Source organism: Crocodylus siamensis, chromosome 1 (genome assembly GCF_052110815.1).
Source record: "Crocodylus siamensis isolate JL-2025a chromosome 1, ASM5211081v1, whole genome shotgun sequence".
NCBI classification, from domain to species: Eukaryota; Metazoa; Chordata; order Crocodylia; family Crocodylidae; genus Crocodylus; species Crocodylus siamensis.
In genome coordinates, this window is record NC_143395.1 from 109,225,037 (window position 1) to 109,296,965 (window position 71,929).

The window sequence follows — 71,929 nt, forward strand, 5'->3', positions numbered from 1 at the left end:
TTCTCCCTGTCTTGGGCTTGAACCCTGGCAGCTGGGTTTTGCCACAGTAGCCTTTGAACTGCCTCGGCCCTAGCTGGTTCCCTTAATTAATCAGGGCATGGTGTCTTTCCTGCCCTGGCTCACCACAGTGTCCTCAGCATCTCCTGGTAAGTTTCTTTCCTTTGTTTTAATCCTCGTGCTACACTTGTCAGGGTGCTTCAGCCACCCTGTCACAGCGAGGGTTCAACTTGTGGCTGGCATAGGCTATGAGCTGCTCCACTCTTGTCTTGGGACAACACAGCTCCCATGGCATGATTAGAGGCATCTGTCTGACAAATGTAAGGCCGTGTGAAATCAGGAGTCTTTAGGACAACATCAAGATACAGTGCTGTTTTCGTTCTCTGAAATGCTTGGAGGCATGATTCATCCCACTTTATAGGGTCTGAGCTTTTTCCCTTCAAAATGTTTGTTAATGGTGTGGTCACCTCCGCAAAATGTGGAATAAAGTGCCAGTAGTAATTGGCTAGCCTGAGAAAAGCTCTCATCTGTTTTCTAGTTTGGGGCAGAGGGTAGGCTCTTATGGCCTCTATCTTATCGGCTAGCCAGTCGGATACATCCCTATCCCACTGAGAACCTGAGAGATTTGGTCTCTGCTTTTCCCAATACGCATTTTCCTGGGTTGGCAGTTAAACCGGCTAACCAGAGTTCCTGGAGGACTACCCAAAGGGCTTTTAGATGTTGCTCCCACTCATTTGAGTAAATGATGATGTCGGCCAGGTAGGCTGCAGCATGTCTTTGATGTGGGGCTAGTGCCCAATCGATTAGTCTTTGAAACATCGCCACTACACCACGTAGACTGAAAGGCAAGCATTTGAACTCATAAAGACCCAATGGAGCACCAAAGGCAGTTTTTGTTTGATCATTCTTTTGTATTTGCACTTGCCAATATCCCTTAGTTAAGTCCAAGGTGGATATAAATTTTGCTTGCCCTACCCTCTCTAGTAATTCTTTAATCTGTGGTATTGGAAAAGCATCAAATCTAGAGATAGTGTTCAATTTTCAAAAGTCTACGCACAGCCTTAGTGATCTGTCTGGTTTTGGCACAGCCACTAAGGGGCTTCGCCAGGGGTTTTGAGCTAGCTAACATTTTATCTATTTCAGCCCTTATTAGGTCATAATGATGATAAGGGATTCTCGCAGAGTACTCAGGTGCCCTGCGCCTAAAAGCAGAAATGGCTCAGGAGAGACCCCTAGTGGTGAGAAGGGGGAGGCTCAACTGCCAGTCACCAGGGCAGCACAGGTGCTGGTTGCTAGGGGAACCAAGAGAATCAGCTGACAGGAAGGGGCAGGGGTTGGCCTCCTCTTAAGCCCAAGCATGAGGCCAGGAGAGCAGTTCCTCTCTGGCGGCCAAGGAGGGGGGAGCTCGGCCAGTGCAGAGAGAATGGAGAAGATAGACTGCATGAGCATCCCCTGGTTGTGGCTATGAGTTGGAGTATTTTCCCGGTAGGGATAGAACGTTGTTTTGACTGGACGGTTTAGTTTTATGTTATAGCCCAGGGGCTTTGTGGGTTTTTTTGTGTTTACTGTTTTAACCGGAGGACCGGGTGAGGCTATTAGGAGTTGGAGGAGGCCTCATAGGAGCTCCATGGTAACGTGGGGCCCTGGTGCCAGAGAGGGTGCAGTGTTTTGGGGGTGCATTGACCCCAGTCCTGGAGTGAGATGGGACGGTGAGAAGCCCCAGAGTGAGAGGGGATGGTGAGGAGCCCCAGAGCAGGAGGGGGCAGTGAGGAGCCCCAGAAGTAAAGGAGAGGGCCAAGGCATAGGGCAAACCATGTCAAATACCATTTGCGAGGCTTGGGCTGCAGTGTAGGGGAGGAAAAGGAGTTGCAGATAGTGCCCCCTGACACCAGGCTTATAAAATGGGCAGCCTCCCGCTAATTACATCACTCAGTCAATTAAGATCAATGCATGGCAGGCGAGTAAGCAGGCAGTTAGCCCAAGACAGGAAGGCAGAGCCACCAACAGAAAGGCTCCAGTGGAGATACCCCTGTCACAGGGATCCTCTGCCATTTCTCCCTTACCACTTTGCCTTTTGGTGTAATAATACTGTGACTTATTCTCTTTGTGCATCCAGGAATTTTGCTAAACACATTGCAAATTTCTTGTACTAGCTGCTTCAACTACATCTTTTGTCCCCCCATGAACTGGGATCCTAAACAGATGTCCTTTGTAAGTCCCCATTCTTCTGTTTTGTTTTGTTTTTTTTCTCCTGTTTTACATCTGATCTCTCTCTTACTGGGGTAGAGAATAGACTTTCTGTTTCTTGCCATAACCTTAGCAAATTAATGTGGTAAATTTATTTCTCTTTCTTGTATCCCCAGGTGGAACACTTCGTAATCTACTAGGCTGATTCATCTCACTATCTCAAAGGGCCCTTGCCAGCATGTCAGGGACTTACTAGTAGCACTGGGAAGGAGCACTAATGCCTTTTGTCCCTCCCTGAGCTTTCTCCTCTGTACACTCTTGTCATAACACTCTTTTTATTTCTACTGCACTTAACTGAGATAGTCTCGAGTGACTTCTCTGGCTCTCTGTAGCCGGTGCCTCAGTTCTTATGTGTATTCAGAGGGTTGTGGACCCGTAAATTCTTCTCTTTCCCAACCCTCCTGTACTATATTTAAGAGTCCTTGAGGTTGATGTGTGTACACAAGCTCAAATGGGGCAAACCACAGGGAAGATTGAGGGGCTTCCCATATGGCAAACAAGAGTTGGAGGCACTAACAGGTTCCACTTATGGGACTCCTCTTGGGCACACTGACACAACATATTTTTAAGAGTACCACTGAACCTCTCCACCAACCCATTTCTCTGGGGATGATACACTGCCATCTGCAGGTGCCGGATTTGAAGCACACTGCAAAGCCTGCAGATGACATGTACCATAAAACTAGTCCCCTGGTCAGTAATTATCTCTTTGGAAATGCCAACCCTCAATATCCACTTCAGTAATTCCTCTGTTGCCTGATGTCCTGTAACTGAGTGAAGTGGGATGGCATCTGGGAACCATGTTGCATAATCAATTAGGACTAGTATAAACTGGTGTTCCACTGAACTCTTCGGTAGTGGCCCAACTATGTCCAAAGCTATCCGTGCAAAAGGGTTTAAATATTAAAAGGACTGAAATGATTTAATAGACATTAGGGGTGAAATGGACCTCAGAAAATCACTGAGTCCAGCCCCCTGCCCCAGGGGCAGAAAGTCAGCTAGGGTCAAAGGATCCCAGCAAGAAAAGTGTCCAAATGTTTCTTAAAAGAATCCAGAGTAGCTGCTTGCACCACCTCTGGAGGGAGTCTATTCCAGGCCTTCGGGGCTTGCACAGTAAAGAAATTTTTCCTTATGTCCAGCCTAAAACCATCTTGGAGGAGTATGTGACCATTGGACCTTGTTATCCTTGAGATTTCATAGATTTCATAGACATCAGGGCTGGAAGGGACCTCGAGAGATCATCGAGTCCAGCCCCCTGCCCAAAGGGCAGGAAGTCAGCTGGGGTCATAGGATCCCAGCAAGATAAGCATCCAATTTACTCTTGAAGGTGTTCAATGTAGGTGCTTGAACCACCTCCGCTGGCAGACTGTTCCAGACCTTGGGGGCTTGGACAGTAAAGAAATTCTTCCTTATGTCCAGCCTGAAACGGTCTTGCAGGAGTTTGTGACCGTTCGACCTCGTCATCCCTTGGGGCGCTCTGGTGAACAGACGTTCCCCCAGATCCTGGTGGTCACCCCTGATAAACTTATAGGTGGCCATCAGATCACCCCTGAGCCTGTGCTTTTCCAGGCTAAAGAGTCCCATGGCTCTCAGCCTGTCGTTGTAAGGTCTGTTTTCCTGACCTCTGATCATGCACGTGACTCTCCTCTGGACTCTCTCAAGCTTCTCCACATCCTTTTTGAATTGTGGAGCCCAAAACTGGACGCAGTACTCCAGCTGCGGCCTCACCAAGGCCGAGTACAAGGGGAGAATGACGTCCCGGGATTTGCTCGAGAAGTATCTATGGATGCAAGCCAGCGTTTTGGTCGCTTTATTAGCCACAGCATCGCATTGCAGGCTCATGTTCATCTTGTGGTCAATGAACAGGTATTCCCCCAGATCCTGATGCACACCCCTTATATACTTATAGACTGCCACCAGGTCACCCTTGAGCCTGCGCTTTTCCAGGCTAAAGAGTCCCATGTTTCTCAGCCTATCATCGTAAGATCTGTTTTCCTGCCCTCTGATCATGTGTGTGGCTCTTCTCTGAACTCTGTCATGCTTCTCCACATCCTTCTTAAATTGTGGAGCCCAAAATTGGATACAGTGTGCCAGCTGCGGCCTCACCAAGGCCGAGTACAGCAGGAGGATGATATCCTGAGATTTCCTTGAGAAGCATCTATGGATGCAAGCCACAGTTTTGTTTACTTTACCAGCTGTGACATCACATTGGTGGCTCATGCTCATCTTGTGGTCAATCATGACCCCCAAGTCCCTTTTGGCTGTGGTGCTAGCAAGTGCAGCAGTGCTGAGCCTATAAGCGTGATGTGAATTTTTTTCCCCCAAGGTGGAATACCTTGCATTTATCTGTATTGAATATCATTTGTTTCTTATCCTCCCACTTTCTAAGCCTAAATCTGACACTACCAGCATAGATTGTAGTGGGGCCTGTTGGGGTTTCCTTAGGCTGACCCTTTGGCAATTTGGACACACTCGGCAGAAGTCTTTGACTTGCTTATACAGGTGTGGCCAAAAACACTATTTGGCCAAATGTGCTTCCGTTTTTGCCCTCCCCATATGTCCTCCCAGAGGATTCGCATGTGGCAGTCTCAGTAGTGGGGCCCAGTAGGGTTGAGGGATCAATAGCTTAGGTATTTCTTGCCCTTCTTGATGACCTTTTAATTCTATAAAGTAGGCCCTTTCTAAGTTCAAACTGGGGTAATGTGCAACACAACTTGGGGCAGATTACTTGTTCATTGTTCATGGCCAGCTCCATCTGGATAATGGCATGGAATGCCCCCTCTCCCACTTGTGCCTCTCAAAAGTGTGTGTTGCTGGACAAACTCTCTAGGTCAGATCCCTCCATGTTCTCTGATTCTTCTCCTGTGCGTCCTAGTCAGTCTTCTCTCTGGGTTCTTGCCACCTACAACACCTGGTAGATCTCTTCCCAGTTATGGCCCAATATTGTTGGGTAAAGTAGATCCTCTGCTAGGCTGTAGCAGGGCACTAAGGTGCCTGCTACTGACAAACAGTAGTATGGGCTCAGCTGCTGGTTGCTAGGGGCAACCAGGAGGAGCTAAGGGCCAACACCTGATAGGTGAGCAGACCGGAAGGGGCAGGGCTGACCACCATAAAACAGAGATAGGAGGCTGTGGGTGCTCCTCTCTCCTTCCCTCTCCTGACTAGCAGCTGGATCAAAGGGGCACGGTTAGGCTGAAGAAAAGAGCTTGACCCTGAAAGGGAAAAAAGGAGAAGGCCTGGGGGTATAAGTCACTAGCTACAGGTGCGATATGGTGTGGATTAGAGAACGCTTGTCAGAGAGAACCTTTTAGCCAGGAGGCTTATGTTTTAGTTACAGCCCATTGGTTATGTTATTATGTTGGTTGTTTGTGTTTACTGGTTACCGGAGGACCGGGTGAGGCTGTAGGGGTTGGAGGAGGCCTCATAGGAGCTCCACAGTAGCATGGGGGTTCCTGGTGCTGGAGAGGGCGCAGAGTCTGGGGGCCAAGCACAGCTATGGCCACCTGAGCCTCGATTGTGAGGAGCCCCAGTGGGGTGCAAGACCCGAGAAGGGGGTCTGAAGGCCAGGCATGGCTATAGCCACCTGAGCCTCGATTGTGGGAAGCCCCAGGGGGGCTCAAGACCCAAGAAGTGCGTCTGGGGGGGCCAGGCACAGCTACGGCCACCTGAGCCTCGATTGTGGGAAGCCCCAGTGGGGGCGGGAAACGCAAGGTGAGGCCCCAGTGCAGGCGGGAATCGCGAGGTGAGGCGAGGCCCCAGTGTGGGCAGGAATTGCGAGGCAAGGCAAGGCCCCAGTGCGGGCAGGCATCGCGAGGCGAGGCCCCAGTGTGGGCGGAAATCATGAGGTGAGGCCCCGGAGGGGGCGTGAGTGCAGAGAAGGGCCCCAGTGTGGGCAGCAACTGTGAGAGAAGCTAGGGAGTGTCCGTGGGGTGTGGGTAACTGCGAGAAGCCCCAGAGGTGAGAGGGGGCAGTGAGAAGCCCCAGAGGCGGGCCAGGGGGGCGCCCGCGAGGGCACCAAGAGAAGAGAATTGACTGGACAACATCCGGTACACCTGCGAGGCTTGGGGCGTGCTATCAGGGGTGGTAGGAGCCACACGTAGCCCTTGAGGCTGGAGTGCACCAGGGCAACTAGCCAGAGCATTGGCCAAGATAAATCAAGGCACCGTGTCGAAGTAGATAGTAAAGGCAGCCTCCCCTAAACACTTAAGACATCAAAGACATGGTGGGCGAGATGGTGAGGGTGCGTTGACACCGACTTGACATGGTAGGGGGCGCTAGGGGAGTTCACAGCACCCCTAGGTCCCATCCTGTCACATAGGCCAACTGGCATCTCTCTGGCTGTATTGAGGATTTCCACCCGGTACCTCTTTCGGGGATACATGGAGGGTTGTCAATGCATGCATATCATCTGGACTGCCGTTGCATCTGGTGCCCAGTCGAGAGAAGCTAGATCTGCCTGAATCAACGTTTGGGCACAACTGGTATCAATGATGGCTTCTATCTTCTTCTCCCCAGCTGTTGCCCAAACCGTAGGTTGCTCTCTGTTCTTTTCCCAGTTGCTGTTTCCTAGGGTACAATTCATCATTTCACCTGGACCACTATCCTTCGGGTCATTCTGGTACTCCTGTGCTTTGAAATACGTGTCTCCTGAATGGGGCCCCTGCCGAGGCATGCTGGTACACTCCCTGGCCATATGTCCCAGCTTACCACACTGAAAAGACCATGATGCATCAATGAGCCAGACGTGCTTCACGTGCCTCTTTGCATTCAGCCCACCTTTCAAAGTCCACTTACAGCTATTTTCTCCTTGGGCACTATCAAAATCCTCTTCCAGGCTCAGAGCTTCCACCAATGATTTTGGACAGTGACATCTCACCCACTTTTGTGTATTCTCATCCAAGTCCAAGAGAAACTGTTCTAACAGGATCTGGTTGCATATATTGACCTTGGACATCTCTTGTGGCCTCAGTCACTTTTCCAGTAGATCTGCCAGGTTCTGAAGCAAGATCCTAGGAGACTTATCCACTTTCTTCTTGTTAGCTTGGAACATCTGGCAGTATCTTTCAGGACTGATGTCCAACCAGTATAGAATCATAGAATCAATGAGTCAGAAGGGAGCTAGACAGATCATCGAGTCCGACACCCTGCCATGGGCAGGAATGAGCACTGGGGGTGGGAGGGGTCATAAGACCCCAGCCAGGTGCCTATGCAGTCTCCTCTTGAAGATTTCCAGGGAAGGTGAGAGAACCACCTCTCTGGGAAGCTTATTCCAGGCTCTGGCCACCCTTACAGTGAAGTAGATCTTCCTAATATCTAACCTAAACCTATCCTCCCTCAGCTTGTGGCCATTGTTCCTGGTGACTCCAAGGGGGGCCCTGGTGAACAGACTTTCCCCGAGTCCCTGCTGGTGGCCCCTGATAAGGTTGTAGGCAGCCGCAAGATCCCCCCTCAGTCTCTTCTTGCGGAGACTGAAGAGGTTCAGGTCCCTCAGCCTCTCCTCGTGGGGCTGGCCACGGAGGCCCCCAACCATACAAGTGGCCCTCGTCTGGACCCTCTCCAGGTTCTCCACGTCCTTCTTGAAGTGCAGTGCCCAGAACTGGACACAGTACTCCAGCTGCAGCCTGACCAGCATTGCATAGAGGGGGAGCAAGGCCTCTCTGGATCTGTTAGTGATGCCCCGTTGATGCACGACAGGGTGTGGTTGGCTCTGCCTATTGCTTCGTCACATTGGCAACTCATATTCATCCTGGAGTCAATCATGACTCCAAGATCCCTCTCTGCCTCTGTGCTGCTGAGAGGGTCAGCCCCTAACCTACAACCATAATGCTGGTTCCCTCTCCCCAGGTGCAGCACTCTGCACTTGTCCTTGTTGAACCGCATCCTGTTCAGGTCTGCCCACTTCTCTAACCGATCCAGGTCTGCCTGGATGCAGTCCCTACCTGCTGGTGTATTCACTTTACCCCACAGCTTGGTGTCATAAGCGAACTTGGACAGGGTGCTCTACACACCCTCGTCCAGGTCGCTAATGAAGATGTTGAACAGCACTGGCCCAAGCACCAAGCCCTGGGGGACTCCGCTGCCTACACCCTCCCAGGTCGACATCGACCCGTCCACCACCACCCTCTGTGCTGCCAAGAGGGTGCGCCCCTGGAGCCAGTTTGCCACTCATGTGACTGTGCATTCGTCAATGCCACAGTCCCTCAGCTTGCCCACCAGAATTGGGTGGGACACTGTGTCGAAGGCCTTCTGGAAGTCCAAGAAGATGACATGAACTTCCTCCTTCCCATCTAAGCTCTTTGTTACCTGGTCATAGAAAGAGACCAGGTTAGTCAGGCAGGATCAGCCTTGCACGAACCTGTGCTGGTTACCCCTCAACATCACTTCCCCTGCAGGGCTCTCACATATGTGGCCCTTAATAATTTTTTCAAAGACCTTTCCCAGCATAGAAGTGAGGCTGACTGGCCTGTAGTTGCCAGGCTCTTCCTTCCTTCCCTTCTTGAAAATAGGGACCACATTGGCCCTTTTCTAGTCCTCAGGGACTTGGCCCAAGCACCAGGAGTCCTTAAACAGCCGTGCCAATGGCTCCGCAATGACATCAGCCAATTCCCTCAGCACCCACCAATGAAGGTCATCCGGGCCCGCCGACTTGGATACATCTAAGCCCTCCAGGTAATCCTTAACTAGGTCTGAACTGAAAGTCGGAGGACTCGCATCCTTCCTGGGCCTCTCTACGCTATCACCCGAGAGCACCTCATTGTCAGCAGACAGGAACACAGAGGCAAAGAACTTGTTAAAGAGTTCTGCCTTCTCTCGCGCATCCGTCACCAACTGCCCTGCCCTGCCCTGCCCTGCCCTGCCCCATAGGGGTCCGGTGTTACCCTGAGACTTCTTCTTGCTACCTATATACTGGAAGAAGGACTTTTTGTTATCCTTAATCCCAGAAGCTAATCTAAGCTCCAGTGCTGCTTTGGCCTCCCTTACCAAATCCCTACAAGCTCGGGTCAGGGAGGTGTACTCCTCCTTTGTCCCTGTCCCCTGCTTTGACCGCCAGTACACTTTTTTCTTTGCCCTCAGGCCAGCCTGGATATCCAGCCATGAAGGTTTCTTGGACCCTTTTCCCGCCTTCCTGCGCAGTGGAATTGTATCCTGCTGCGCCCCAAGGATAGCCTCCTGTAGGAAGGAGCACCTTTCCTGGACCCCCATACTAGCTACCCCCTGGGCTCCGAGTGCCTCCCTGGACTACTGCCCTGAGCACATCAAAGTTGGCTTTCCGAAAGTCAAGCATTTGCGCTGTGCTAGTTACCCTCCCCTCTGAGTAGCAAACTGGATCATTTAGGATTTCCTTCTTTACTTTGTCATAGTCTAAGATTTCTCCCCATGCCCTGGCTTGGTAGGCAGCTTGTACCCACCCTATCAAGACTACACACAACTGCCCAGCCCAGCAGCTCTGATCTAGCTCTGAGGCTAGCACTGCCCACTCAAAGCTCTCCAGAAATGCTTCTGGATTATTCTGGGGCATCATCTTGGAGACTTTCAGCTCTACTTGGTTCCTCTGAGCCCAGGCCTGTTGTTGCTGCTGCTGCTGGAGCTAGCCTACCAAATGTCAAGTTTTGGAGTGGTTCAGGGTTTTCCATCATGCCCCCTGAGAAATCCATGTTGTTGGATCAGTAAGGCTGTCATCAAGTTCCCAGCCAATGCACCAGTTTTTCAGAGCTTGGCCAAGTTAAAGTTACATGTACACGCACCTGGAACCTTCCCGACCCTGATCTTCAGTCACGCGATCATTTCCCTGGTTTTCTGTAGTGGTAGTCTCAACTTTTTCTTGCCACGTCTTTATGTTTTAGGAAGGTAACAATTGGAAGGTGGTAATTCTCACCGCCACTAGACAACAATCGCTCAAAGTAGGTTTCTTCCGGGGCTCTGACCTCTGCTACACCCTGGCATAGCACCACCCAGATAGTACGCCGCCATTTTGTTTTTTGATCTTAACTGGAGTCTCTTCTTTTCTTTCACAGGCTTGTGTGTGTCTAGATAACCGCCTCAACAGCGCACACTGCTGGACTTCTTCAGTCTCGGGTAAGTCCCACGGTTGGTCAGGGAAGGTCCTTTTGAATATTCCCTCTCCCTGATGGTTAAGCCCTCTAATAATAACAACAGAACAAAATAATCTAAGCTAACAAAAAGAACAGAAGCCTGTCTTGGCTGATAACCCAGGTCCAGGGGATATTGATCTATCTGGGGATATTTCCACTTTAAATAGCTCAGGTTGGGGTTCTGCCCACCTAATGCAATACCCTGCCAGCCTGTAGAGACATGGGCACGGCAGGCAACAGCCACAGATAAAAAGGTGAAAGTAAAAAAAAAAAAAGTACGCTAACAATCGGGGCTCAGATGCTTTACTTCCAGCTGGCCCTTTTTGTGCCATCACTCCCTTGTTGCAAACGTTGTTCCACCCTGTGGCTTCTCTCTGACCAGTGTCTTCTGGCCTAATTAAGCTCTCCCGAGCTTAATTACCAGCTGCCTGCTGGCTCATTGCTGCTGGGGACATTCTGCCCTGCTTCTTGGGGCTCAGGATGCTTAACCCTACTCCCTGGCTCACCACACTCCCTGCACGCTCCTCTTCTGGCTTCCTGAGGCTGCTCTAGTCTCATGGAGCAGCTGCTGCAGAACCGTGGCTCTCAGTGCACTCGTCTTTCCTTCACCAGCTCCTTGGTAAGTAGTTGCAGCTGTCAGTAAGTAGTTCTCCTCTTTCCTCTTCTTTACAGTGTATAAACCATGAGCAAAAGTGGTTGGCAATAGTTTATGAACCAGAAAGGACACAGCTTAATTTTCATATCTGAGTTTGCTTTTCTAGCTGCAGCAAGAAAAAATGTCTCTTTTTACTTGTAAGTTGAGTAAATTTGATGTGGAAATTATCAAAATACAATAACATAAAACCCCCTGCTATCACTGCCATTGAATTACTCTTCTAAATGGAAACACTCTAAAAAGCTAGTGTTGCTTAAAATGTTTTAGTATTGAAGCTGACCTGAAAAAAATAGATAATCTTTATTTTTATGTGGTGTTGGGACCCAGAGGCTTCAGGGTTGAGTTTGACTGCTGTGCTCAGCTCAAGATGCATGCTTAGCTTGAATTGTGGTCAAGACCTGTACCCAGTGAAAGGAGCAGATGGAAAACTAGCGTCCCCAACTTAAAACGAATCAGGAAGTTGACTAATTAAATTGAACAAGAGGAACAGTCAGAGCAAAAGAGGAACAAGAGGAACGGTCACAGCAAAACCTACGCCCACCTAAGAATGAAAAGATAATCACAGAATAGAAAATTTTAGTTAAAAGTAACTGTATTTGGCAAACAATAGCAAGATTATTAATATGCAATAGGAGGAAGGCTTAAGTTAATTTTATGTACTAAGAAATGCAAACTATATGGTATATAAACAGAGGTGAGAGAGTGTACCCTTTGGAACACTCCTGAAGAAAGCCTGAAGTGATCCTGTCATTGATCCAAGATCCTGTCCTCAGATGTGGGAGCCAGGAGCCCCAGACAAGACTTCACTGCCTGATCAAGAAGTGAAGTTGCATTTGCAACATTTCGGGGTGGTGAGCATCTGCTTTGACTAGTTACAAACCTAAAATGTTTAAACTACTACTGCTACTTCAATTTTAATTGGAAGTATAAATTTGCCTTTAGTTTAGGACGGGGTGGGCAATTATTTCAGGCAGAGGGCCACTTACTGAGTTTTGGCAAGCCATTGAGGGCAGTGTGACAGGCAGCCAGGGGCAGATAAATATTCATTTTCTAAATTTTTAGGGGTCCCTCAGGCTGGATAGAAAGACCTGGCAGGCTGCATTCGGCCCACAGGCTGCGTTTTGCCCATCCCTGTCTAGTACAACTGTGTCTGAGTCTCCTTGCCTGGTATAAATCTCATTATAGCGTCACAGGGAGGCAACCGTGGGGTATATTTAAATCAATTGTTTTGCCTGATAAAAAAAGTACAGACTTCATGATATAACACCTAATGTTTTAAAGTTTCCTTTGACGCCAGAGAGGACAAACTTCAGCTGCTGAGATTTACATTAACCAAGTAATGCAACTTCTATGAAAAGGGATTCCAACATGAAAAACTAGTCAGAATAAAATTAGCAAATATTAGACCATAGTTTCTAAGTTTCTTATTCATTTGGAGGCCAGACCTTCTTATGAATTAAATTTCCATAACACTGTTTCCAGTTTTTTACTACAGTTGAGGATCCAGTCCATAATATACATTATTCTCCAACTGATGAATTATGATTGATAAATGATCATTTAATGATTAATTATTATGATTATCCAGTTGATTAATAATTATAATTAATTTTGAAACATATTATCTAGTTTTAATTGCCAGAAATCTTCTGAAGAAAACTGACAAGGAATCTGACCAGTAAAAGATAAGGAATAAACCCTGCTACACTATTTTTCTGCAATCTGGCTGTCTGTTAGCCATTCCTGGTAAGTCTCTCATCTATTGTACAGCCCTGCAGACTGTTTTAAGTTTCAGCTAAAAACTGTAACTCAGGTGTGGAAATGACTGAACAACAGTGGAGGCACTGTCAATATGCTCAAAAAGGCTAGATTTTGTTTCATTATTCTGAATAAGAGATGCATGTTTGTTTAACTGTAGTGACTATAAGACTAATGAGACAATATAGTTTAACTACTATTTTTGCCTAATTTTGTGTTTTTTAAAACCCTTATATATAATCTAGCAAGTTTAGTGCACATTCATACAGAATCATAGAGAAGTAGGGCTGGAAGCAACCTCCATAGATCATCTAATCCAAGCCTGGCTTGTCTAATTCCCACTGTTACAATAATTATTTGTTTTGCTTTCATCTTAAACTGAATAATGTAATGCTACCCCCCTAGCATATTGGTAAAGCTTTTAGTTTCTATTTAACTGGAGAAAAATGTGTGTTGTGTTTATATGTGATGTGGCATACCATATGCATTCCCCTTTTCAAAATCCTAGATTCTTCCATGGCTGTACTGCTGCTACAGATGCTTCCTAATCTGGCTTCACGGGGTATGTGGGGCAGTTCCACCTGGTTGCAGCAGAAGCAGCAGAGCCTATACTGTAGTACCCTGAATAGGTCTCACGGCACCCTGGTATCCCCACTGAGAACCATGGTTCTGGATTACCAGTTGTACTGGCTTACAGCTGTGACAAGTGTACTGATATCTGCACATAGCATTTAGAAGTATCCCACACCTCAAAGAATCCAGAACTGACAACAGAGCATCTTTCTTGTTAACCGAGGTGAGTCCTCAAACTGCCAGATTCCAGTTGGCCATGAACTCACCATACACAGGAATACATTAGTCATCGGGGGGGGAGTGCTTTAATTAGAGTGGCTCTGACAGCTGGTGTAATTAAAGCCCTGCAGTGTCTCGTGTATCAGCATTTCTGCACTTCAGAATGGCGGTGGGGGATTGAACTAAAGCTCATTCGATGAACTTTAGATAAAGTGCCCTTGCCACCATTTTGAAGCATGGGGACACTGATACATGAGATGCAGGAGGCTGCTGGATCATGGTAATTACTCGAGTCTGCTCTGACGTGCTGTAATTTCAGCATGTTGGAGCATCCTCCGCACTTAAGTATAGGTACCCATGATGGCCCAAATTGTGCTGGGATGGTTATCCTTATCCTTATCCTTATCCTTATCCTATTGGACATGCTCAGAAGTGATTCGGTACTGCCCCAAAAGTACTTACTTCCATTTATGTTCCACTGCGACTTAACTTTGTCTTGCACGCAAAGAAATGTTTTGGAAGCTTTCAGAACTGCAGATGGTCAAAATCTGACTATACAACTTGACCCTGAACTGAGCTATATGACAAATTTCATGCACCTTTTGCCCAGTAATCAAGACCCAGGATATTGGAAACACAAAGACTGATGTCCACCACCCTCTGAAGGACTTGAATCATGAGCTTTCATATCACAGAAGTGTAATCACTAGACTATAGGCATGTTCCTATTGAAAGCAGGCCATTGGGCAGTCATGAGGGAGGCAGGTTACAGAAAGAAGGAGAACATCCTTACTCTGTGAGGGAGGTGGACGCTGTCATAGCAGGGGTGGAGGTAGTGAGCTTTTGCTTCCAATATTATTTGTGCATTTTGTATTACAAAGTCATAGAAAACACTGCATAAGCCACACTGGGGACAAACCAGACAGCATTGAGCAGAAAGCCATGGCCACTTTCTTTCAAACACACGACCATAGCAGGTGGTGCCCAACTCTTAAGAAATAGTCCTAGCAGACAGAGCCTAAGCTGTGAGAGATGCGATTTTGAGTCCCTTCTCAATCTGGAGGGCTTCAGACATATCTCACAAAAGTGTCTGCACCATCTGACTGGAGCTATTTTTCACTTTTCTTGTTGAAACTGTGCCATTATGTTGACAGGGATGTCAGATTCATTGGGCTGGAAAAAGATCAAGCAAGAGTTAGCATGACTCTAGCACAGCGAGGAGGAAAGTTCCATCGTTCTGGTCCCTGATCCCAACACTTGATAAGGTATTTTATCATATGACTCTAACATGCAATACATAAGCACTCCTGGAGCATGGACCAGAATTTAATGTCTCCATCACTGATCTGAAAAATTATATTTACTCTTGCTTACTCTGTACCTATGGATTTTGGACTGTGACTCCACAGTGATACAGTTTCAAGAGAAGGGACAGAAAGAATTCTTGTCACAGCACTGCCAATAGGCTGATAGTACACTGTCCTGGGAGATGGGAGATGTGGATTTAGACCCTGTCAGGCTAAGAAAAGCCTATAACCCAGGTCTCTTACTTCCTGGATGAATGTTCTAACCACTAAACTATTATATAAAAGGTGAGCCCCCCTACCACTAGCTATGCTTTAAAAGAGAGAGGCAGTCATGTGTTTTTAATAAGAACAGCTTAGGCACCTAGTTTCGTTTAGCCTATGAATTCCAGTCTCTCATGGGCACATAATTTACGGCTCCAGAGAAATACATAAGCCTCAAGAGAGGTGGAATTTCAGACCCACCCTTTGATTCAGCATATCCTATTAGCTGGCTTAGGTGTCCAGCTAATAGGACACCTATTTTACAACAATAGGCTCCCTATTGATACTGTCCCAGGGACAGAAGTAATGGAGGATACTTACTGGCAGCATGAGACGCAGCACAAAAGGGGTGGAATGAAGAGCCCACGCGGCTCGTCAGCTGCCTCTTTATTCAGTTATGGCTGGCTGATGAAGTCAGCTTCAGACGCTGGCCGGCAAAAATAAAAATGGCAGCTGATGCTGCGGAGCAGGCGGGCAGCATGGGAGAGAAGCTGCAGCCACCACAAGGAGCGAAAGGGATCCTTCCCATGGTACCCTTGGAGCCTGGCAAGCAGGGATGGACGGTGGCAGGGCAAGGCAGAGCACCCCGACTGGAGCCCGCAAAGGACGGTGAGGGAGTGACAAGCATGCCAGCCAGAGGCAGAGCTGGAGCTGCACCCAGAGGCAGAGCTGACCCCAGGTGGGAGTGCCAGGACAACAGGGGTGAGGAGGAAGCCACACCAGGGGGAGAAGACCCCAGGAGAGCCCTGAGGGGTTTACAGTTGTGGCGGGTATCGCCACCATTCCCAGCCGGTTGATGGGCACACCGGAGTGAATACTGGAGGCGATGGGTCAGGAGTAAAGCAACCCCCCCGCTAGAGTCTGGGGCAAGATAGTAAGGGGGCAGGGGGCCACCACGTCCGGAAGTGGCTTATTATTTTGTGTTTTGTTACTAGGTTTATTTAGCTACCCTGTAAGAAGGGGCATAGGGGAAGAGTGTGGGTATCCCCGAGGGACGGGGCTGAGAAGAAACCTCGGAAGATTTACCTTTTTTTGTGTTTCCCCGAATGAAGGGGCAGAGGCAAGGAGGGCTGAGGGGTAGGCCCACATGGATGTACGTGGCTATAGGCCATGGGCATCTAGATGCCAAGTTGGGAGGCGTTATCCCAACAGAGGGGACGAGGCCAACAGTTGGACAATGCACCGAAGGAGGCGTGAGGCCGGGGTGTAGGGGTGGTGGAGCCCCGTGAATGACCGCTGGGTGAACCACAGGCCACTGAGTATACTCAACGACCAATCCCGCCTACTGAGAAACAACAAGTCGTGGCAGGTGAGAACAGGGGAGGCGACTCGAGGGGGAGACATTTACTTGGTCTGTGACATGAGTCTGTAAGGCGCTTGACATCTACCACCAGAGCAAAGGCTGCCCAAGAGCGGCTATTCAAGGCCCGGCAGCCACAGATACATATTTAAAACACTTTTTTACGGTAGGATACCTATTTACAACACACACTGTGTGCTGTAGCTCTCACTCTTAGGTGCCTAATTCAGCGTAGGTGTTGAATTGGGTCTTAAGTACTTAAATTGGGATTGTGAATTCCAGTTCCTCAGCTGGACATAGAGAAATTAGGAGTGGTGGTGCTCAGCATTGGCATAGATATCATAGATTTCATAGACATCAGGGCTGGAAGGGACCTCGGGAGATCATCGAGTCCAGCCCCCTGCCCAAAGGGCAGGAAGTCAGCTGGGGTCATAGGATCCCAGCAAGATAAGCATCCAATTTACTCTTGAAGGTGTTCAATGTAGGTGCTTGAACCACCTCTGCTGGCAGACTGTTCCAGACCTTGGGGGCTCAGACAGTAAAGAAATTCTTCCTTTTGTCCAGCCTGAAACAGTCTTGCAGGAGTTTGTGACCGTTCGACCTCGTCATCCCTCGGGGCGCTCTGGTGAACAAATGTTCCCCTAGATCCTGGTGGTCACCCCTGATAAACTTATAGGTGGCCATCAGATCACCCCTGAGCCTATGCTTTTCCAGGCTAAAGAGTCCCATGGCTCTCAGCCTGTCATCGTAAGATCTGTTTTCCTGACCTCTGATCATGCGCGTGGCTCTCCTCTGGACTCTCTCAAGCTTCTCCACATCCTTTTTGAATTGTGGAGCCCAAAACTGGACGCAGTACTCCAGCTGCGGCCTCACCAAGGCCGAGTACAAGGGGAGAATGACGTCCCGGGATTTGCTCGAGAAGCATCTATGGATGCACGCCAGCATTTTGGTCGCTTTACTAGCCGCAGCATCGCATTGCAGGCTCATGTTCATCTTGTGGTCAATGATGACCCCCAAGTCTCTTTCTTCTGTAGTGCTAACCAACGTAGCACTGCCGAGCCTATAAGGGTGCTGCAGGTTTTTCCTCCCAAGGTGGAGAACCTTGCATTTATCGGTGTTAAACACCATGAGGTTCTCGTCTGCCCATTTGCTAAGCTTGTCCAGGTCAGCCTGGATCACCCGCCTATCTTCTGGCGTGGATGCTTTGCCCCAAAGTTTGGTGTCATCGGCGAACTTGGCCAGTCCACTCCTGACTCCAGTGTCCACATCATTAATGAAGATGTTGAACAGTATGGGTCCAAGGACAGAGCCTTGAGGGACCCCGCTGGTCACAGGGCACCACGATGAGTGACTGCCATCAATCACAACCCTCTGGGTCCGACCACAAAGCCAATTTCCCAGTCAGCGGATCGTGGTGGAGCCAAGGCCACAACTGGCCAGTTTGGCCAAGAGGTGATCATGGGATACCAGATCAAAAGCTTTTTTGAAGTCAAGATATATGACATCAATCTCTTCTCCCTTGTCCAGGTGATAGGTCACCTGGTCATAGAAGGAAATGAGATTGGTCAAACAAGACCTACCCGCAACAAACCCGTGCTGGCTGTCCCTTAGAATGTTAGCTTGGGCCAGTCCCCCAAGGATGGCCTCCTTAATAAACTTTTCCAAGATCTTCCCCAGGATAGAAGTCAGGCTAATGGGCCTGTAGTTAGCCGGATCCACTCTCCTCCCTTTCTTGAAGATCGGCACCACATTGGCCTTCTTCCAGTCTTCAGGCACTACACCAGAGCACCAGGAGTTTTCAAAGATCCGTGCCAGGGGCTGGGCTATGACGCTCGCCAGCTCCTTGAGTACCCTGGGGTGCAGATTGTCAGGGCCGGCTGACTTGAAGGTATCCAGCTTCTCAAGGTGTTCCTTCACGAGGTCAGCATTGATGGAGGGTAGGGGATCCCCCTCACCCAGATTTCCCTGTCCCATAGCAGGCATGGGCATCCCGTGTGACTGATGAAAGACTGACGCAAAGTACCTATTTAACAGGTTGGCTTTTTCCTGGGCGTTAGTTGTCAGTTGCCCCATCTGGTTTAGCAGGGGTCCAACATTGCCCTTGCTTTTCCTCCGGCTCCCCACATATCTGAAAAAGGACTTTTTGTTGTCCTTGATGCCTGAAGCTAGTTGGAGTTCAGTTGCAGCCTTGGCTTTCCTGGTTTGGTCCCTGCAGGACCGGACCAGCGTGGAGTAATCCTCTTTGGAGGTGAATCCCGTCCTCCATCCTTTGTAGGCTTTCCTTTTTAGCCACAGTAGGTCCGCTAGGTCTCTGGAGAGCCAGGGGGGCTGCTGTGTCTTCTTGCTGCCTTTCCTCCATGTTGGAATAGATTTAGCTTGTGCATTGAGGATCGCTTCCTTGAGAAGCAACCACTCTTCTTGAACTCCCATCTCCCTGGGGTCATGGTCCCTGAGGGCCTGACCGACTAGCCTCTTGAGCTTATCAAAGTCGGCTTTTCTGAAGTCAAGGACTTCTGTGTTGCTGACTGACTTGCCAGCTTTACGGTGGATGGTGAAGGTGATCAGCTCGTGGTCGCTGTCACCCAACTTCCTATCAATCACTAGGTCGCCGATTAGGTCGTCCCCCGTAGCCAGTACCAGGTCAAGCAGCACTTTGCCTCTCGTTGGCCCACAGACTTCTTGAGTCAGGTAGAGGTCATCCACGCACGAGAGAAAGCTTTGCGCCCGCTCAGATTTAGCTGAGTGATCTTCCCACGAGATGTCCGGGTAATTGAAGTCACCCATGACAACCAAGGTCCTGGAGCAAGCAGCCTCGGTCAGTTACATGTCTAAGCTCATCTGTGAATCTGGGCCTTAGTGTTAATGTGCCTCAGTTTACTATCTTTAAGTAGCAACAATAATACTCCTCTACCCCATAGTCATAATCACAAGGAGTGTCATGGGAATAGAAACTTTAAAGATTGTGAGTTGCTCTGGTATTATAATAAAAAGGATCAAATAGTTCCCTTAGATACAGAGCAGGGGCAGGCAATTATTTTGGGTGGAGGGCCACTTACTGAGTTTTGCTAAGCCATTGGGGGCCACATGACAGATAGCCAGGGGCAGATAAATATTAATTTTCTAAATTTTTTTAGGGGCCCTGCATCTGGCACCCTCTTGGCTCCTGGCTGCAGCATCTAGAAGGAGGCATGGACTGGTGCACAGTGGTCACTGGGCTCCACACAGACCTGGGCACACAGCATCCCCATGGCCAGCATAGCCAGGTGCACGACCCCACTGCCTTTATAATCCACACCCATCCTGCATGGGCAGTGCATGGAAGCATCTGGCTTGACAGTAGCTGGAGCCAGGTAGCCTCTTGCTACTGCTGCTGCAGTTGTCTATTGGCCTGGCCTTGCCAGGGCCACAGTCTCAGGGCAGAGCCTGGAGCCCAAAGCTGCCCCTCCAAATATGGGTCTCTGCTGGCAGCCTGTTGGGCAGGATGGGGCCTGAGCCAGGGGCCTGAGCCTGCTCTCCTCAGGCCAGGGGTCTGCTCCACCCACTGGGATGCTACACACACACATGCAGATATGCATGCATACACTTGTGAGAAACCCATGCTCTTGTCCTGCCCCACCCCACCCTGGCTGATCCCCTTCAATCTGGGAATTTTGTTTCAACTTTCACCAGCTGGCCAGGATGCTGGGACAGCCTATGAAATCTGGGACTGTCCTGGCCAAACTAGGACGTATGCTCACCCCACTTAAATAGAGCCAGTAGGTGAAACACCTCAACACACACTTCTGTTGAGTACCTTTTTCTCCAAATGTTGTTGTACTCAAGTCCCACAACACATTCCCTACCAACTTGGTCTTCATGCATCTTTACAAGCCTTCAACTTCTGTCTTATAGATGTCAGACAACTTCTACCTAGCACATCTGTATAGTCGTTCTGACATTTTTTAAGCTGTCTATTGCATTACTAATATTATGGGCAGAGCTTTCCCTAGGGGTGTGCGGGGCCTGGAGCATATCAGCCTGTGCAAGGCCAGGGGGTGGTGAGTGGAGTGGGTGCAGAGGGGTGGTGAGTGGCTGGAGTGTGGAGCAGGGGTGGGGGTGGTGGCAAGTGGCCAGAGCGCAGAGCTGGCAGCATGCAACGGTTGTGACGGGGCCTGTACAGTACTGTCTGTGGAGCCCCCGCAAAGCGCGGGGCCTGGGATGGTCGCCCCGGTTCGCCCCCCTAAGGACAGCCCTGATTGTGGGTCTAATCTTGCTGTCTGAATACAAGTGGAACACCTCATTTTTTCCTCAGAGAGATTTATACCTGGGTTAGATGAAAAACAGACTGGTCATTTATGTAATGTTTTTAGGTGTCCTTTTGTTTCCTCATCATAGTTATGAACAATATCACTAAGGCTGGGAAGAAAGAGAAATGATTTTTCTTGTGGCATGTAACAGCAGGTAGTCATTGTAAGAGTCTGGGGAATCACCAGTGCTGTCAGGGCAGACTCCATCAATGTTGTTATCTGCCTTTATTAGTATTGTTAGGGGTTAGATGTTACTGACCACATCAGGCTTCCTCAGTTTAGATGATTTGTGTGAAGGCTGTCAGAATATCTGTGATGCTGTGCCCTTACTGACCTGATTTTTACAAGGAAGAGACCATAAGCTTCAGCTCTTAGTGAGAAAAATCTCAGCCAGGTTTATTGTCCACACACAAACCTAGACACTAGTATCCATAACCAGCCAGTCCCATGGTGATAGCTGAGTTATTTGCAGGCATGGAACAAGATAATACACAAAGGATGCACCCCATAAACCCAGCTCAAAGTATTCAGGGATCCCAGGCCACTCTTTACACACCAGTCAAAACAAATTCGTGTTTATACTTCCTAGAACACATCCTAGTTCTCGGTGATTACTAAAACATCTGTAGGTGACATCAATCACATCCTACTTCCCATCTGTTAATGTGACCTTCCCACTAGATAGGGACACCTCTTTGTCAGGTCACTCTGATATTTGTTTTGGTGTCCTGTACTGGTCTTATCAATTCGCTCTGTATCTGCTGGCCTTGTGAAATACCTATTCAGTAACTTTCCCAGCAATTTTATGCAAGTCATATATGGCATGCCTAGTTCCACATTCCTTAGGGCCTACTTCATGCTGCTGGCAGGGCCTCTGATTTGTCTATGCACAGATCAATGGTTGTATTAATCCATACTCCAGCAAGGCCTACAGTTAGGAACAATACCTTTCTCTGCCTGCACTGAGACCGTTTACTAAGCAGAAGGATTGAAAAGAACACCATAGTGCTTCTAGTTTTGTTAATGTGAATATGTCTTTTCTGAAGTAGCTGATATTTAAAGAGTAGGAGAGTGGTCAAGTATGATAAAAATATGGCTGCAGCTAGATAAAACAATTTTGCTATTTTCCTGACCGACTAGCTTGCTCCAACCAGTATATTTTTACCTCTGCCTGTGCCTTACTGCTACAGTCTCTAGAGCCTTTCAGGATGTTATGACCTCACTGACTTACTATCTGTTTCTCATCTGTAGCCTGTAGCCAGTAACCCTGCTTCTGTCTGAGGAAATGACATCTCACTTCTCCATGAAGTTAGAGGCTTTGTTTAAGGATATGGCAGAGTCCCCATCACTCAAAGTCTTTAAAACAAGCCCTGTTTTTTTTCCTTAAAGAGCACTTGTGGCTAAAACAGCAATTATGAGATGAATATAAAAAATGCTGGTTGAGGTTCTATGGCTTGTTTTATTCATGAAGTTAGACTAGATGACTATAATGGATTAGAAAGGGATCTATGAATCATGCCCAGCTTCATATTTAGTGGAACTGATGGGTGAGTAGAGGCATCAATCACATGGTTTTTGGAGAGTCCAAAAGATTTCTCTCTGTAGTAGAAAACTTTATAGAAAAAGAAACTTTTATTTCCACCAATGTCAGAAGGTAAGGAGAAAGTTACATTGTATATAAAACTCCATTTCTCTAGAGGAAGTGGAAATCTTGCATTGTATCTTTCCCACTTCCTCTGCAGATTGCCTAATTAGACTGTTAGTACTCTAGGACAGTGACTCAGGTTCTTGTGCCTGTAAAACACATAGCACACCTGGCTGTGTTATAGAAATAATCACAATCTGGCAGGAACGAGACTCTTGTTAAAGCTGCCCCATATTTTCTGTTTAGTTTTCTGTTAAGCAGTCTCTACGTCAGTCTCTCACTTAAAAAAAATCTTTTTTTGTTAGCAGGGCATGGGAACTTGGAACCAAATTGTAGTCCCTAATTAATAGGCTGGTGGAATGACCTCCCACATGTATTCTGTATTTTCATATGTTGTTTTTTTAATGGAATTTTGGAAAAACAGAATACCAAAAAGCCCTGATTTCCGTAGTGTTCCCATTTGTTGCCTCCTACTGCTGCTTAAGATGTAACATTGTGATAATCAGTGACTCAGCTCTCCCTCCCTCCAGCTCATTTGCATATTTGGGTAAAGTCTCTCTCTTCTGGTTGTCATGGCATCCACTGCCTTTGATGACTGATTTACCTTGGACTACCACAACATTGTATGACAAGGGAGGGTCACAGGAGAAACAGTAATGAAAGCATACTGTGTTTTGATAAGCTCCTGCTGTGTTCCTTGTGGTTTGTACTTTGATAAGTTATGCTGTTTCTTTTCAAAGAGTAATGGTTACTTTCCTCAAAAAGCGATATGTAAAAATAAGATATTAAATTACAGTGCCTTTTCATGTATATAGGTATTTTATTTGCATCCTTCTTACAGATTTGGGGCCATGATTTAAACCACATCTTTCAAAATAATGTTTTTATCACAAGTTTCTTAATGAGAAGAATAAATAGCAGTAATAGCTTTAGTCTGAAAATACTTCTTATTGTAAGTGACTGGGGCATACATAGGTGGTCTGGCCACCACAGGAAAGCAGGGTCTGGGGTGGAGTCAGAGGACAGGAACCATATACCAAAGCCAGAGGGAAAGCCAGAAGCAGATGATGCAGTCTAGGGTCAGGGGGTCAAAAGCCAAGTACCAATCTGGGGGACAATCATAGAAAATTAAGGTTGGAAGGAAGCTCAGGAGCTCATCTAGTCTAGCCCCATGTTCAAAGCAGGATCAACCCCACCTAGATCATTCCAGCCAGGGCTTTGTTGAGCCAGGCCTTAGAAACTTCCAAGGATGGAGATTCCACCACCTATCTAGGTAACCCATTCCAATACCTCACCAGTCCCCAAGTGAGAAAGTTTTTCCTAAAATCCACAAAGCAAAGTCCAAAACCAGAGTCAAACCAGGGTCAGGAGTCAGGGAATAGAACCACAGGGAAATTCAAAGCCAACATTTAGAAATAAGCTAAGTGCAGGAACCAGGAGGCTTGCTACAGAACCATTGACTGGCCTACAGACCCAGGGCTCCAGCTGATGCTAAATAGATAGGTGGTGCTACAGCAGCCAGTTAGGATGATTGCTGCTCTTCAGTTGGAACATAGCTCAGTAGCCAGGGTTTTCTGCAGGTGTGGCTGCTACAGTACTTGGCTCAGGCTGGCTTGCCTGTTCCATGTCCCTGACACTCATATTCCATTAAGGATAAACCATGCACAATAGTCATTTTATTATTTAGATAAAGGTCCACCTTGCTGGTATGGTCATATGATGATAGAATACCTGAGAAATTCAAACTTCCTAAACATTTAAAACCAACTTCTTAATCCCAGAAGTACATTGTTAATAAGAAAACAGGAAAATAGTATTTGCTCCATAATCCTAACTTCTGCTGTTATTTGTGTTCTAAAAAGGTTATTGTGGATTCTTTGCATAAGCTATTGCTCTTAGTATATCACTCAACATTGTACTGTACTCAGCACTGTAAAACAGAGATCTTCAAAAATATAGCAAAATAATAATGTGAAAAATATAAGTCCTCTGTACATCTTGTGCGCAGTTACATTATTTTATATTGTTGGCCATGTAGCACTCAGAATGCGTTTCATTCAAAAATCCCATTTCATTTCAATACAGCTGAATTTTCATCATTCCAACATATTGGTAAGACTGAGTGACGAAATGTGGATTTTCACAAAGATCACAATACAATTGAACATAAAAATATGTAGGTGCTTTAATATTTAAATAACATTTCATCAAAATTTCATTAAAAATATGGGAATGCTAAAAAACTAATACCTTTGCCTAATCTTAGTGAAGATTGCTCCTGTCAGTAAACTAATTCATATCCCAGTGGCTTAGAAAATTAGAAAAGAATAATGTTACCAATTAAAAAGGATTAAAAGATTCTGAAGTCAAACAGTTGCAAGTTAGAGAATGATGGAATAAACTTTGTCTACAACATTTTATTTCATCCAGTTTGTACATATACATGATGAGGCAACCTATTATTATTATGTGTGGCAGTGACCACATCTGAGGGGTTTGGTGGAAAAGACTTGCCAAGTACCATAGAGGAACCTGATCCAGCTCTCCAGAGCATTATTCAACTGCCCTAAGCACAAGACCATCCTTCCTCTTACTAAAATCTATTCTCCCATCTGCTGTAAACTTTACAACCTCTGTAGCATTGATTCTCAAGTGCAGTGATGCAGCAACATCTTAATGTGCAGCCACCTACACATAATTCACAGGTTAAATCCAGAGATTTCAACCCAATATTTTACAGGTGAGGCAGGGATCCTACACACAACAGGCATCTGAGGATGACTAAGGTTTGGTAATAAAGAATATATTATTTCACTACATAATTCCAAGTCATTCCCAGAGCAGACTGAAATGTGTCCTGAGTGAATCTGGGGTTATGTGCAAAACATCATAGCAATAAAGACTTTATCATCATGCATAAGCAAAAGCAAACTTAAGTAAGGTTAAATGGGCAATATTCATTCCAGCATTGTCTAACTTGAAGTAACTGACTTTGCAATCTTTTAATCCTTCTTTATTTTTGATTGTTAAGTTCCAATCAGGGGTGTTCAACTCTTGGCCCATGGGCCAGATCTAGTCCACAGCACAGTGTCATCTAGCCTGTGGGGTGCCCCATGAGTCCAGTAATTTGGTAGCAGGAGAGCAGTGCTCTCCCATAGAGAGCTCTAGGCCCCATGAGCTGGATTAGGCAGTTCCAGGCTGCTGGGCCACTTGTTTAGTCTGCAGGGCCAAAAGGTTGAGTACCACTGTTTTAGTTTATTAGTAAGCACTGCCTTACTAAAATTAGATTAAGTGATTTTTCTTGTGTAAAAAAAGATCCTTTGATTTTGTGAAGATTTATTTATCAAATTTGCAAATGAAGCTCCCTGTTGTGCAAGAAATAGTATTATATATTATTTTCCTGGCTGTGTCCAGCCAAAATTTACTTCACCTTCCTTGCTACTAAAACAGTAGACAGTAAATTAATTTTCTTATTAAAAATTTCAACACTTAAAAAAACCCCTCAAGAGTGTTTGGACTCCAGTAACATGTCTGAATTTGCAAAGGCAGGTTTTCCTGGCTTCCGTTTTATTAGGCAAGTTAATTCACTTAGAATACCTCTGACTTACAGCTCCATGGCTCTCACTACCTTGTTATATGAATGTAGCTCAGGAAAGAGAAAAAAAAAGTGATCTGTCAGCCCATTGCCTCTGTGTTACACTGTAAAGACTTGGGGCAAATGGAAAATAGGGTATAATTTAACATGGCTACATCAAAGGTAGATCATGCCTGTTTAACTTTATGTCTTCAGTAAGTCTAATTATTTTTTAGACAAAGGAAATATGTTAGGTCAGTAATGGACCTGATATGGTGCCATGTGGGAAATTATTACTTAAGGTGGACAAGAATGGATTGTAAGTGGGTAAGGAACTGATGAAGAGTAGAGGATAAAGGCTACTGCTGAAAAGAAAGTATCAAGTTTAAGGAGTTTCTTGGGGATAGGGCTTATTTATTAAATTCATCAATGACCTTGTGTGGTGGAGCATGGTTGAGGTGCTCACCATGTGGCAGGGTTTCAGTAGACTGGGACAAAGTCATCAGAGGAGACAGCCACGCGAAGCCCCTGAATGTCATTCTAAGGGGGGAGGGGTGTGGCAGAGCACCTTTGTGGGTGCTTGCCACTCGAGGGCCTTCATGGGCTCTGAGGGGGAGCCTGCTTTGAAGGAGCAGCAGGGGGAACCTCCCCCAGGAACTATGCTAAGAGAGGAAGGTGTGTGGCAGAGCACCTCTGGTGTCTGCCACTTTAAGAGCCTGAAGAGGCAACCGGCAGGTGCGACCCAGCTCTGATGAGTGGCCATTTTAAGATTCAGGCCAGCAGGGCTGGAGGTAGCACTCTGCTGCCTGGTACTGAGGAAACAACATCTGGCTGCTGCTCTGGCAACACTGGAAGGTAAGGGCAAGAGCTGATGTGGATGGTTAGGAGGCTCTTGATCCTGGGAAAGACCTAAAACTGAACCCTGCTGGGGATGGGTGGCTTGGTGGGGCTGTTTGTGGTGGAACAGTCCCTTGGAAATGCCAGTCCAGCTACCTCCCGAGTGGAAGGTGAGTAGGGGTGCCTAAACCCCAGTCCTCACCTTCAGGTGGGCCAGTTAACATAGGAGGTAATTGGGGGCCAGGCATGGCTACAGCCACCTGAGCCTGTGTGGGGTGCAAGACCCCGCAGAGTGGAGAGTGGGGCCAGGCATGGCTGCGGCCACCTGAGCCTGTGGGATGTGTGTGTGACCCCAGGCCCCAGCATAGGGGAGCAGAGTATGGGCCTCAGTGGAGGTGAAGGTGCAGAGCAGCACTTGACAGCCTGCACCTGAGTGGCAGTTGGGAGGTCTGGAGAGCCTAGTGAAGAGGCAAGGAGCCCAGAGGCTAGGGGCCCTGACTGTGTGTGTATTTGGGGGAAGGAGCCCAGTGAAAGTGAGGGGCTCAGAGCCCAAGGAGACAGGCCAGAGTTAGGGGTTGGGATATAGTTACAACATGTGAATGCTGAGAGGGGTGAGTAATGAGGCCCTGTGAACAGGGGGCCTGGGATGAGGCCCTGTGAGGAAAGGGTGTGAGGTGGGTTCCAGTGAGCGGGTGGCTCGAAGGTAGACCCTGCTAACATGGGGACCAGGTTAGGTCCAGGTAAGCCTTCAGGCACCTGAGACCACAGGTGGGCCAGAGGTTGATTGGGTGGAGCAGCTGAGGAAGTGCTGTGGGTAAACATCAGGGTGAGTCAGGAGCCACTAATTCAGAGCAGCTGGGCAAGTGACCCGGTGAGGTACTAAAGACAGATGCACCCACCGGGCCTCGATTACTCAGTCCCTTGCCGCCTTGCCCAGGGGCCTGGTGGTAACCTTCCACTCTGTCTCTTAAGGGAGTATTCCTCGATCTTCCGCTTCAGGCGGTCTTCCCCTCCGTGTCCTGCCTGCCACAACTTTGATGGTATTTCAGTGGTGGAGGGGTCTGGTCGCCTGACGCTGGCTACCTCCCCAAGGGCGAAGCATGATGTTCTTCGCGAGGCTCCACCTCCCCTGCACCTCGCCCTAGACCCCGCCTCAGCAGTGTGCTATAGGGGTTGCCGCCGGCTGGCCCTCTGCTTGATGAGGGATCCCTCTGATTCCAGCTAGGCTCACGCCAGGGCCCAGGAAGCCCTGGTTCCTTCTCGGCCAGTCTAACCTGTGGAGTCCTAGGCTCACTCTGACTCAATAGCCCTGAACAACAATAATACAGAGACCAAGGCCAACAAAACAAGCCATATTAGTAGTGAAAGGAAAAATGCTAAATTAACCACAAGGCTAGAGGGATCACCTCCCACAAAAATAAGCAAAGCTCCCTGTCGAGGGAATATTCTGCCCACGAATTTGGTCATGGTCCTATATCCCTGCCGTAGGGACTCAGTCTCTCTTTCCTTTGAGGATCCCCTCTTAACTCCTATGTCCGTTGTCCTCTGTGTTAATGAAGACTTTAACTTCAGCTGTCCTTGCGCCCCAGGGTTACATGCAGTCGAGACACCTGGGTCTTGGTAGGACCAATGGCAGCGTCTTCCCCTGGGCAGAATTCAGATCCCTCCCGTGAGACTGCAGCAACGTTTTCTGGCTCCTCTACCTTCCTGGTGCGCTCTGGAGCTCTTCTCTCCACGCTCTCTTGCCGCCTCTCCTCCCTTTCTGCCCACTCACTCCCTCTTCTTATCCTCCCGCGCTGGTTCTCCTCCCCCGCTTCCCCAGCCATTTCCCCTTTAAATAAACCACGGCTAATGAGCCGCGCGGGACCTGCCGCCGCTTTCCGTTCCGCCGCGATTCCTGCCGCTGCTTCCAGCCCTGCCGTGATTCCTGCCGCCGGTAAGTGGTTCTCGTTTATTCTCTCTTCCCCTTTCCTTTCCCCATGGTGTGCTGCCCCCCAGGGCCCCCCTTGGACCTTTCAGGGTTCGTGCCTTCACCGCGCCCCGGGACAGCAGAGTCACTCCAGTGTTCTGCAAACCGCACAGTGCTCGCTCGAATAAAGGTTGTGGGAGAGGACCAAGAGGCCATGCGCTTGCTGGCAGGGTGAGTGTGGCCCTGGGAAATGGAGGGGCATATGAGAGAGACCATGTGAGAGGCGGTGGAGTGGGAGAGGCCTCAGTGAAAGGGAGGAGGTATGAGTGTGGCCCATAATAGGGCAGAAAGCAAGACACTGGGATGAATTGAGCCAGAGCTCAGCTGTTAGGAACATCTGCGAGGCTTGGGATGCAGTATAGAGATGGTTGGAGCTGCATACATAGGCCCAGGAGACCAGGGTGTTTGAAGGGCAGCCTCACACCTAATTAACACCTTAATTATGTGTCATCAAGGCATGGCAGGTGAGAAAGGCAGCCGGCATGCCCAGAGGCAGTTGGGGAGACTAGCACTGTGGCTAGTCAGGGAGCCCCCACTTTGCCATGCCCTGGCACTAATTTTATTTAATAAGTGCATTAATGACCTTGGCACAAAAAGTAGGACTGTGAGGGTCAGAATATCATACAAGGTAACCTAGAGAACTGGAGTAAAAACAGGGGTATGGAATTCAATAGGAGAAACTGTAAGATCACTCAATTAGGAATTAATAGTAAGACTCTCTCTTGTGAAAAGGGAGCTCACCATTGGATGTAATTGAGGAGAAGAAAAATTTGAGTGTGCTGGATGATCATAGGATAATAATGAGCCTCTAATATGAAAAAGGCAATGTCATAGTGAAAAAAGGCAAATAAGATGAACTGAGCCATTGTAGAAGGTATTGGCAAGACCTCATCCGAAATACTTGTTCAGGTCTCATCAAGAAAGATGAACTCAGATTGGACAACTGAAGAATAGAAAACATAGGCAGATCTAGGATTTTGGAAAGGGTGGTATGTGTGGTGAGGTGCATCATCATGATATATAACGTCACACATTTTTCTCCAGGTGAAAAGAAACTAGAAGCTTTCCTAATATGCTAGGGTCCTAGGGCTGTATTATTCAGGGTAAGATTGAAGCAAAAATAAATATGACTTATTGGAATGAGTTAAAGACAGTCCATAAGGCTGTGAAATAAGAGCTACATTACCCAGAGCAGCAAACGGACAGCAGAATTGCCCACTGGATCAGTGGAACATCAAGACCATTAAAAAGGAAAGAGGGTTCTTAGCCTCTACAAAATGAAGGGTTTAGAAAGAATCAGGTGGCTGTTCATGAGCCATGAAGTCAATGGACTCCCTCAATCCCTGCCTGACTAGAAATGCTGCTGCTGCTGCCAGGCAGCTGGTTTGAAACTTGGCTAGAGCAGGAATCAAAGGGGGAAGGGGTCAAGGTGTGAAGTGGAGCTCCTGGATCTTTCCCTGAGGAAGAAGCTCTCTTCTAAGAGGAGACAAAGGGCATGTCTACACATGCTTTTACACAGGCCTAAACTTTATGCGCATTAAAGTGATTTAGGCATGTGCCTACAGGTGTCCGTGCTAAGGCGCATTAACATGGTTTGCAGACTGACTTAGGACTAAAGTTAGTCCCAAGTCGGTTGACAAACACAACATTTAATGTGCCTTAGTGCATCTACACATGTGTTTAAAGAGCTTTTGCAGGTATCAAATTTAGGCTTGGATAGCCTAAAATTGCCATTTTAAAGGCTCATTAAGGGTGCTCACATGTACTCTTGCACCTTTAATGTGCCTTAAAAATGGCTAATGTACCTTAAATTGGCACGTGTAGACACACCCAAAGACCACTAGATTTATTCAGTTTAAGGAAAGAAAGCTTGGGAGGAGAAGATAATCAGCTGAGGAGGAAGACTATTCCAGCTCAAGAATTTACTGGGGGGAGTTCTTGGCCCCCCACTACAGGAAGGATGTGGACAAATCGGAGGGAGTCCAGCAGAGGGCAACAAAAACGGTGAGGGGGCTGGGGAACCTGACTCCTGAGGAGAGGCTGAGGGAACTGGGCTTGCTTAGTCTAGAGAAGACTGGGGGGGGGATTTAATAGCAGCCCTCAACTACCTGAAGTGGGGTTGTAAAGATGGTGGATCCAGACTGTTCTCAGTGGAGGCAAATGACAGAACAAGGAGCGATGGTGTCAAGATGCAGCAAGGGAGGTTTGTGTTAGATATTAGGAAGACTTTTCTCCCTAGGAGGGTAGTATAACACTGGAACAGGTTACCCAGAGAGGTGGTGGAAGCTCCGTCCTTGGAGGTTTTCAAAACCTGGCTGGACAAAGCTGTGGCTGAGATGATCTAGCTGGGGCTGGTCCTGCTTTGAGCAGGGGGCTGGACTAGGTAACCTCCTGAGGTCCCTTCCAACCCTCATGTTCTGTGATTCTCTGATTTATTGGAAGGAGTTAAAACCAGCCTGCAAGGCAGATAGGAGCTACACTGCCCAGCGCAGCAAGCGGCCAGCCGAATCGTGCACTGGGGAGGGGCACGGGCCGCCCACGAGCCCGTCGCGGCTGGCAATCCGAGTCAGCCCCCAGCCCCTGCGGGCAGGGAGCTTCCGAGCCCGCCTTCCCAGAGGACGGGATGTGGGACGGGAGCCTGAGCGGTGCGTGCGGGGGCCCTGGCATGCAGCAGCCGGCTTCAGCAGTGGGCTGGGCTTGCTCCAGCCGCGGGGGTCCTTGCCCAGCCCTGCCCGGGGCCGGCCGGAGCCGGTTCGGTGTCTCCCCCTCCGCGGGGAGCAGGAAGGGAGCCCCGGGCGCCTCCCAGCCCTGTGGGCGGCCCCGGCTGCCGGGGCTTGCCCTGCACCTCGCTCTGCCTCCCGCCCCCGCTTCCTCCCGGCTCCGCCACAGCTCCCTCTCGCCGCGCGACAGGACAGAGGAGGGTGAGTCTGGGCCGCGGCCGGGGGGTCGCGGGGCCCGGGGCGGTGCCCCCGGGCGCCGGGAGGCTGCGGGGATGCAGCCCGGGGCAGAGGCAGTCGCCTCTGGTCCCTGGAGAGAGCCGGCGCCCTGCGCCCAGCCCGGCGGACGAAATTAGTCACCGCCCGCAGGCAGGGCTGTCGTGTGCGAGCCGCGCCGCAGGCACCAGCCGGCTTTCCCCTCCCCTCCCGGAGCCTCAGGCTGCAGCTCCCCCAAGCCCCTCTGGCGAGGAACCTACTCTGCTGCTGGGCTTTCCTGGCAGAGCTGCGAGCCTGGCACCCCCCCGCGCCTCTCCTGCCTCTGCCTGCTCGTCTGAAAGGTGTTGGGGGATATTAAGCACATTTGCTGTCCTCTCCGGCTGCACTCGGAGGTCTTCAGCCAGAGGGGAGGATGCAGTGTACCCACCACCTCCTCGGGATGAAGAGCTCTGCCCAGAGAAGCCGGGCAGCCAGGGACCTCCAGGTCTGGGGCAGACATTGCATAGACCGGTTTGACCCAAATCCGTTAAATCCATGAACACCGTGTGCTCCTGGAGGCTGGGGGGCCACAGCGAGCTCCCACAGGCAGAGGTGAGCTCCTGCAGGCAGTGGGGGAGGGGTACGGTCAAGCGCCAAGTCAGGGGGGGGCTGTGCCACGCTCCCCTGCATACACCCCACCAGTGGTTAAATCTGATACTACATTCAACCAGGTTTATCTTAAACCATTTGGGCTATTTTGAAACCAGTTTATGTGCCCTGAGATTCTGTTTTGTTGCAGGCTTAAACCAGTTTCTAATCACTGCAACCGGTTTATGCAGTGGTGACATGTAGGGGGTGCACACATACCCCCTGAGAGCACTGGTGCACTCTCTGACAAGCAGCGTTCCCTGCTTAGGCGATGGGCAGGGGGGGCAGGCAAAAGCACTGGTACCCCCCACCCAACCCGAGCACCAGCCAGAGAGCGGGGATGGCTGGAGAAGCAATCCCTGCAGTCCCCCTCACAGCCTATCATGATGACTGGAGGAGGGGGGGTTACCACTACAGCCAATTGCCCTGACTCAGGAGGCGCCAGTCACCCATGGATTTATGTGTAACTTCTGTCCCTAAGGCCAGAGGGCAAGGGATCCTAGACAATGGGGGCTGAAAGGGATATCAGGTGGTCAATTCTGTCACTGTGTCCAGCCCCCTGCTTAAAGCAGGGCCAGCCCCAACTACCTTGTCCCAGCCAAGGCTTCATCTGCCTGGGGTTTAGAAACCTCCAAGGATGGAGATGCCACAGCCCATCTGGGTAACCTGTGCTCTATTACCCTCCTCATGTGAAAGTTTTGTAATATCTTGCTCTGCCTGATGAAGGGTAATTGTCCCCAGTAGCTTGCACAGAAGAATTTACAACTATTTGAGTTGGTCTAATAAAAGATATCAGATTTACCCAAAGAACCTTGTCTCCCTAATATCTAACCTAAAATTCCCTTGCTGCTGAGACGGTTGCTCCTTGTTCTGTCATCTGCCACCACTGAGAACAGTCCAGCTCCATCCTCTTTGAACCCCCCTTCAGGGAGTTGAAGGCTGCTATTATTTCAATCTTCTCTTTTCCAAACTAGTTTCCTCAGCCTCTCCTCATAATTCATATTCCCCAGCCCTCTAACCATTTTCTAGTCATCATGTTATCTACTCCAACCCCCTTCCTGAAGCAGATCATCCCTTTCCAAACCATCCCATACATGGGATATGCTGCAATTCTACCACATTCTGTTCATAGTTTTAATGATTAAATATTTAGCAAAGGGAAGGAGTATGTTCTATTTCATTTCTTCAATTTTTAGGAGATTAAAAATATGTAATATTGACTGGGATGATCTAGTTGTGGCTGGGCCTGCTTTGAGCAGGGGGTTGGATTAGATGAGCTCCTGAAGTCCCTTCCAACCCTAACTTTCTGTGATTTCTATGGACAAGACACAGAAGAAGACAAGGTCCTGTTTTCAAAGAGCTCACAAACTGAGGAATGATCTTTCAGACATTCCCAAGTGTAACATAGTGTAACTATGCAGAGTTACCTCAGCTATGCAGTTGGTCCTATAAAAGATATCACCCTAAGAAATCCACACCTCTCGCATAATTCCCTTACAGCCACAGCTACATCACTCTGACACAATGTCTAAACTTAGTAACTGAATTTTTTTGTTGGCTTGATCAGGCATCTCTTGAAATAGACTTTTTGGGCCCTGGTTCTGCAACAGGCTTTTCAAGAAAGCAGGCTTTCAGGTATAGTGTCCTATTTACTTCATTAGGATTCTGGGAGGAATTTAAGTCTATCCTAGGAGATCCTAGTATGGGGATTGAGATGTTGCTGTGGTAAATGGTTTGGGACTGGATGGATTATAGCACTGCAGTTTTGCACCAGTATAGCTCTGTATGATATAGGTAACATTAAAAACCCAGTTCTGGTTCCACAGATCAATGAGATTCAATGGGAATAGAAGTGGTCTGTTGATCTAAAATGAGCACTACATCATGTAGTCATAACTTCAGTTACTTTAAAGGTAAAAGCTAAGTACAGTGGACTACAAAATCAGCATGCTTCCTGATATGTTGACAATGTAGTATTGTATTTTTCACCTAGATACATTTTCAGGAGGTAAAGTGAAATTCTGTTTTTGTAGTGACTAGTGAAAATTACGTTGGCTGTCGCAATAGGTTTAGGCTTGACTTTTCTACTCTGAGATTTGGTACACAGGACTTCACCAAAATAAAGTCAATATTAAAGTGTGCTTAAAATGTTAACATTGGATCTATTTCCCTAATCATATCCTCAACAATTTCCTTTGACCATAGTAAGAGCCGGCACACACAAGTGATCTCATTTTTGGGTCCAAGGTACTCTTCCTGATTGGTGGCATGTGATAGACATCCTAAATTCATTTTAAATGGTGCTATTTAAATAGAAATCATTGATGATACTCACAGAAGTGAGGGTTATACTTGAGAATGTTTGAAAATTGTTCCTTAGTTGGTGAGCTCTTTGGAGTAGGGATCCTGGTTTCTTCTGTGTCTTGTCCAATACTAAGCATTTCTTTACTGCAGAAAGTTTCAGAAATGAAGTAGAATTTATTTATACCATCAGCCTAGCATTTCATGATTAAAACTATGAAACTGTGTTGCCATTTAATTTAAAACACATTTTGAAGAGGTGGTAGCATTGCGGCATATGTGATTAGACTGCTGTACAGCATTTGCTAATATTGTATCCACTTTCATATTTATGCTAAATCATGTTCTCTTGTTGTAAGGAGGAAGTGTGGGTTCCTCATGCTTGTGTTAAGAGGCTTATCTTCCTATAAAGGCACACAAGTTGTGGAGCCTTTTTTTTTCTAATCAGCCCTCAGCACAAGATGAGGAATTACTTACAATTGGTGATAATAAAATATGGCCCCACAAAAACTATTTATTCCCATGTTTGTTATTTCAGTAACTGTAGAACAAGCTTGCTCCCATTTATATGAAAAAAATACAGACACGAAGTCTGAAACCTGAACCTGGGATGTCTTAACCAATTTCTTCCCCTTCTTGCTTTGATATATGTAATACAGGTTTTGGAGATGTAACTACTGCTAAGCTTTTATTACCCATTTGGCCCTGAGCTGTTGCAGGTTGTTTCTGATGGGAAGAAAAAATTATGATGGAACAAGATAGCTTTGATATAATCCTGATTATCCACAAAACTGGTAAAAAGTGCTGTTTCTCTGTACATTGGAAAAAGCTTTAATGCTCACAACTTCCAAACCCTTTCAGATAGCACTCTGCCCAAAATGTAGTCTCTTAGTTTAAACCAGTGGGAGTGCAGCCCTATCTGATTCTTCTTTAATGCTTTGTCTCTCAGCTTCTTTGGTCTTTTCTGCCTCTTTCACAGACCTATAAAACATCAAAACAACTTCCCAAAAATTTTAAAAATTCAAAAACATTAGTAGTGACATTTCTAGAGCCATGTGTACCCTGTATGTGGCTTTTGTTTGGATGGTAATATGTGCTAATAGTTAGGGTGGAAGAGCTATTTGTTTCAGCTAGCTGGTTTAATAAATAAGCCTAGTTCTATTAATTTAAATTACTTGTTAATGGAAAGTAGCTGGATTCTTTTGGTTTGTAACCAAGAAAATAATACAGTCTGCTCTTACTTAGTGGGATTTTGTTTGTGTGCTGAAGGTGTTCAATATAGTAAAAGCATCAAAATGTGCTGATGTGACTCCACACATAAAAGGAGCAAAAGGCACCCATCTGACCATCAGTTCAGACTTCTGTCTGAACACTTGATCAGACCTGGTCAAATGAGTTAACCATTTTTAACAAAACATCAGTAATTTCAAAATATACATCCAGGCTATTCTTGGGGGAGAGGTAAGTGATTCCCCATCCTTTTTCCAAGAACTGATCTTGACTTCTGGGTCATTCAAAGGCTCAGATTTTGGTGAGATAATACAGCTCTCAAAATAGTGAACTTGTCCAGTCTGGTTTCTTTTACTTGCTTTTTTGACAGCACTTCCTGTTGTGATCTTTTCAGTTCTTGCAAATTAAGCTGCTTAATTTACCACAGGTGATTTCCCAGAAAACCCCAGGTACTGCAGGAAATGGTGCAGATTCGGTCAGTTTTCTGTGATTGTCAATTAATGCATCAGCATGGTATAAAATTACTGTGCTGTTGCTTCTGCTGACTTTTAGATAAAGTATGAGAGATCCTGAAAACTTGTGCATGTAGCATTGGGCTATTAACTCTGGCATCTTAGCTAAATAAAACTTTGGGCAATTACAGTCTTTCTAGCTAGTAAGTGCCTCTTCACTTCCTGCTCTAAATCGTTGTGTAAAACTGATATGCATGATATGCAAAGGGAGGTTGCACTTCAAAGCCAGATCAAGAGAGTTTTACAGTACAAATACCAGGCCAAATAATGCCTTCTAATAGTTCTCTCTGATCACTACGACTGAAAATAATTATTGACACCCACAGTAGGGTAGATGCCTAATTCCTGACCATTGCTACAGCTGGTTCAGTTTTGCTGGTGTAGACAAGGTGCCAGCTATCACTAGCCTTTTAAGCACTGTTTTATATAGACTTTCTCTTAACAGTATTATGGTAGACCTGGTGTTTGTCATGTATCCCATATAACCTCTAAAGGCTCCATTTCTTATACTTTATGAGCATATGATTTGAGCCCAACCTTGTAAAGTGCTGAGACTCATGTCATTGCACACTGTCATTGTCTTGCATGCTGAGGATTCAGCATGATTTAAAAGGTGCACAGCATCTTACAGAATTGGGTCTTAGATCAAACACCAAGGTGTAGATAGTTTAGAGCAATGGCTAGAGAAGGATTGAAGGTCTGGGGTCTGAGCTAGGATCAAAGTCTAAATAATAAGCCCAGGCTAGGCTCAGAGTCAAAATACTGAGGGGAAGGAGGAGGGTCAGGCTAGACAAAGATCAAGAGTGGAGCAGGCAGGAACTAGGGCAAGAACTGGAGCAGGCAGGAACTAGGCCTGGGTTTAGCTTAATCTGGGACAATCCAAGTTTGAAGGAGATCCTTGAGCAGATTCTAACTACTCTAGCTCAACCCTTTTAATTTTGATTCTGAGGAAGAGGTGTGGCTGTATGGGGGTGGGTTTTCACAGGGGAGGTATGGGTATATAATGTTGAAGGCATAGTTATGCAAATACCTTGACTTCCTTGTATTTGCTCATGATACTTTCCACATGTTTGTATGTATATTCAATCAATACACTGCAAACAGAAAAACCAGACAGCTTGGCCGGACATAGAAAACTGCAACAGGGTGAAACAGCCAGGGAAGTTTTGAAGGACTATCAGTCAACTGTACGATCTAGTAGTAGATTTAAGCGTGCGGTATGTCGTCTTGGATGGGCAGCTGACTGGGAGAAAGTAAAGGAAAACCTTCTGATGATTTAGCCTGTTTTGGCCAGGGGAATTGCTTTTTATTGTGCCACTTGTGAATTTGGTGGGTTCTTTCCTGGTCTAATGAAACAGCCCATCACATATGTTTGGTATTGCCATATTCAGATGTTTAGAAATTATAAATTAGTTCCACAGAATCCTAACAGTGGCTTAAAAATCTCACAAGTTTCTTTAAAAAAATAAAATATTTTTTACATTTTTGGGATTCTCAGCTTCTGGTCTTTGAGACTACACAATTCAATTGGGCCACATGTTCGAACTTCCCTTTATAATCAGGAAGATTAGAGATCTACTGTTTTTAAAAATAATGCCTGAGGTTATCACATAAGCAGTATCTACAAGATATGGGGATTTAAATATAGTGTTCAGTATTGTGAGTTGAGAGTGGGCAACTGTGTGTCTGTTAATGGAAACTGTGGGTTTATGCCAAATAACTTACTTTTCATTTATTTTTAGACAACAATGAACGTGGAACATGAAATAAACCTCTTAGTTGAGGAGATTCGGCGGCTGGGGACCACAAGTAAGTATTGTAATCTCATTGATCATTGAAGCATAGTCATACTATATCAGTTTATGAACCTGGCAGCACTTGTCAGCCAAGCAAGCTTAAGCTCAGGTCTCTCAAAGACTATATATATGGTTAACTTTCAGTGGCAGCACCCATAGTGGGATGCCTAGACCATAAAGGTAAGCCTGTGCATAAACCAGCTCAGGATGGCACCTTTGGATGAAATCCTGGTCCCATTTGAGATAGATAGCCAAACTCCCACTGATATCAATGGTGCCGGGATTTAACAATTGGTCTTTGGCTTGAAGTGTTCCAGTTTGAACCCAGGCAGCATAGGAAACTGTACTCTTTCTTTGGAGTCATTACTGAACTAATGATTTAGCCTGGTGCTAAGAAAGACTGTGTTATTGCAGGGGTATCAGACTCATCTGGGGACCTGGGCTGGATCCAGAAGCAGGGCTCCTTGCAGGCTGGATCAAATCTGAGGCATGAGAGCTGCTGCAGTGATCCTGTGGCAGCCATGTGGGGTCCAGCAGGGGTGGATGCAGAAGTGGGGTAGTGCAGGGTCTAGCAGAGGCAAGGGTAGTACAGGGTCCAGCAACAGTAAGGGCAGTACAGAGTCTGGTGGGAGTGGGGAAGGCAGGTGTGCAGCATCTGGCAAGGGTGGGGGCAGGAGCAGGGTGCTTCAAGTTCCCATGACAGTGTGGAGCAGTAGAAGCATGAGGTCAGGGGGCTGTAAGCCAAGCTCACCACTGATGGCTATGCCCAGTGGGATCACAGGGCCCAACTTCTGGTGTCCTCTGGCAGCCCTGTGGGCCAGATAAAAAGGTTTTACAGACAAAATTTGGCCCAGGGGCCATAACTTTGATGCCCCTGTTATACTGGGTGTGGCTGCTCAGCACCTCTAAGCATCATGCTAAAATGCACAGGACCTGCATCCCCTGAACTTATTTGGAAAAAAGACCGTTTTTTTCAGTGTAATATACCACAAGTTTATCATTGTTAATACTCTACCCTTTGAATAGGTATAGGCTGGTAACATATGAAACTTGTGCAACTCTTACTTGGTTCAGTGCTGTGTTTTATTCCAATTTAATTCTGTTCATTTCCATAACCCAAACTGTTAACACATTTAATTTATTCCATATTTTTATTTGCCTTTTAGAGCTAACCTAGATTGGATGGTTATTTTAAAATTAATTTAAACAATTGCAAGAGTTTATTTGTGACTCAAGGACAGATTAGCTTTTTAATTGAGATTTTAAACATTAACCAGCATGAGAAATTGTCTTGAAATAAATCTATCCCTAGAGCTTTGAATAGGTTGGTTGGGCCAGTCTGTAAGAGATGCTTCCAGAACTATTCAATAAAAATAAGTAGAAGAGACCTATTTCATTGCAGATGTGAAGCCACTAAAAAATGAATCTCATCAGAAATTATCATGGATTATTATTTTTTATTTTGAAGAGCAATTTCTTATATAGTGCTTACAAATTTCAAATGCTTTGCAAATGATGCTAGATATTATGGAGGTGAAGTCACACAGTGGGTCATTGGCTGAGCTGGAACTAAGACAGTTCTTCTGCAGTGTTTTTGACTGTTTCATACCCATATTCTAAAGGTGTTTCAAATGAAAGACAATCTGTATATATCTTAACATTTTATCTCTGATTTAGATGCTGACGGAAAACTGAGTGTGAAGTTTGGTGTGCTCTTTGCTGATGAAAAATGTGCCAACCTCTTTGAAGCCTTAGTGGGAACTCTTAAGGCTGCAAAACGAAGGAAGATTGTTACTTACCCAGGAGAGCTGCTTTTACAAGGTGTTCATGACAATGTTGACATTTTATTACTGCAGGACTAACGCAAATTGCACTTATTCTATGCATTAGTTACTATGTTTCAGGTAAAATGATTTGCAGAATTTTCAGAGCAATGGAAATCATGCTAATGTGTTTGAATGCAATTTTCTATATCTTTATAGTCACAAGGAAACTGTGTTATTTTGGAAATCTATTTCTTTTTGTATTCTTTCTGTGAACAGTACTGTACTGCAAGGTAAAAGATCCAAGAACTAAAATCTCAGGTAATACATTTTTTTAAATGTATCCAATGGTTTTTGTCACAATATAAAACGGAGATGAAACTGGAAATATAAGTGTTTACAAATCAAAAACTGCCACAAAAATACATTAAAATCATATGCTTAAATTTATATAATTGTTGCTGTTCTTTGTAGAAAGCAGTGGAATTTATTGCAACTAATTGCAATAAAATCAGCTACTGAGATGGAAATAGCTGTGCATTATTATACTCCTTAGTGCACCATGGGAGATGGAAAAAGAAAAATGTAGGACTTCCTTAAATCAAAGGGTGAGCTTGATTTTTCTTGGTCATAAAAATTAATAATGCTGGTAATTGAAGGATCCATTTATTAACAACTTCCAACAGGATGTTCTTCAGGTTTTTTTTAATAAGAATTCCATGGAACCTTCGTATTATTTATATCTGTATTAAGAAACGACCTGTACAGGTCACTATGAATATATCAGGAAATATGACAGATGTGTAAGGTAAAAATAATCTCAGTCAGGAACATTAAGCACAGAACATGAATTCTTTAGTGGTGGTGGTGGTGAGGGGAGCAAAAATGGGAGGAGGAACTGTTCAATGAGTCAGATGTGTTAAGTAGATTGGCTCTGAATGAGTTTCATGAAGAGGCTGAGTCCCTATAGCAACAAATCGCAGAGTGGAAATAATTTATCCATATTATGGTCAAGCAATTACACTGACTGATGTTCCTGTAGCAACAGGTGACCCCCCCACTCTCCCCTCCAAACCTGAATTCTGCTACCTCAGTGTCACCTCTGTAGTATACTATCCTGATTGGGGTGGGAAGGATACTATAGCAAGGTCTCCCTCAGCCATGTAATTCCCCTTGTATTTTAACCCCATAAACACTATGACAGTGGCAGGCACAATTTAAGGCTGCTTCAGAACCTCTATAGTTTGTATCATCTGAGCAGGGGAAAGCAAGCTGCTTTCCCTAGGTCTTATTCATGCATCAGGCATAATATATTTCTATTTATCCTTTAAATCATGGATGTCAAACATAGGCCCATAGGCTGGATCTAACCTGTGGAGCCTCTCTATCCACCCTGTTGGACTACTGTCAGGCCACCAGAAATTAGGAAGCTTGTCCTGTTACAGAATTCTTTCAATAATGCCACTTTGTTGGCTTCTGTCCATTTATACTTACTCAACTTTGCTCAGACTGAGGAACAAAATGGTATGAACAGAAGAGTAGCAGAAGAATAGGATTCTTGATAGTTTGGCTACTGAAAACTGATTATATTGAGCTTTAATTAGGGTGGTTCTGAGAGCTGCTTTAATTAAACTGCCCACAGTGTCACGTGTTCAGTGTCCCATGCTTCCAAATAGTGGTGGAGGCCCTTTAAAGCTAATTTGAGCTTTAGTTAAAGTGCCCCCACTGCCATTTTGAAACATAGGGATGTGGAGCAGAGGCACGTCACGCATATAGGTGCCCTTGGATCCTAAGCCTTAGATCCTAAGCTGTCCTATGCAACTCACCCTGCCCTTGTTCATGCTCAGAAAGGGTCTGACTTCAGTTACTTATTCAATGTTGGGATCTTATTCCACTGGGAAGGTGTGTAACTCTGTAAGCCCTTGCAATGTTAATCTCGGGGGGGTGTGGGGGGTGGGGACCATGACTAGTGACTGTTGGATGGAGGTGGGGGAGGAAGAAAACTTCCTACCTTTTAGCTCCATAGTTATAACTATGGGTCTACTTAAATTGTGGGGGGACTTACTAATTTTTTGTGGGTTGATTGTGGCATAAAGTTCTAATTCCATGGTTATTTTGTGGTGGCCTCATCCCTAGGTGCAGATTGGTGGAGAGGCCCCAGGCAGGAAAGGGATGAGGGGACAGCTGTCATCTTGATTGCTGGCTGCTCTTTGTGTGGCCCTGTCTCTTGGCACTGATTGGCTGAGATGCCTGGTTGAGGAGAGGACAAGGGGGCAGGCAGTGTCTTGTCTGACACCCTTCGTGCCGCCCCACCAGCTGGAGCTTTCCCGTCACAACAGTGAGGACTACTGTTCCCACTGGGGAGCCAGTACTTATTTATTTATTTGCGTTGATTTTGCACACAATCCTGGATGTCATGGTTTCTGCAAAACTGTGAATTAAATAGGTCCCTAGTTATAACACCCCCCCGTAAAGAGCTAAAGACCCAAACTCTAGGCTCCTCTGCCCCTTCCCCTCCAGTGGGGTTTAAACTGACCTTTTTCCAAGCTAAGACCTCTAACCATGACACCATGGGCTAGGCATGATTAAGAGCATTCCCACTCCTCCCTTTGAAAATGAGCTACTGGGTAGCCAAGAGGTGAACATACGTGAGGCTAAAGCAAGCCCAGAAGGATTTCTGTCACATTAAGACTCTGTCCTTGAAGAGATGTGGTCTTAGGTTCTGAACTGAGTTTTTCCTTTTAATAATCACGCAATAAAAGTCAACAGTGGGGGCAAAAATGGCAGTGTCAAGATATTTAAAAATGAGTTTTCACTGGAGTAATAAAAATCAATATTTTTTAGCACAGTTTCAAGACAGTTCTCAGACAAGGGAAAGACAAATGCCATAGGAAGAAGTAAATGAAAAAAGGGAGTAAAACAAGGTGATCCAGTACCAGAAGATTTGTTATCAGTGTTGACAGTCATTTGCAACAAATTTGTGCATGGGTGGTTTGGCTAGGTCAAAGAATATGTATATGATGGCGCTTGTAATGTTTCCAAGGCCTGTATCCCTTTTAATAAAGTAGCCAACATGACATAATTTGTCCAGGGGGAAGTCTTTTCAGACATTAACATCTCACAAAGCAATTGAACAAAATGTTATGTGTTGCGGGAAAGGTGGTGTGTACTAAGAGCTCTCTGGTTCCCTGCTCTTTGACCTAGTCAGTCTAAAACTTATCCATCAAATCTGTATTAGGCAGTCCTGTTGGGGTTTGTTAAAGGATAGATCACTAATACCATAAATGGAGAAGACCAAACAATTAACAAGAAGCATCACCCAAAAATAAGCAACTGGCATTACATAGGTCAAATGTGTTGTTTCTGCAGGTCACAGTGTGAGTGTGTTTCTGCCTTTGGTCAATGATCTAACCTTCATCCTAGCTTAGATTTTTTGAAGAATTCATTTTCAAGGCAAAAGTTTCCAGGATTTCTATTTTGGGATGTTTCAAAGAGTCAGATTTTCCAAGACTTATTTAATATCAAACACAATATCAGCCTTGAATAATTATATAATCATTGATTTTAGAAATTCAATAAACTTCAATGACATTTTTTTAAAGCTACCTTTGGAGAATCGTTCCTATGACTTGCCTTTGACAATTCTGTTTGTTTTAGTCTATTTGAGTGCAAGCTTGCAAACCAAATAGAGTATAAATTAATATTTAAGCAACTGGAGCTAGTCCTCCAAGGGACTGTATAGTTCCTGAGGGCCTGTTATCTCACAATGTAGTAGAGATGTCATCATGGATTATACTTACCTCTGTCAAAGTACTTGAGATATTCTGAGAGGTTAAATATCAGGCTTATACCTGAGGAAAGGATATCTTGATCTACAAGCACATTCTAATATCCTGTCAGATCAAATCCATATCAAACTTCCCTTCTGTGAAAAGCTGAAATATGAACCTTGGTGTTTACCAATACTGCATTTTTTCAATACAGAAGTATTGTACCCATTACCCTTATCTTTTGAAGAAGTTTTTCCTTACTGCAGGGGCTGTACAGTCTTCTAGGATCTACATGGCATAAGTCTTATTGCCCTTGCCATTCTTGTTTCTCCTGAGGCACATCATGGAATTGTGTCCTGTATGTGTATGCATGCATGTATATTTATGTATGTATATACATGCATATACACAGAGAAACACATCAGCTTAAGGAAGCCTGTCCATTTAATTATAACTGCGTAAAGAGGAACTTCTAACAGAATAGCATTTAGCAGTTCTTTGAAAGCCACATTGTGCTTAGAGACAGACTCTTTCAAGTGGGAGTCTTTTGTGAATCGTGGATGAAAGATGCTATGTAAATACAAAATATTTCCATTTTTAATATGGAGGGGCAGCTTCCTTTGTAAAGCCCTGTGTTTCATGCTCCATTATAACTTTTTGTCTTGGAAAACTGGTGTGGCTTGGAAAGACAATGTTTTGAAAGCAGTGGAGTTGTTGCCATTCCACACCTTAAGAAGTTCAGCTTCTTGAAGGAGTAGGCGTACCTCCTATGGAACATGATATGCAGAAAATACTAAGTAGGTAGACATGGAACCTTTTATAAAAATTATGGTGCTCTTGCTTCTATGAGGTAGGTCCATATTCCCTTGTTAGCAGATGCATAAATTGAGACATAGCTGTTGAAGAATTTTCTCAAATAAAAAAAAAAGGTAGAGTTTGGAAATGAACTCAAGACTCCCCCCACTTGTTTATAATTGTATCTATTGAGATAAATAATCAGTCACCACAAAAAAGGTGGAACTGCTGAGAAATGTTTTATTATACATAACATATTGGAAGTTTGCAAAATAGCATTTTGCTGCTTGTTAAACGCTCTCTGAATTCGCTCCATTGTCATGAAAAGAGGCATTAAGTTTTAATCATTTAGGACCCCATTAATAGCTATGTGCCGTTATAAAGTTCTTTTACCTTTGTTTAGGTAATAAGGTAAGGTAATATAAGGTAAGCTAGTAAGAGAGTTATGCACAGCTTGGAAAAACTAGTTTAAAATTTATAATAGTAGGTCGGTTAGAAAAATTGATGATTAAAATATGTAAGTGATAATACAGCGTCACAGTCCCATTGACTTTGAAGGGGTCAATACGTTTATTCAATACGTATTTATTCAAAACGTGTTCAGTACATTTTTCAAAACTCGATACATTTTCAGTACATTTTTAAAGATTCAAAAAGAGTAAATTTCTAATTTGGATTTAAACATTTAACCACAGTGTTTACAAACTAGGCATTTCCAAATTATGCTAGTGCATGAAAGACAGGGGGAAACAGATCTGAAGATTAGAAATTAATGTAATTGCTTTTACTTTAATTTAGAAATTAAAATAAAAGCAATTACAAAAAGAGTGAAGGGTAGACAGTAAACATTAAGCGGTAACAAGTCAATTATATTGTTTTATCATCAGAGGTCTTATTAATAATGCAGACAAGAAAAAGGAGGTTAACCTTTTGTTGTTTTCTTTCTTGATCATGTAGAAAGAAACCTCATTTAGACTGAGCCTTCAAAAAATTCTTTCTGAAGTCCTATCCTGGAAGCTGCATGTTTCTGTCAAGTCTTATGACACAGTCACTTAAAATTTAAGAAACAAAGCTAATCATTCTTGCCTTGTTAGTTATGGGTCATGGTAATAATCTTAGCCAATTAATGATGGCTTGAGGGAAATTAATGATGGATTGCGGACACTTGGAACTTAGTTTATTTATTTATAACAATTTTTAAAATGGCAATGATAGTCTCTTGTTCACCGTTCCTTTCTCTCTTTCTTTCTCACACACACACACACACACACACACACACACACACACACACACACACACACACACACACACACACCCTTCATGAGTGAAGCTGAAAAAATATTTTAAAGGTTGACTTAACTTTACAGGTTTCCGTCACTTTATGCAGTACATGCGTTCCCAGAAAACTGTGCATAAATCGAATTTGCATAAAGGGAACACAATTTATAAGGTAACAAACAGGGATACATTCCCAGCGGTGGCAGGCAGGTGGTGTTGGCCACTCCCGGGGATGCAGCAGGGAGTAAAGTAGAGGGAACTGTCAGTGGGTATGGGGCAAGGGTTGCAACTCATCCTGCATGCACATCCAGGGGCACCCCCCGCCCCCCCAGGAAAAGCCTGGTGCAGCCCCCCAACCCTCAGCCCTCTGGGGGGCACAAGGTACGGCGCAGCTTTTCCACACTCACCCCAGCCCTTGCTGCAGCTGCTCCAAGAGTGGCCAATGCCAGCTGCCTGCAGCTCCTGGGTTGTGATGCGCCCTGAACCCCCTAGGGCTCCGCTTGTCCCCATTCACCCCAGCCCCTGCTGCAGCAGCCCTGGGAGCAGCCGATGCCAGCTGCCTGCACCAGGGGCTGGGGTGAGCGGGGACAATCGGAGCCCTGGGGGGCTCGGGGCACAGTACAGCCCAGCGGCTGCAGGTAGCTGGCACTGGTCACTCCCAGAGCAGCTGCAGCAGGGTCTGAGGTGAATGGGGCCCTGGCCCCGTGGCCCTTCCCCCTCTCCCCACAGACATACCTGATTGGGGGAGGAGGGAGCATGCCTATGCTGATCACATTAAGAGTGAATTTACCTCGCATATAATTTTGGGTATAAAAAGGATCATTGCTAAGAGTGAATTCTCATATACAGAACCCACATAAAGCAAGGGAAACCTGTACGATTTTTAAAATGAAAAAAAAATGTGGTCTGTAAACAGGTTGCCTAGCCCATGGATTTCTACAGGCAGGTTTTGCTCCCTGAGGAGCACCTCAGCCAGCCCTCCCAACTAAAGGAGCCTTTGAGCAGCAAGCAAACAAAACAAGACCCTTCTGCCCTGTTCTGGGCCCTAGAATGGGAACCCATTTGTTCTGACCCCAGCAGAGCAGCTTAGCCCCTCATTGATTGGAATTTTGTTCTGCTCTCAGTTTTTGAAAGCTATTTTTAAAGCAATTCCCTGTTGCTTTAAAACTAAGGTTTGAATGCAGAGGTATATATTTACACCAGTAGAATGCTTTGGAGAGGCATTCTGATTTTGGTATAAGAAGTTTTTTCTTACTTATTATGTCACTTGGATGAATAAAACTTTTAGATAAACTGAAACAAAACAAGATATGAAACAAAAAAAGTCTGTTGTGGGTGAAGAGTACAAATGGGATTACATAGGTATAATGGGTAAAATATTTCCATGTAGCCCAGGTCCTAGGTTATATAGGATTGTGACCCTGCAACCTTTGTAGAAACAACAGAGCTCTATGCAATCACAGAAGTCCATCTATGTGGTCCTCAGTGCTGTGTTAATAAATAGGATCAGAAACTCTTAACACTTGAAACTGCCTTTGAATGTAACTGAGCAATATAACTAGTACAACAGGGACCTAATTTTGTTTGGGATATCTGGACCCTAAGGGTGTGGACAGACAAAACAATTATACTAACTGAAAAAGAAGGTAAACTTCACCCCAGCTCAGTTTAATCCATTGTAAATATTTTGAACACTTTATTTAACAATAAGTGGAAGCTGAACTGCAATAATTACCTCTTACCATTTTTTCCTCACACCACACCCCCCAAAATAAGAGACACATCTTGTTTTTGGGAAAGCAGAATGAAGAATTTTTCCCCCCAGAGTTATGGCCACATAGATAGCAGACAGTACCTAATCTTCAGCTCACTCTCCCTTTCCCGCTCAAACCAAAGCTATTGTTTTAACCCATTCACAACTGGAATGTCAGCAGTTCTTGGCTGCTGAGCCAAAAGCTGAAACTGTAGCTACTGCTGAAGACTGGGCTGCATGGATGGAGTTGAGATTTTTAAAAAAGATAAAAGTCTTGGGACTGTGAAATAAAAAAAAGCAACACCAGGAGTAGATAACAGCTAAATTGCTGAAGAAAGGGTAGCTTGATTAGTGGGAAATTGATGCCTACACAGTCAGATGGGTAGCAAATTGGCTTGGTGGTCACACCCAGAGAGTGGTGATGGACAGGTCGTTTTCGACCTTGAGGGATGTGGGCAGTAGAATTCCCCAGGGCTCGATCCTCGGGCCTGTGCTATTCAACATCTTTATCAGCGACTTGGAGGTGGGTGTGGAAAGCACACTGTCTAAATTTACTGATGACACAAAGATGTGGGGAGAAGTGGGCACACTGGAGGGGAGGGACAGAATCCTACTAGATCTAGACAGGTTACAGAGGTGGGCGGATGAGAATAAGATGGAATTCAATGCAGACAAGTGCAAGGTGCTGCATCTAGGGAGAAGGAACCAGCAACATACCTATAGGTTGAGGAACACCCTTCTCAACAACACAGCTGAAAGGGATCTTTGGAGTCATTCTTGACTCCAGGATGGACATGAGATGCCAATGCAAGGAAGCGGTCAGTAAGGCTAACTGCACCTTGTCGTGCATTTACAAGTGTATCACAAGCAGGTCCAGGGAGGTGATCCTTTCCCCCTACGCAGCACTGGTCAGGCTGCAGGTGGAGCACTGTGTCCAGTTCTGGGCGCCGCACTTCAAGAGGGATGTGGCTAACCTTGAGAGGGTCCAGAGGATGGCCACTGGCATGGTCAGGGGGAAGCAGGCCAGGCCCTACAAAGATAGACTAAAAGGCCTGAATCTATTCAGCCTCCACAAGAGAAGACTGAGAGGCCACCTATAAACTCACCAGGGAGGACCAGCGGAAAATAGGTGAGGCTCTGTTCCCTGAGGCACCACCTGGGAGAACAAGGAATAACAGCCACAAATTGAGAGTAGGTTCAGGCTTGATATCAGGAGGCATTACTTTATAGTTAGGGCTGCCACGCTCTGGAATGGGCTCCCAAGAGTGGTGGTGCTCTCCCCTACCTTGGGGGTCTTCAAGAGGAGCTTGGATAGATGTCTGGGGTATTAGGTCCCTGCACTCGTTCCTGCCCAGGGCAGGGGGTTGGAGTTGATAATCTGTTCAGGTCCCTTCCGACCCTAGAAACTATGAAACTATGAGATCAAGACCTTGAAAAACAAGAGGTTAATCAATACCTGTGGAGTGAAGAACAATTATCGGGAGTCAGGTAGATTATACTGAGCCATGAAGTCAATTGACTCCTTCAGGACTGCCTGAATAGAGAAACCACTGCTGCTGCTGACACAATTGATTTTAAATTTTGACATGAGTAGGAATCAAAGCAGGATGCAACTGCACCACTGCAGTCCTCCTGGATCTGCCCCTACTGGATTCCACCTTTCCCTCCATGTAGCTGCTAGAAGGAAGAGAAGAAAAAGAAGCAGCAGCCATCTGATATCAAATCCCATGCTTCTATTCTGGGCATAAAAACAGATTTCCTTCTTAAAACGTGCACCCCCATTTTGGAAGGCTAATTTTTGGGAGAAAGGTTAGTATGGTAGGTGAGTAAATATAGCATTTCATTCATTCATGTAGGTTAGGAGCGTACTGATGAAGCAGTAACAGTGAATCAACAGATGTGTATTTCTGAGGGGTAAACCCTCTTTTATTTTAGAGTGGGGCCACTTTTCCTCAGTCCTTGATCTAATAGTGCTGCAATACAAATATTAAATAATATTATTAAATACCAATTTACTAGCTTGCTAAGTACATTTTTCTACTGAAATACATCTTTTTCCTCCTATCAAATACTAAAGTAGGGTCTAAAAAAAAGCCAGCACAAGGGGAGATGTCCAGTGTTCACGTTGTTTCTTTTAATAAACTATAACTACTTAACTCATCTTCAAATTGAAACCATTTCATTTACCTCCAGCTACGGAAAGAAAAACCTGGGTAAGTACTATTTACATTTTAAAATATATTTACTAGGCTTTCAGAAGAGTTAGGTTCTTCACATTATAGTAGAACTTAAAAAAAAGTCTAGAATGATTCATATGGTTACTGCCTGAATGATCATATAAACCTACCAGGTGTAGTGCCATTAATTACATTCTACACTGTGTAGAAAGAGACATATAATTGATACTCCTAAAACTCCTGCATTTCCTCTCTCTTTTTACTGAACTCCTTCCTTTCCTGTTCTTTCTCAGCTGACAGACACCAATTTCAGCCCCGGTAAACACTGACTTGCTGACAGTTCTTTTGCTGTTAAAGATTACACTTGCAGCCTGAATCCAACAGAATGAGCAGAACCCATTACAAGGTGATCACCATACCCAGAAAATCTGTGTCAGGGATAAAAATGACTTCTCCTGTGTGGTAATCCATTGCCTTACCCTCACTTTCTCTCTTCTTGTCCTCCTGCTCGTTTGAAGTACACTTTTCAACTTTCAGACCAGAGGTGTCAAAGATGCAGCCTGTGGACTAGTTCTGGCCTGTGAAATGGTGTTGTCTGGCCCATGGGGTTCCTAGAGGGGCTGGGAATTTGGGGGAAGGGCAGCTAGGGTAGGGCCCGCTGCTGAAATCCATGGTATGGAGCCATGTTAGGGACAGATTTTGGTGGTGGTGAGGTGAGTAATAGCTGCATTTACCAGCACAGCTTCCTGATGTCACTTCCTTTGCCCCCACCGCTACCTGCTCTGCCGCTGGTGTTGAATCTAGCCTGAGAAACTCCTTGCAGTCTGGATCAGGCCTATGAGGAGCAATATGATCTGGATCCAGCCTGGGAGCATGGAAGGCAAATGAGTTTACTTAGAGGTGTAGTGTGGAAAAAAAAGTTGCCTGGCAGGACTCTCTCACCCCTCTCCTCTGCTGCCCCACCACCGCTCCTGCCTCTGGCCTTTAGGTTCAAGAACAGCAGCAAGCAGAGAGCTCAGCAGTGTCATGGAGTGCAAGGCATTCTGGGAATTGTAGTTCTCTACTCTGGTGGTAGTTTGCTGCGGAGAAACTTTCACCTCATTTTTTGTTGTTGCTGAAGCCCATGTCCAGAAGGCAAAAAAAGCTGATTTCAGTGTCAAAAAATGGCATCAATTCGCATCCCAAAGCAATGAATTCCACTGGTGCTATATGACACTATGATTTCCAGAAAGCCTTGTGCTCTGTGACACGCTGCCTGTGCGGGCTGCTTTGAGCACAGGCAGAACAAGGCAGGTGGCAGTGAAGCAGGCAGTAGCTCTGGAGTGTGGTGCTCCCATCTTTCTGGTGTCCCTTTGCTTAGGCAGTGCCCTTGGCATGTGCCCGGCTGTCCTAGCCCACGTTATGCTGCTGCCTCTTCTAGAAAAAAAGGCAGGGATTCTACAGAGGCTCATCTCTTGTACAAGTCTTATTAATTCCTTTAGCATTGCACATCATGAATAGTGAGTAAGAGAATGGTCCCGTGAAAAAATAGTATGTGGCCATTAATTCAAAACTCTCCATTTAAAAATACATGTGCACAAACAGCTTGAGTTACATGGGCAACAAGAAATCTGACATTTTCTGTTTGTATAATGAGGCAGAAGGCAAGGTAGAGATGCACCTTACCTACACAATGCTTGACTTAACAACCTTAACCATGTTCTTTATAGCTTTTCCTAATTTTTAAAGAAAAAAAGGTAAAACAAGGAAACCTGCTATATGCAAATATAACAAGCCACCCAGGAAGCATCAGTAATCTGATTCTAACCTTCAGCAAGACAATACAGACTACTACTAGAATTTCAGAGATGACACTAGGAGAAGACTGTGATCTGGGAACTCAGAATAGAAATAGGATATTGAAGCCAAATGTTGAGTCAGGAGACCTATGTGGGGAACCCAGCATGACACCCACTCTTCTCCCATCCCAGAAGCTGGTAGAAACTATATCCCCATTTGGTGCCCTGAGGGAGATGGACCACTCAGATTGCCAGGGTCAGGCAGTTGTTAGAAGAGACCCAAATCCCCTTCTGTCTTTTAGAGAGGTTGTTTGCTAGGGTACAACCAATAGTACAGTGTACGCTGCTGCTATTTTGGCAATGGTGTGGAACAGGACATTTAGATTGCTTATAGTTAATTATTTTGGCAAAACTCACATATTTTTTGCTGATGATATAAATAGCAGAAGGAAAATGGCAATCTTCAGAAATGCATCTCTCACTGAAACCTAAACAGAATTTCACTGGGGCAGAGAGGGCATTTTTGATGCCCATGCTTTTTTCCTTTCCAATTTTAAGGGCTTGCTGTAGATGCAAGATGTGATGGAGCTTCTTAAAAAGATCCAAGAATCTTTTATGATAGCAAAAATCATTCAATCTAAATACAAACTTCATTGCTAAACAAGAAAGAAGGATTTTTAACCTCCCTGGATGCCTCTGACATTGGACACCTGCAGGGACAAAGACAGCCTAATCTGCACATCACAGAGCAACACAGAAAAGGACTCCCAGGCCCAGGGGAATACACATATCTCCACTGTGCAAAATGTTTATTTTCAACCTAAGAGGACTTTTACAACTTTTGATTTCTCTTCAGCCTGAAGAAGGGTGTGTGTGCCCGGAAGCTTGCAAGGAGAGGATTTTTTTGCTATTATTTAGGTGGTCTAATTTCATAGATTTCATAGACATTAGGGCTGGAAGGGACCTTGGGAGATCATCGAGTCCAGCCCCCCGCCCAAAGGGCAGGAAGTCAGCTGGGGTCATAGGATCCCAGCAAGATAAGCATCCAATTTACTCTTGAAGGTGTTCAATGTAGGTGCTTGAACCACCTCTGATGGCAGGCTGTTCCAGACCTTGGAGGCTCGGACAGTAAAGAAATTCTTCCTTATGTCCAGCCTGAAACGGTCTTGCAGGAGTTTGTGACCGTTCAACCTCGTCATCCCTTGGGGCACTCTGGTGAACAAACGTTCCCCCAGATCCTGGTGGTCACCCCTGATAAACTTATAGGTGGCCATCAGATCACCCCTGAGCCTACGCTTTTCCAAGCTAAAGAGTCCCATGGCTCTCAGCCTGTCATCGTAAGATCTGTTTTCCTGACCTCTGATTATGCGCGTGGCTCTCCTCTGGACTCTCTCAAGCTTCTCCACATCCTTTTTGAATTGTGGAGCCCAAAACTGGACGCAGTACTCCAGCTGCGGCCTCACCAAGGCCGAGTACAAGGGGAGAATGACAATAAAAGATATTGTCTTTGATCCAAGAGTTTTGTGTATCTCTCAACCTAAATATAGAACTTATCACCATCTCTACCTATAATACCAGCTAGATCTCTCAGATAAACTAGGCTCCATACAGGTAAAAGGAGTGTGGGCGGTAGCAGAGAATCCTGCCAAATCCAGTGTGGAAGTCATGGACTCTCACTGAAGGCCACCGCCAGCTGACCCAGCTGTAAAAGAGTATCTGTTCATTGGGCTGGGTTGTTAAAGATGCTTAGATGTGATGTTAGCTATATCTTTCCCTGCTGAGCTGTTGTTTACAGAAACTGGTGTGCCTTAATCATGCTAGCTTAATGGATATTTTTGGTTTGGGGTGGACCCTGGACCTTCCAGCAGTCATGGAAAAGATCTTCAGAAACAGGACAACTTTGGTTCTTCTGTTACTGCTGTTTTTAACTCTGTGCCTGAAGCGGTGGCTATTGGGAGAAAGTGGAATGACCAAGCTGATTTAGCCTTTAGCGAGAGAAACTGTTACTGGCCAACTGTCCTTTTTTGGCTTTGATTACAGTGAGCTGCTGCTTAATTTCCTAGCAGTAGCTTACTACTTTGTTCTAGCAGAAATAATGTATAAAACATGTTCTTCCATCCTCTCAGATAGGCTGGTTTTGAGCAGGGTGAGCTGATAGCATGGTAAATATACCATCATTGGGGTAAACCTTAGAGTTGCCAGTGTTACTACTATCGGTGGGGAGATGTATGCCTGGAAGTGTACTGGCGAGAAATGTGAGGCAAAATATTTACACACATGTGACCTAAGAGTCAGACTTTCAATTTCAGTTTTTCAAAACTATGTTCTTGTTTTTCTTTTCTGGCAGCTATTATTCGGGTGCTAAATGCTTATTTTCCCCATCAAGACTGGCTTGTACAGACAGCTCCAAAGATCCTCATATAGAACATAGCCCCTTAGCTATAATGCCTCTGTCTTTCTCCCTTTCATTTTTTTTTCCATTTCCATTGCTTTGTGGGAATTATTTATTTTGCTATCACTGTCCACTTCCTGTGATCTGGTACACTTTAGAAGGGAAGTGAATTATCACTCATATTCCTCTTCCTTTCCAGAAAAGATCCTTGAATCTCTTCTGCATTGCACATTGCTGAGTCCCTTACACATGTACAAAGTTTAAAAAGATGACTACCAAACCAGAAAGAATATTTTACATAAATTTGCACAACTGCAAACAGATGAAAAATAGGCCCTGTTTCTAGACATATGCATATCAAAAAAGGAGTTTAATAGAAAGATTTTCCAGGACCAAGATTCTGTAGCTATGAGGTTAGAATTGCCACAGATGTCTCCTTCTACAGTCTACAGGACTGGACATAGTACCCTCAAATAGGTTTGAATTTTTGAAGAATGAATTTTTTAGGATTTTTTGTAGTCTTGTCCATGTCTAGATTTGACTGTTTCAAGTCACTATACTCTGCTGTAAGTAATGTTATTTGTATAGCATGCTCCAAACTGAAAACTTCCACCTAGTACTTTCCTCTCAAAATCCTAATGCTCTTCAACAATTCTAAATCAAGCTACACTGTGTAGAAAGAGACACATAATTGATACTCTTAAAACTCCTGCATTTGGCTAAGATTTACATTTAGATCCTGGGCATGAGAAAGATGTTTCTGATGAAAGCTAAAAAGATATGTTGTTATTTTGTACATTAAAACAGAGAAAATAATGTCAGTGCTTTTGCTCTGTCATGTAGGTGAGTATGCTATAAAGTCTGTGGCAGCACGGTTTTGTTATATACATTGACTCTCTACACTAGCAACATTTGCAAAAAGAAAAAATAAAAGCCAGTGCTAGTTGGATTTTCTTGGCTAAAATTCTCACATACAACCTCCACTATTTTATGCCCTTCTATGCTATACACTGTCTCTGCTCTTTACTACCTGTTCTTCTTTGTTCTTCAGTGTGCAGTATGGAAGGGTCAAATCAGCATATAGTATCTCTTATAAAGACTAGGAGTTTGTCCAGCTACAATAAAAGATAAATTGAAAGCTATTGAACATTCAGAGATCAAAGTAGATCCTGTAAAGCTGCCCATTCTTCCTCCTCTTTATTGGCCTGTGAAATGAGGATGAGGCAGAGAAAAAGCATTTTTCTGATGTCTGCACTTGTCAAGCTTCAAAAGTCTGCTGCAAATACTTGAGGTGATGGAGGAAAGCCTGAACCAGGAGAGCATGAACTTGGATCAAGATGAGTTCTTAGCTCTGTGGGGAGCAGAGTAAATGGGGCTCCAAGTCTCAGATACCAATAAGTGTGCAAGCATTTGCACCTAATGGGCACATCTGCATGTCACCCTATGGTGATATAGCAACATGCTACATCACTATATGCCATAATACAGCAATGTAGTGATCACAGTAGCTATGTCCTGTTATAGTGCTCCACTCTGGCAACATAGTGGCAAAATCTAACCATGCACCAAGCACATGGCACAAAAGGGGTGGTTACTGTGCTGTGCTTTAGTCCTTCCTTTTGGAGTACTGTAGCAACAGCACCATATGGTGACATGTAGAAAGCCCAGTTGGAAAAGAAAAACTGCCTAGGAGCCATGTGCTCACTTGTCTTCTCTTTTGCAGAAGATGCTCTGTCCCTGTGGTCCAGAGGGAAAAGGAAAGAGCCAGAGTCTTCTGCCAGAGGTATAACTGAGCAGTTCTGTACCATGGGCAGCGGCAATGCAGGGAGCAATGGCTGCAACTGGAAGTATTGGCACAGTGGCTGGGACAGCAGCAGCAGAGGCTGATACTTTTGAGCTGCCCCTAAATCAACACCTGGGGCTGGTCCCCCATGTACCCCCCTCCCTTTAGTTACACTACTGTCTTCTGCCTCCACCAGTTCCTTCCATTACCTTGGCAAAGCTAAGAGCAAGGCTGTTTAATTAGAGGCCTGCAGACGGCATGTGAACTGCAAGGGTTTAACTTGTAGGCCCAGGGCTCCCACCCAGTCACAGCTCCCCCCATTGCTACAGCTGCAGGAGCAGCTGGGGGCTCTGGGCTCCCCTTCCCTTCTCTGGCCTGCTCCCACTTGTGGGATACAGCCCACACTAATGCAACCCATGAGGCATGTGCCCCTCAGCTGTTAAGAGGCTGGACAGCCCTGGCTTAGAGGAAAACAGAATGACTAAGTCGCATCTCTTTTCCCTCCTGGCTGCTAGCTGGAAGTTAAAGGACTGTTCTTTATAATTTCACACCCTATACATACAAACACACTCTTCTCACATGCTTTTGTTTGATTGCCCATGGGTTTTCTTGGGGAAATGAAATCCCTTCAGCTGCAGTTAATTCCTATCTTTATCACCTTCCTTCTGTCATGTCCCATAGTACAAGGTAATGGAGTTTCATTTTACCATGTGACTGGAATGGCCATGAAGGCATATAATCATCAATCCTGTTAGCTCCCCTTCTCATATTGATTTTAATCAGCTATATACTTCAAAAAGGCTTCTGTATCCTGATTTATATTCAGCCCAGCATACTAATGCTGTGATCTCCCTGAGGCACTGACATCAGATCAGGAAACTATGGCTTTCTTGACACTAGTTCAGCAAACTATGACTGCTGACCTAGCAACTTTCATAGAGACCCAGGCCTTGGTTCCATCCCAGCAACCCAGAAGTGCTGAACGAGAAGTCTCACAGAAATGTGTGCCTCCACATCAGTCCAGTAAGTTAGAACTAAATTGTGTTCTCTCAGCCTCAATCACTGCCACACCATTAAAGCCAACCAGATTGCATGGGAGTAGCTGAAGGAAGAATTTGGCCTCCTCTGTTATGTCATAATCACATTTTTGGGAGCCAGGTCTGCTGGAAAAATTGAGTCCCTCCACAAAAAGTCAACTAGACTTTAGCACTGGCTGTTTGCAGATGGAAAATGAGCAGAATCTGATGAGTTTTTTGAAAGTCAGAAGAGAGAACTGCTGATATATGAAGAGAGTAACTCTAGGGGAGAGCTAGGTGAACAGGCTATTTTCTCTGCTCTGTTAAATATTTATTTTTCACATGCTTTTTCTTCTTTTGCTGTGAGGTGGAATGGGAAGTTTGTGTCCACCAAGTGATACTTGCTCATTTACTTCAAGACTTGAGGCCTAAGAGCAGTGAGTCTTTCAGGATTGCATAGGCTGAATATGTTTTTCTTGCAAAACTGTAACACAAGCACTGAAAGCTTGTCACTGAGTTTTTCTAAGGAGATCAAAATTCCCCAGCAGCTATGCAGGGTGGGAAAACAGCTACAAATCCCTCAATGATTGGGAAGAAGCCAGATCAGCTCATGACTTTGGGGTCTGGTGCTGCCCAGGGTGTCACATGTAGCACTAAGACAAACTTCCTTACATCTGCTCCCACTATGGAAGAATCAGTGTGAATCTGATCACAAGGAGTAATGGCTCAAAAGCCTGAGAGGCAACATGGTCTAAGCATGAGACTGAGAGAAAGGGATTCATGTATTCCAGTTCTGGCTCTGTGGCTGTCTCTGTGACCCCTTTCTGGCTTACTTTTCCCCTAGGTAAGATAACAGTATTTACCTACCTCACAGAAAGGCTGGGATAATGCATTAGCTTTTGTTGATCTACTGTATTTAACCAAGATGACAAGGAAAAATTATAGATTTGTTATAATTGTCCATGTGTAGAATCTAATTACTGGGGGGCGGGGGGTCATCTTAATTTCATCCCCTCTCCACCACTTCAGTGGGGCAAGCAGTGACAGGGGCAAGTAACAGGGGAGTCAAGTGGCTGGTTCCTGCCCCTTGCCACCTTTCCTCCACATCACTTGCCCCCAGCTGCTTCCCCTCCACCGTGCATTTCATGCCTGCCCTCCATAATGCCTGTAACCCCTGCCACCTGCACTCCTCATTTTCATCCCTCCTCCCTGTGCTTGGCTCCCTCTGTCACTTGCCCACCATTCTTGCCTGACCCCCACTTTTTCTCCCATACCACCTCTCCCTTGCCACCTTCCCTCTCCAATTCAACCCCCCTCCTGCAGCTCTCACTGCCTGCTCCCTGTGCCTCTGCCTCTTATATTCCCCTTGCAGCTCCAGCTCCAGCCTAGCTATGCAGGCTGTGGTGGTGGTGGCAGAGCTGAGGCCAGCACTTCTGCCATCACTACATGGCCAGACAGGGGCTGGAGCTCATGCTCCCTGGCCTTGGCCAGAGCAGGACTCCAGGTGGAGCCAGAGCTGCAAGGGGAAAGTAAGTGGGATAGCGGGGAGGGAGAAAGAGGGGCAGATGGCAGGGAGGGCAGTGGTTGCACAGTTGGAGTTGCAGCAGCAGCAGCTTGCAGCCCCGCTTCCATGCTTGCACTCAAATCTAAGATGAGGGGCTTCCCTCCCCATGTTGAATAGCGGGGGAAGTCCCTCATCTTGGATTTGAGCAAATACACTATGTAAGGATTACAGTTCATTAGAGTGCAGCAGTAATCCCCAGGACTTGGACTGCTGGTAGCAAGTAAGCATGAGCCTCATCAAAACCATATGGATTCAGTTCTTCTTGAATCACAAGGCTGAGGTGGGGAGAGCCTGCATTTGTTTGTCCTATGCAAAGGCAGTTGCTTGCCTTTTAATATAGCATTCCCTATAGCTTGTGGGTGTTCCAAAAGGGCATTTCCCCAGTGCTCTAGTTATCCTCTTGCATAGTAATGACTAATGAGGTTGTTTCGGACCTATGGATGGTTGCTTTGGGTAGCAAGGAATAGTAAACAAAAATGTTACAGAATGTCTAGAAATACTCAGTTGGCCTTGTATAAGGATGTATGTAATTGTGGTGCCTGTGCTAGTCAAACCATCTCAGGATGATTAATTCCAATTTAATTGCAACATATTCTTTAAAAATAAAAAATAGAATGAAGAAAGATTGTGATTTCAAAGGTAAAAAAACCCCAACTAATGATTTGCCTAAAAATATAATTTATGTCTCTTGCTTTAGGAGAGATTCTTGTAAACTATCCATGTGGGATGCTCTCACTGATTTGATTAAATGGAAAACATCCATTTTTTCCATCCATACAGAATTAGATGCTCCATTTGTTTTATTTTTGGAACAGAATAGCATCTAGCAATGTTTTATTCAGCTAAACTTGCTAGATGTCTTGCTGGCATACTACTGGTAACTAGGGATGGGGAAACAGAAACATTTCAGATTTCATGAAACCCCAGAGATAGATATACAATCTTTTATCCCTAAGCCCTATATGGATGAGAATCTCTGGGCCCATGAATTTCCCAGTGTTATTCCAGATAACAGGTTTCTTTTTTGTCACATGTGGTCCAAGATACTGATCGGGGTGTAGGAACCTTGGTTACTTACAATAGAGCTCACAAGATGGCTTGTAAGAATCAAAATGATCATGTAAAGAAACATATCCGGTCACCTAATTCATCCTCCCACTAGTGCAACATTTGCTGCTGGAGATTGTATTTACAATGCATATCTGAATTTAAAACATTAAAATGTATGCAGTGTATACATGTCTCCTAGCATAAGAAGGCAGAGGGCATGTCTATACATGCACTTTAATGTGCATTAGCCCACTTTAATGTGAATTAAAGCACTACTAAAAAACTGTGCTATTTAGTTAATGCGCATTAAAATAGGCTGATGCATATTAAGGTTCACATAAAAACCATGTATAGCAGGGCACTGGGATGTGCCTGCTCCTTTAAGGGAGCAATGAGCCTGAGAGGGTGCTTATAGGTGGCAAAAGGGAGTTAATGATGGACTCACCTGACTGGAAGAGGACTCAGGTTTGAGCTATATAAGTCTGCACTGGTCAGTTAATATTGTCCTGAGAGCTATGGATTGAGGAGCCCTTGACAGCAGAGCAGCAGGACTTCTGAACTGACGGTGGCTCTGAATGAGGAATTTTGCAATGCAGGGAACGAGGAAAGATACCTGGAGTAGACAAGGATGTAGTTATATGGGCAGGTGGCCCTTGTTTTATGTTAAGGCTAGGGTGCCTGCTAGAGGACAGGTATTCATTATTAAGTTGTTCTAGCAGTTCAACCTAGAGCAGGCAAAGCTTACTTAGAGGGCCAATAGTACACCTGTGTGAAGCAACAAGTATTTACTTTGGATTTGGATTCAGCTGATTTGGAGGGACAGTGATTCAATTTGGTGATTTGAATCACTGTCCTGATTCAATTCGGCCAATTTGGATCCAAAGATTCAGGGCTGATTTGAAGATTCACCCATAGACTAAATAGGCAGCAGTTCCTACCATGCTGGACAGAGATGCTTCCAGCTGGTAAGTCTGTTGTAGTGACCAGAGTGGGGAGGGAAGGGGTATGTGTGTGTGGGAAGGGGGGCAGATCAATGCCACCACAGCGAGGGAGGGATTGGGGCTGGGGCTGGGACAAGCTGCCTAGCTGGGGTGGCAGGGCACGCGACTCGAGGAGGGGGGGCTCCTGCCACTGTGTGCCGCCGGTCTGGGAGGGCATGGGAGCAGGCATGTGCCCCTGGATCTGTGCAAGACGGGCTGGGCCGGGTTGTGCTCCAGATGGGTGGTGGAAGGCACTGGGAGAGGGGACTATCCCTCCCACCACTCACTCAGCCTCTCCGTGCCTCCTGGACAAGCTGCAGCTTCACTCCAGCTGGACGAGCATGAGCAGGGCATGGTGGTGGGTGCATGCACCTGGATTGGGGGAGGGGCTGGTGGCAGGGGCAATGGGGAATTTTAGGGTGGCTGCAGACCCCCTTTGCCCCCATTCCACTGCATTTTGCAGGGCAGGCACACCCAGGGCTGCGCTCTGGGCTGTGGCTAGCCACCTGGAGTGCAGCCCTGGCTCCACCCACCCTGCGGGGTGCAGCCAGGTGGCAGGTGGCTGGGCCTAGCCTCCTGGAGTGCAGCCCAGCCCTGCCTCACCCACACAGATCTGGGGGCACACACCTGCTCCCATGCCCTCATGGACTGGCGATGTGTGGCAGTGCCCAGTGGTGGGAGCCCCCCTCCCTGAGTCCTGCATCCTCCCTGCCCTGGCTGGGCAATTTGTCCCAGCCCTAGCTCCAATCCCTCTCTCGCTGTGGAGGCATTGATCTCCCCACCCCACATGCCCCTTCTCTCCCTCCTCTGCCCACCACAACAGACTTACCAGCTAGAGGCAGCTGTGTCCAGCATGGTGAGGACTGCTGCCTGTTTATGACCCCGGTTCGGAGCCTGCACCACTTCCCCTGGAATCCAGGCCCTAGCCACCCTGGCTGAATCTCCATTGTCCACGTCCCTCTTGAAGTGTGGCGCCCAGAACTGGACGCAGTACTCCAACTGGTGCTGAATCTTTTCTGAATTGATTCAGAGGCTTCTGATTTGGACCTTTTAATTGGTCTCCCAAGTCAATTTGGATTCAGAGATTCGGCTGCTGAATCGGGCCAAATCTCTTATGAATTGTATCAGGTACTGAACCATCACACAGCCTTAGCCAGTAGCCCAGCAAGGGTCTAGAGAGCAGGGACTTGGGGATCCATGGGATCCAGGCCCAGAAAGGGCTAGAGGTATGATTAGAGGGTCCAGGGACAATCAGGGCTGAGAGAGAATGAGATCCAAGAAGGTCCAAAGACAGGAGGAGTACCTGAGTGTGGGATCTGGATGTTCAGGAGCCACAGACTGATTGACAGTTGGACCTGAGGATCCATGGGACCAGGGACAGGGCAAGGACAAGATGAGGGTTCATGAGTCTGAGAGACGCTGTGAGCTGGACTGGGGGTATGGGAACCCAAAGAGGGCTGAATGTGGGACCACAGGGGTCCGAGGGCCAATACGGGCCCAGTGTGTGAACTTCAGTTCACAAACTGTGATAATACCTGTGAGGCTTGGGGCATGGTGTAGGGGAGGAAAGGAGACACACAATTTACCCTTAAGGCTCCAGGTACCCTACAGGGGCATACTCAGGCTGAGAAGGACCTAGTAGGTCTGAGAGCTGGACTAAAGGTAGTGGGGGCTCAAGAGAGACACTGGGGAATTGTTAGGATTAAGGCTCATTCTAAGGCCTGCAGGCAGCCTCCCTAAATTGACCTTTAATAAGAAGAACAAAGCATGGCAGGTGAGCAATCTAGAGAGAGCAACATTTGAGTCTGAGCCAGGCAGGAGCTGCAAGGCCACCAGGAAATGTCATGGCAGCCCTGTGGCCTCAAGCCTGTCATACCATGCTCTTTGGTTAACGTGCATTAAGACGGGCTCTTTTCCTAGTACCTCACAATGGAGGTACTAGATTGAATGCACATTAACAAAAGCATGTTATTGCATATATAGATGCACCCAGAGAAGCATAAATTTTTGTAGGTGACAGCCTACTTTGTCAGATGCAATGAATGGGTTAGTCTTTTAGGTATCACCCTTCCCTGCCTTTTGCCTGATTTCTGACTAACACAGATGAATATCTCTCTACTCCTGGATTGACTAAAGCAGCTAGAACAAAGTATTCCTACTCCTAAAGCAACATTTTTGTCCCACTTTGTGACAAAGATGGGAAGGAGGTTGTGCAGGTCTGTGACCTCCTGGGTAACAAGTTTTGGTGGCACATTCATTTAAAATTATTCAGCACCTACCTTCATTTTATATGGTAGAGATATATTGACTTATGGACAATGGTGATTGATGTTGAAACTGGTAATTGACAGTTTCAGAGTTTAAAAATCACGAATCAGACCCCAGGTAGTTGTTATAAAATTAATGAGATTTTTTTGGTGGGAGGATTTTTTGTGGGGCTCTTTCTGATTGGCTTCTATCTTTTAGCATTAAGGTTGCACTTTTAAGGCTCACTCTAAGGCTTGCGGGCAGCATCCCTAAATTGACCTTTAATAATAAGAAGAAAGCATGGCAGGTAAGCAATCTAGAGAGAGCAACATTTGAGTCTGAGCCAGGCTCAAGTGAAATTACATGTTACATTTAGATGTTCCTGGCTCCGGTTCCAGGAGCCTGGCCACTTAAGACATGAGCATCCATACATTAAAACTCTTTAACTTGTGCTAAGTGCTATCTAAACCTCTCAAAGTTATGCCACTTCGGGTGAATATCTGGGCTGTGTTAGAGGGTCCAAAAACAAGCAGGGCTGAGAGAGAGTGAGATCCAAGAACGTCCAAAGAGAGGGGGAGTACCTGAGTGTGAGACCTGGAGGTGCAGGAGCCAGGGACTGACGGACAGTCAAACCAGAGGGTACATGGGCCTAGGGATGGAGCAAGGACCAGACAAGCATTTATGAGTCTGAGTGGGGCTGAAAGCTGGTCTGGGGGTCCAGCTTCTAGTGTCCAGTGCTCTATGTTTGTAGCAAGTGGTACTAGTTTATGTTAGGGTAACTTCAGTTTGCTCCATGGAGGTAAGATGAGCAATACACAGTCCTTCAGCATTCCAGGATGCACCATACTCAGTCCTTTGACTCCCCATCCCTCTCCCATCCACACCAAGCCACACCTCTGCTTGCCAGCCCTCTCATGGCAATTCAGCGCTGTACAGGAAAGAAACAGTATTAACCTTTAGTATGCAACTGCTTACAGCACATCCTAACTTTAACACTGCTTAACTTTCCACAGATTTAGTATGGTCTAAATCAGTGGTTCCTAAACTTTTTTATACCGTGGACCAGCACGGGAGCAGGATGGGGTGCATGGAGCTGGCTGCCTCCCTCTCGGGGCTGCCTGCCACCCAGCTTTAACCCTGCATATGACTGTTGGTGTCAGAAGTTGCTTGCCCAGGCAGAGAGATGGGGGTCTGAGCAGGGGACTTGTGCCATGACCAAGCACCCAACCCTTCAGCTGTGGCCTGGTGGTTGGGAACCTCTGGTCTAAATGCAATGTGTAACTTCACCCACTGTCAGTCATGCTTCCCTGAAGCCATGAAAGATACAAACTCTTAAATCAAAGCTGATCTTCTCATATAATCACTTGACTTCAAGAGCAGGGTTTTAAAGACAGACAATAAGGATGAAATCTTGGCTATAGGGAGAGAATTTTGCCACTGACTTCAATGGAGGTGGGAATCCTCCCTAAGTATTAGAAAGCTCATCATAAAACTCTGGAACCATTAGGTAAAACAAAAGCTTATTGAAATCATGCTATCAGGACACCAGAAAATGAACCTGTGTGACATCTTTATGTTATATTAAAATAAAAACATAACAATACTCTGTCCAAGAAATAAAATCTGCTCCAGCATCATGGTCAGATTCCAATCAGAATAATATTTTAGGTGGGTGTAACTACCACCCTACAGCTCAGATAGTTGAAATAAAACCATTATGCTCCTTATGGAGTCAGATTGCTGAATCTATAGCAATCTATATTCCAAATACAGGTGCATGTTGCTGCCCAAAACAAAGGTGTATATACATGAGCAGGTAAACTTCACTGGATTATATTTTCTGAAGATTTGTGGAGTCTGGGGAAAACCACAGAAGGTAAGAAAGAAAACAAGCAAGAAAGAACTGGAAAGAATCCCTGGTATTCAGAAGAATTCCCTTACAAAAATCCTCCAGAGAGTTTTTCTGGTTGAGTGCTAGCTGCTTGCTTCCTGCTTCTGTGAAAGAAACTATCTTCTGCATCTAGGACTATGTAGGATTTACTCTATATGCCCTTGCTTTAGAGAAAATCAGGGACCATTAGCCTAATACTCTCCATCCTTCAGAAAACTGCATTAGGAAGAATGTTACTGGAGCCATGATTCCACCTGCCTTCTCCCCTAACATGCATGAGTCCAGCTGACCTGGAGGACTAGTGACGTTCAGCTCAGAAAGGGGAGAACATGAATGAACTGTTATTTCCGGGGTCATAATTATTTTTGCAGTACTTCTTCCTGAAGTAGCTCAGTCTAGCTGCTTCTGAGTGCCAAGTTAAGGTGCTGCTCTTCAATAAGGAAAGTAAAAGTAGAGCAGTTGGAAATGTTCCAACAAAACACTCCATTTTGTTGGAATATGAAGTGCTTGCTGGTTTTGGTTTTTTTTTTTTTGTCTGAATCCTGCAGTTCTGGTGGACTAACTAAGAGCTACAGATCCCATGAAGATCTGGGGCATGCTCCTCCAAGGAGTATGGTGCTTTCAGTATTTGCAGTTCCAGTACAACCTGCCACGCTAGGGCTTCCAGGCTTGCTGATGTGGAGATTAGAACTTGAAAAACGCTGGTAGGTGTAGCTTTTAACTTAGTCCTAGTCTTGGCTCGTCACCCAACTTTAAAAGAAGCCACAGAACCCAGAAACCACTGAGTAAAAGTGCTACAATTGTAAGCACCCTGTAGCAACATTTCTGAAATGAACTTGGCATCTTCAGTTCACAGGAAATTCAGTAATTTGGGGGCAAAAACTTCAACGCTTCCTCCTTTCCCACCCGTATTTCCCCAGGAGCTGGAAATCCTGTTTTCAACTGCCTCTAGTTAAGATTAATTCTTATATCTATAGCTTATAATTGTATAACACACTGAGGCTTGTGGAAGCTGCTCTGCAAATTAATATTATTATTGATTATTATCATAATGCTTAATTCTTACACAGCAGTTTCCCTCAGTATATTTCAGATGGCATTAACAAAGACGTCATTTCCATTGTCCCCACTTTACAGATGGGGAAACTGAGACATAGGGCAACTGAAGCCATCTCTCCATATCTATCTATCACTCCATGCAGGCTGCCTCCTAAAGAAGAAGCAGAGTAACCAAGTCTGTATAGCACTGTGGATGAGTTAATTAGTTCAGAGCTGAGCTAACTGTTCTGTCACTTAGTGCCATTAAACCTGCCTTTAGCTACGTTGCTGCCAGTTAAGGATGCAGACCATCCAGAGCATCACAGTAGCTTGAAGGTATCACTGCCAAGCACAGTAGGTTTACTGTGTAGACAGTAGCTAATTCTTCTTTCCTGTTAGTCTTCCATATCTATTTCTCAGCATTTACTTAGCATTGATCATATGCAAGTATTTGAGAGTCACTAAGATGGGAACAATTGGAAGTAAAGTTTGAGTCATCTCCCAAGGGTCTGAAGTTCCTTTTGTTTGGGCTTTTATTACTATGTTAAAAAGCATATTATTTATCTTTCCCTTGCTAACTGTTAGGATGAAAGAAGAACACACTTTACTGTGGAGACTTCCATTCATATAGAAAATGACAGATGCTGGAATAAATAAAGCTGGGAAAATATGAAACAACAAAGCTACAGTTGGCACTGGCTCCAGTCAGATTGTTTGAGGAAGGAAGTTCAGAGTACTTACTTGTAAGTTCATTCTACCAGTTGGAGGGAAGCAAAAAATTCCTTTTGGAGAAATATGTTATCAAGCTGGGAGTTCTGACTGAGAACATAATACTGTGAGTTGAGCGTGAGAAACAGAGGAGTGGTTACATCATTACTGATGCAAATTAGATGTGAACAGTGTAATCTCAAGACAACAAATTATATCTCCCTTTAATAGTAATGCAGAATGTTTAGGGTAAGAAGGTAGAAAAGATGCTAGAGACTAGTGAATGACATAGGCAAGGATAAGAAGGTCTAATAAAATATTTTCCTACTTTGTTTTCATTTATTTTATTTTGTATGATTATTTTTTCCCCAACATAATTAACTTCCTCTCCTGTTCACAAATTTTTGATTCACTGTAAGGTTTTATTTTTTGTTATTATTTATTAAAATGATATTTTAGTGAAGGGCAGAACCTGTAATCAAAATCAGGAGTTCACAGGATTATTTCCCCACCTATTAGTTTTTTAAAAATAAAAATTGAGTGAATTTGGTTCTCATAAAAGCACAAGACTAAAAGCTCTTGTTCCAACCATTGTGCCAGCTGGCTAAAAGCTATCACCCTTTCCAGAATAGGCAATGTGTAGGGGCTGCACAAGGATGCCCACGTATCCCCTGAGAGCGCTGGTGCCCCACCTGAGAGCAAGTGCTCTCAGTTTAGGTGATGGGCCGGGGGGTAGGCAGAGAGCTGGTTTTCCTCCCGAAAAGTGCCACTGGCACTTCCGGGAGTGCTGCTGACACTTCTGGGCTCAGTGTCCAGCCGCAGGGGAAACCCCCCCGCTCCAGCCAGTGATCGGCTGCAAGCTGCCCCCATTGCTGCCACCATCACAGCCACCTGCAGACAGTACCCGCTCAGCCTGCCCTCTCTGCTGACACCTGTGTTGACACCTGCAGGCTGTCGCTGTGTGCCCCCCAGCCTCAGGAAGCATGCATTGCCTATGTTTGAAAGCATTGTCAGTGCATACACTTTTTTTTACTTATCCTCTTCTGTTCCAGTTTGGGTGTATACTGAGCACAATCAGCTAGTTATGATAAAGTCTGGCTGTGTGGTGGCCAGAACCAGAGGGGTTACTATCATGAGCAATAAATATATGCTCTTGGAGACATCCAGGCAATTGTCTAGCAGTTAAGATTAGATAATGCAAAGCTTGCAAGTTTGCAACCCGCAAGTGAATTTGTCTGTCACAATTTAACCAAAGTGTTGAATCTAACTGTTTGCACTGATCATGGGACTGACTGGGACCCCAAAATAAGCAAAACTACAAGATTAGCTGATCTAACAGGTTTTTTAAAGGTCAGCCATAACAAGATTTGACCACCTAATAAAATTAGCACATTCCAAGGAATCCAAGGAATAAGAAACCAAGGGGTTGAGCTTGGGCTGAGTAATGTTAATTTCAAACTTCAAAGTAATGTGGTGTAATTTGCTTATTGGGTGAACCTGAGTTTGGGCAGTAAATTTTCATGATAATTTCTAACACCTTTTAATTCCATAGGGTAACAGCTATAGGGCAAGATTGTGAGTGGCTCTAAAGCCAACAGATTAGCATAAGATAAGGCATAAAGGAACGCGCATGTCAAAGAACCCTTTTGAAGGATGGGACAGAAGGCCCATTGCTGTACCAAGCATGGACCCTGACTCCCAGTGTGAGCGAGGACTAGATTCTGACCAAGGGACCTTCCTGATGACCCCTCGGCCAGCATTGATCGGGGATGCCTGACTTCGTTGGAACAACTTGGCACGCACCTGGCGTAGAGGGACTGCTGATAAGTTGTCAACCCCATGTGGGAACTCTTTGTCATTTTGTCTATCTGTTGTTATTATTTAGCTCTTTATTATTGTATTATTTGTTTGTTGCATTAACCTTTCTGTTAACTGTTGTATGCTAAGCTATAAGTAAATTTGCCTTTACATCAATCCCGACTCGCCTCCTTGATCCCGCACCCAGCAGCCTAACAGCTGATACTGTGGGAGCTTGATGCCGAATTATATAGGACTGAATTAAGCACAGGCTCAGACCTGTTCAATTTAGAACTTTTATTGTTTCACAAAGTCATAAACTAAAGGAGGTCTGTTGGTTCACGAGGTTCCCAAATCAAGCCCTTGCTCTCTAACCCGGAGGCTAGGTGCGGCTGCCTGATTCAGTAGTCTCAGAACTGGTCAACAGCTCATTTAAAAGGAGTCCCTTATCTTTTTTTAGGCAAAAGATACAAAACTGTCCCCATGGTGGAAGTGAGGCATCTAACATAACTTTACTATTAGTTATATATGATAACACTTATACATATGCATTTTCTAATTCTTACTTCTATTGGTTATTTAGTTAACTTATCTATATTATAATATCAGGTGATACGTTTTGTATTATAATCATTACGCTTCTTATGTTAATTCTTAATGACCTTTATATTTCTTATGCTAATTTTCTATAACCTAAATACATTATTCATCTATATGTTTTGCTGGTTTTTGCAGGGTTAAAATGTCAAAACTGACATAATATGCGGTTTTTTCGTCATTGAGGTTTAGCCTTGCAGTTTCCTATTCTTAACAATGTAAGTGGCATGTCTGCTATTTTTATCATTGTTCAAAGGTCAGAAGTTCAGTATTTTCATCTAAGGGTCAGAAAGTGATTACCAGAATGTCAGTCGCTGACTCCTCAACCTCCTTGAAGCATTCTGGGAGTTTTAGTGCATTTTTTTTAATGCTAGGCCTTGCTTAGCATAAGCACTCTCTCACATCACCTCTTCCTCCTTGATAAAAATAGCTACTTCTGATTGAGAAAGTTTAACATATCCTTGGAAATACGGATAACAGTATTTTAACAAAACTGCAACTGTAAGGCAAACTATGAGAAGACCTAGAAAGATAACAAAAATCCATACGCTATCTCCCATTTGCCAGATAAGATGAGACATTCCTTCTGTAACTCTATTTGAGGTCTGCATTGTTTCCTTAGCCTGTTGGGCAATATCACCTAACCAATTCAAAGGTTTACTAAGTCCTTTCAAGACAGCTCTTAAGTAGTCAGGAACTTGACCGTTGGTGGAAATATTCTGATAAACCACAGAAATAAACTTAGTCAAGTCCTCTTTAATGTATTTTCCAGAAAAGAGCCATATTTCTATTTCATTGCCCAATCTTTGCAGTCTCAAAACATCAATACCTTGTTTATGTAAAGTTAAATCTAAATCCTTTAATAAGGTGTGCCAAAAATCTGCTTGAATGGAATTAGGTTCCTGTATTAGGATATGTGCCTTTTCATGATGAATATAAATACTTTGGTTTTGATATGTAAGCAAGGAACTTCCCTGAATAACAGAACAATTAAAATCCAGACATAGTATTGTGCCTGAAGTAAATTTCTATGTATGGACCCCTCTTTGTTTTAAAATTAGAGCTGTTTCTGGTATTTTTAAACTACTTGAATAGTTTTTATTCTGCTCATATTTAGAGGTTCCTGCAATAAGTGAAAAATTATGTATTCGACATCCTTTTCCTAATGGTAAACTAACCACTTTAACAGCAATATCCGTCTTCTGACACCAGTTATGAGATAATACCTGCTCAAAAGTTGAATAACAAGTTTTAGGTAATTTAACAAAAGTACCTGTGGTATTCACATATAAGAGCATAAAGGGTTCCAAGTACTATTACAGTATTTATGTATAGGGTCATTTTGGTACTGAATCACTGGGACTGAACATTGATAAAATGTCCAAGGAATTTTCCAATTCTGGAGAGTTGCATCGGTTGTATGACAGTGGTTTAAAGTCCAAAACACTGTAAGCTTCCCAATGGGTGTATTTAAAGTTAGTCCATCCATTCCAGTGAGGTTATAGATCAGAGTTCTATTCCCATTCAACTTGCAGTAGAAATGTTCAAAACATCCCGCAGGAACGCCTGAATCATTAACCCATTGAGTGTAGAGGTCAGTAGTAAAGTTAGTCCCGTTGAGTACCATAAAACATGTCGTATTAACCCAACATATCGAATTTTGTGTGCAGTCTGTACACTCTTTTTCGGCATACATTAGGACAAGCAGTTCCAGGATGCATAGAAATATTTTGATGCCTTCCATGATGACAATATCCTTTTTCTTCCTGCAAAGTAAACACAAAGGAAGTGCTTGCTTCTCGATTAGTTTTGGATGAATTTACATTTTGTAATATGTACTACATGGTTTTTTCCTGCATAATCTTTCAGCTGCACAATAGTCGGTGACAGCCATCGGAGAACTGTTCCCAATTGTCTTGCCTTTGACTGAGGAATTCGAAACCAAACCTCAGTACCAGGCGGAAATTTTACTTGGTTTTTATGTTTTTGTGCCATTGCTGGAGGAAAAGGCACATGTTGTAAACCGTAAATTAAATTATAAGTGATCACACTTTGCAAATAAATTTTGGTCCACCCCTTAAAATTTTCAGAATTTAATTCCTTTCGCAGTAACGTTTTAAAGATCCCATTAGCTCTTTCTATTACCCCATTACTTTGAGGAGTATATGGTGCCACATATTGTAGTTGGATTCGAGGATAAATGTTATCACAATAATTGTGAAATTTCCTGGAAGTAAAAGCTGGACCATTGTCACACAAAATTTGCCCACGTTGTCCTTTGCTAGCTAAACATAGTTGCAATGCCTTAATAGTATTAGAAGAACTTAAATTTCTTTGAGGCACTACCATCAAGGTACGTGTAGCTAAGTCGATACATGTTAGGGCATATTTATAGTCATTTGCTCCTTGCAACGGCCCTATGTGGTCTATTTGCCATACTTCATTCAAAACGTATTTAGCTGGGTCATAAGCCCCCCTTTTCCAGTTACGGCAAGTTCCTTGAACATTCCACCTATTGCAAATATTACACCATTTCAGTACATTCTTTACCTGTTGGATTGTAGGTACTGGTTTTCCAGTTTCATATTTCTTTATTAAAGTATACAATCTTACTGGCCCTAGATGTCCCAGTTTTTCATGAATATCCATAATTCTATTAGCTAATTCAATATCAGAGCTTAGCGTCATCATGTTCCAGGCGGGTTCTATTACCTCATCAAAAGCTGTATTTCTATGTGAGACAAATTTATATAATAACAAAATTTTATCTAATCCTTGTATTTGAGTTTTAATATCCATCCATAATTTTTGATGATTATGTGCAATTTCAGAGAACTCTGGTTTATGGATGATCAACAATCTGTTGATCCCATATTGGGTATCTACTCCTAGAACAACCTGTTCTGAAGAATGGTTCAATGCACAATGTTGTAAAGTGCACAGGATGCCAAACCCTTCATTGTACTGTGCATTTTCATTGTTATATTTTCGGGCCTGTAGATGACATTTTTGACAAATTATTACACATCCGTTATTACTTCCATCTGAAAAAATCCATGCAGGTGGATCTGTATCATGAACCATCCTGGCCCATTGCCATTCTACAAAACCTGACAAAAAAGTGTCTATTGTAACAAGATTAAATTCTTTGACACAAGATATTAGCATTTCTAATTGTCGGGCTATTTTTAATTTGGAAAAGCGAGGCCAAATATAATTCCATTCTGAATTCCAAATTAATTGTAAATCTAAATATTGAGTAAAGATTCGATATTGGCGAATTTCTAATTCCAATAAGCCATTACCATGGTTTGTCAAAACACAAGCTTCTTGTTCTGCATAAGTAAGGATTTTCCAGGCAAGTGGAATGTTGGCACCTGTTATCCAAACCAACTTGCCTTTTTGAAAAACTTTAATTTGGTATATACCTTG

At 45.1% G+C, this 71,929-nt stretch overlaps 1 protein-coding gene across 5 annotated transcripts; it reads left to right on the forward strand.

Annotated features, from left to right (window-relative positions):
* The first annotated feature begins 12,623 nt into the window (after positions 1–12,623).
* Positions 12,624–41,818, forward strand: ABRACL (ABRA C-terminal like). Of its 5 annotated transcripts, none has more exons than XM_090040476.1 (3): positions 12,624–12,738; positions 38,067–38,133; positions 39,798–41,818. In XM_090040476.1, exons 2-3 carry the CDS (start codon positions 38,073–38,075, stop codon positions 39,980–39,982), a joined length of 246 nt encoding a protein of 81 aa, XP_089896602.1. In that variant the 5' UTR covers positions 12,624–12,738; positions 38,067–38,072; the 3' UTR covers positions 39,983–41,818. The 5 variants fall into 5 exon arrangements, with proteins under 5 accessions (XP_089896602.1, XP_089896620.1, XP_089896595.1 ...); XM_090040494.1 differs by lacking the exon at positions 12,624–12,738 and adding an exon at positions 31,293–31,366; XM_090040469.1 differs by lacking the exon at positions 12,624–12,738 and adding an exon at positions 31,376–31,642.
* Positions 41,819–71,929: the final 30,111 nt, after the last annotated feature.

Coding starts and splice junctions, on each gene's coding strand:
- ABRACL (XM_090040459.1), top strand. CDS start 32,189: ATGAACACCGTGTGCTCCTGGAGGCTGGGGGGCCACAGCGAGCTCCCA. Junction 32,246..38,066: donor GCGAGCTCCCACAGGCAGAG/GTGAGCTCCTGC, acceptor ATTTATTTTTAG/ACAACAATGAACGTGGAACA. Junction 38,134..39,797: donor TCGGCGGCTGGGGACCACAA/GTAAGTATTGTA, acceptor TCTCTGATTTAG/ATGCTGACGGAAAACTGAGT.